Source organism: Lycium ferocissimum, unplaced genomic scaffold (genome assembly GCF_029784015.1).
Source record: "Lycium ferocissimum isolate CSIRO_LF1 unplaced genomic scaffold, AGI_CSIRO_Lferr_CH_V1 ctg4728, whole genome shotgun sequence".
NCBI lineage: Eukaryota > Viridiplantae > Streptophyta > Magnoliopsida > Solanales > Solanaceae > Lycium > Lycium ferocissimum.
Genome location: NW_026725756.1, coordinates 1 through 53339, shown reverse-complemented (window position 1 = coordinate 53339; position 53339 = coordinate 1). Strand labels below are relative to the sequence as shown.

Genomic DNA, 53339 nt, shown 5'->3' with positions numbered 1-53339 from the left:
TGTAGGGAGATGTTTAAGGGTTTGAAGTGTGAGGAAAAGTGGGAAAAAAAAAGAAAAAAAGGATCCCTTATATAAAATCAAAGTTCAACCCGATTGAAATACACGACCAACATACGGTCCGTATTAATTTATACTGTAGCCGTATGTTGGACCGTACATTTGGTCCAAAGGCTTTAAGTCATTCTGGCTAATTCTACGCTGACATACGGCCGCAGATTTGCATAACGCGCATAAGTCCGGCCGTATGTTTGCCTGTGTTTCCGAAAGTTGTTTCTCGTCGACTCGTTTGATCGCCGATCCTCGTGGAACCTTCTAACACTTGTTCATCACTAATACCATTCTAAGGGACGTTATAACTCTCCCTTGGGCATCATTCATACGCCATTAACTCAATGCTCGTTCCTTATCCGATACTCTCAACTTACAACTCGCTTTCTTTAACAACTTCCTTTTCTTAACTCTACGTTTTTGAAATCTAATTAGGTCGATCGATTATTATCTCTCGCTCATCTAAACCTCATGTTCATCATGTCCCTCATGAGTCTATTCACTTGTACGCTAAGGGAAATTTCCGAGGTGTAACACTATTAATGTTTGGGAGTTGTTTATTATATGGAGAAAGTTGTCGAAACAAAGGAAATGTCGCTCAATTTTTTTTAGCTTTACGCTTTTAGTTTAGACTTAAGATGTTTTAAATGATCTAATTTAGTACGAATTCTCTTGAATGTAGAGTTGTGAGTCCGGAAGGAGAACATTTAGTCACAAGAGACGAGCGGTATGTAAGGCTAGTCCTTTTCTTTCAAAAGTATGATTCTTATATCACCATCTCCTATATATGTTCTCATGACCTTCTTAAATTCCAAAAGTTGAAAAGCCCAAGATTATTAAGAGCTTCTGGAGATGTAGGATGTGTTCTATGATAATGATGATGATGATTCCATTTCTAGAGATTATAAAGTTTATGAATTGATGCTATGCGTGAGACTAATGATCTTATTTTATGATTCCTTTGATGTTATTCATTGCCGGGCAATCTCACCTCACGATACTAGTTCCTTCAAGGTGAGACATAGTGACGATGATTACGATCTCCATAATATAATCGGAGGTTACCGACCCACGTCACTTCGATAGAGTTGTAGATTTCATTTGGGCTCTCATACGTTTATGTTATGTATATGTATGATTACGCCTTGCCTAGTCCAAAGCGTACACCACTACTACGGGTGTAGTAGGCGCTTATGATTACACCGAGCCTAGTTGACGGGCGTACACCACTAGTGGGCGGCATGAGATGGTTACCCCGACGCTGTGTTAATGATGATCACACCATACCTATATGGTCACCGGGTTTATCTATGTCTATGTATGATATGATGTTGTTTTAATATAAAAGTTAGCATGCATGACTCCGCCTTAAGAGGCAATTAGTTACAGGTTATCCCTTCATCTTATGCTCTCTTATTTCTTATTTATGTTGTTATACATGCCTCACATACTCAGTACATTGTTCGTACTGACGTCCTTTCTTTTATGGACGCCGCGTCATGCCCGCAGCAGACAGGAGACTCGCATACACCTAAGAGCTTTATCGGCCAGATATACAGGAGCACTCCACTACTCCGAGTTGCCGCTATTCTTACTGTATATCCTTTGGTGTACATATTTGGGGCATGGCGGGGTCCCCGTCCCGTCCTTATGATTTCAGCATCAAGAGGCTCGTAGCTACATATGTGTGGGTTGTAGATGTTATGTGATCTCTTAGTGTATATTCTCCATTTATCATTTTGTAGCCTCGTGGGATTATGTACATATATTTTTTGAGAGATATTCGAAGATCATTTCATGATAAGCTTGTGTTGGGAATGGCATACGTTCAGGTTGAGTTTGATGATAAGTCTGGCAGGTGGTGCTCGGTATGCTAGCTCCGGGTACTTGTCATGGGCCTCTAGTTGGATCATGACCCCCCCCCCCCCCCTCCCTCCTAAAATGAGTCTCACCTAGACCCCTAATTAATCACATAAATTAACAGTTTCCAGTCAACTTCAGTTCGAAAACCCTACTATGTGAAACCATATTGAACACCTTTAGCCATTAACACTTGAGAAAGTTGAATAATTAAATCACTAAAGAGCTTAAAAATCAAATTGAACATGAAACTTCAGGTTCAAAGCAGTTCATCTCCAATTGATCAATCATTTTTTAGACAGTTAATGAAACATCAGGCCTCAAGTCATCTTTTGAAACTATCTTAAACTTCTTTTGAAAATTCAGACATGAACCAGATAAGAGAGCAAGTCTGATAATATGAATGCACAGTTTGAGCTCTATTCAAATGAAACCAAACATGATACTTAGTCCTGCTAATAAAGATATGGTATTCCACTTTATTTCAAAATAATCTCTATGGTTTTATAGACCTTTATTGACTCGTAATGGACCCTTTGACACCTTATTATCTTATGAGTGATCTTGAATCTCAAACTTCATTTTAAACTTCTTTATTCTACTCTAGCATGTTACTTTCTTTAAAATCCTCCTTAGTGCACAACATACAACTATTCAGAATTACTTGACTAACTTAAGCACATTCAAGCAAACTTGGAAAAATTCAAACTCACCCAAATGCAAGCAGACCTCCTAACCCTAAATGCCCTAGACACCTACCAAAGACTTCTTACAGGTATACTTAGGTCCCTTAAACTCTGTTTTAACCTAATCATGACCCTTACTATGTTTTATCCCAATCACAACTCATGTCCCTTATTTGACATCAAGCAAGTATGCAGGCCCACAAAAGAACAGATTCAGGAAGAAAACACAAGCCACGTTCTTATTCACAAAACAAAAAAAACAAAAAAAACAAAAACAAAAAAAGACAATCACTTCAAATGCTTCAAACAGATATTACAGCACTTAAATGTTCTACTACATTCAACAGGATTAGTATTAACTTAAAAGTTCATCAAATTACTATCATGACTTATGTGATCATGTCCTTGTCAGATTTAAGCATTGAACAACAAAGGTAGGAACCTTCAACATCTAACAGAATACATGAAATCTATTCCATCATATTTAAACAAACAATGCATTATTTGGGCATACACACTCTGTCTACTTCAAGAAATTACTTATTAATCTCAAACATGGCTTTGAAAATAAAGAGAGGCAACCTTCACATCTAAGAAACTAATGCATCTTAATCAATGCCTAATCAATACATAAACTCAACTGAACCACATGCAAAACAACAACTAACCAACATTAATAAGTTATTATCATTTAGACTAATACTAAACAATACCAAAATAAGTAAATAGGATAGAACATTACCTTTTTATGGTGCATCCCTGATAAAAAATGAATTTGAAAGCCTTAAGTGCTTCCAAAAGCCACAACTCAGCCACACAGACTCGAACAAAAGAGAACAAATAAAAAATTTCAACTCAGAGAGACCTCACACTTAATGAAGTCTTAAAATTTTACTAATAGAGGCTTAAAAAATTCGAAGTTTTAGCCTTTCTTTGAACTTCTCCAATTTTTCTAAACTCTGAAAAAACTCTTTTAAAATTTTTTGACTTAGAGACTCAGACTTTCTTTCAAAAAAGCCTCCTTTTTCACTTTTTCCAACTTGTTCTGTAAAGGGGGGTTGGGGTTATATAGAACCCCAAAAATCATCTAACCCCCAAAACCATCGATGTGGAACAAACGTATTCCCAGAAAAATGAACTTTAAGACCAGACAGAACCCCAAAAATCATCTAACCCCCAAAACCATCGATGTGGAACAAACATATTCCCAGAAAAATGAACTTTAAGACCAGATCTAAACCTTTCATGGTCTCTCAAGCAGTCAGATCTGTACCTTACTCGGTTCGATCCAACCTTTTCAAATCCAACCAATGAAATTTAAGCAAGGTACAATAACAATACGTGTAAATCTCAGCATAATAAAGTAAAACAAAGCAACAAATTCGATTCATTACCATGTTTGGATTTAAAATCATGAATTCGAGTGCAACATTAAATGCTTTCATCATAATAGACATAATAAAGCTGCATGCGACAACTATGTTCTGCGAATTTGCCATTTTTGGCGTAGAGAGAGGAAGGGAATGAGAGGCGTCGATTAGGGTTGCATAGAAAGGGGGAGAGAGAGAGAGAGAAAGAGGGGCCGGGAAGGGGGGTGGGGGGGGGGGGGGGGGAGTAGGATTTTTTATTGAAAAGGGGAAAATGAGGCGCGTGTGTTGGGAGGGGAGTATACCCTTAAACATTTTTTTTTTTTTTTAATGATCCGGGCCGTGTCTCACTTAGCTTGGCCGGACTCGGCCCGCATTTTAAAGAAATTAAAAAGGTGCCTTTGTTTTGGTATACACAATATATGTATATTAAGTGTATACATATGTATGTATCCCAAGCGTATACATATATATGTATACTGCGTGTATATATATATATATATATATATATATATATATATATATATATATATATATAAGTTCCTATGGCTATAATTGTTCTTCTCTATAATGTCTATATAATTGGTCGTACTTGAGAACCTCGTTCTATATTGTATAAAGTTTTTGAATTTAATAGTTTTAATTGATTTTGTTGGAAAATCCGATGTCCTGGTTCACATCTATTACCTCACTTAACTCGTTGGTTGTTTTCCTCTTGTGTTCTTCTACTTAAAATTTTTGATAAGAAATTATTACCTATTCTATTATCTGAAAAACTTACTCTTTGTCTTTCTTGATAAGAGAAGTGTCAGAAGTTCTCTTTTTCTCGATGATTTGCTTCTCCACAAACGCTGCTATTTATAGGAGTCTGGCGGACTTCAACTGCGGACTTCAAATTTGTGAAGAATCTTTTGAGTTCAAATTTTAAAAGTGCTCAAAATTCCATCGTCACGTGAAACTTTTCAAAAGATACTTTATAATTTTGTCAGATTCTACAGCCAGAATCTCACCTAATGTACACTAATTCTAGGGGAGAGACATCTATACGTTTTACTAATTATAATTATACGCCCTGACATCGCTAATCGATTTTCTATTTGAATGCAAGACGAGACCTTCCAAACTTCTCGGGGACAACAGACAATGGGAAAGGCATAGCCTCAACCCAAGACACATACAGACAGTAAAAGTATTAGGTGTATATATATATATATATATATATATATATATATATATATATATATATATATAGAGAGAGAGAGAGAGAGAGAGAGAGAGAGAGAGAGAGAGAGAGAGTTAGATAAAACTAGGACATAATTATTTCAAAAATAGTTTTAAAAATTGGCCAGATTATGTTAGTGGGCCCAAAATTACGAACATGGTCTTAATGGATCCTGACCTAGCTAATCGTTTCAATTAAGGGCAATTTTGGCCTTCATTGATTTTAATTCAGCTGGTAATTTCAATTATGGTCATATTTGGCCTAATTAGCAAGTTTAGAAATTAAATTGCATTAATGACCTTGATTAATTTGAGCCAATGAATTTGGTTATTTCAATCAAGGTCATTAAAAGGCTAATTTTATAAAATTGACCCAATTTCCTTGAACCATGGAGTGGTCATATTAATTGTGGCCATAACAAAATAATTTAAACCTCAATCTGCAATAAGAACCACTTAATTAACTAATTAAAATATTTATACATAAATTTTGACAAAACGCATAATCATGCAAAAAATTAAAGATTAGGTGAAATGGTCAATTATTTAGATTACTCAAAATCCATGGATTAAAGGGAATAAAGTATTTACTAATTTTGACAATTTTAATAATTAAATTAATTATTATTATTTTAAAACAAAATGCCCTTTCCTCTTTGATTAAATCAAATAAGTACCTTATAAATGTCATAAAATGTCAATTAATTTCTAAACAACTTTGTGATGTCATGAAAAACCTTTCATCAATTTAAAAGAACAAAATATTGTTTTGACCAATTTTATAAAAATTATTTAAACCCTTTAAGGCGCATAGCTTATTTTACTTATTTTTCAAGGACTCTACGTAATTAAAATAAACTATGGAGGTCAAAAATTAGATGTCAACACCATGTAGGAGTCCAATGGTTCCTAATATGCATCTAATGAAAGATGATGGTGATCCTTTTGACGATCCAGAGAGGTATAGGATATTAGGTGGTAAATTAAACTATCTCACTGTAACTCGTCCAAATATTGCTTTTGTTGTAAGTGTCGTTAGCCAGTTCACCCGCTTCTACGGTCAAACATTGGGTAGCTTTGGAACAGATTCTAGGGTAGCTTTGGAACAGATTCTATGTTACTTAAAAGGAGCTCTCGGACTTGGAATACTATATAGCAATCACGGACATTCTCATATTGAGTGTTTTACAGATGCAGATTGGGTTGGATCCAAGATTGATAGAAGGTCTACTACCGGTTATTGTGTCTTTGTAGGTGGAAATTTGGTATCATGAATAATTCTGTCATACCTTTATATTTTACTATAATAATACAATGATTGATAATAAGAGAATTTTTATGCAGTGATTAACAGTGAAGAAATTATTGTTACCTATGCAGGGAGCCTAAGGTGTCCAGAATATTATAACATCATTTACAAAGTAATCCTTTTATAAAAATGAAAAGTTTAGGTGAAAACAACGCAAAATGCCTATAAAAATTAAAATATTTACCTGTTTTTACCTCATTTAACCTTGTTACAAGATATACTTACCTAACTAAAAATAATTACCCATCTAGCATCCTCCAATCCTCTTTGACCATTTGGTAACCTTTCCTTCCCGTTCCAAAGCTATACAACCATGTAAACACCACCAGGGGCGGAGCTATAGTGTAACGTGGGGGATTCGAACGAACCCGATAGCTTTTGTGTAAACCTTGTATTTTCATTAGAAATTTCAGTAAATAATGTACTTATTATGGTGTGAATCCACGTACAAAACCGAGCAGATGGTCTAGTGGCAAGGAAGAGCGATGAAAAGTCCGCCGTGTCTCGAGTTTTGAGTTTGAACCAGCTTTCAACAGGTCTTTCCTTTTTGCTAAGAAAACATAAAGTTGCATATATGTGCTGTTTTGTTTTTAAAACATTAACAGTTTTCTTTGAAATAGTAGGAGTGCTGATTTTGATTTATTTATTTAAAGCTTTATCTTGTATTTCTTAATTGTATCAAACTGAATGTCCTTTAACATAAAATGTTAGCTTATTGATCTTTCTTTTCTTTTTGTAGAAAACTTTAATGCAATTCAAAGTATATTAAGTAATGAATTTCATAATTTTATTATATATTTGAACAAAAAGAGAATATTTTTAGTGGTTTATGAAATTATTTAAGGAAAATTAAAAGGCAAATTATTTGAAATTGCTCGAAAAAAAAAATATTATGAAAAATTAGAGTAGACTAAGTTTCTCATAATTACAAATAACTTTTAAAATGCTACTACGTACACTAAATATTTATTTAATATTAACAACAAATTAAATATTTTGAAATTCATAGGAATAATTTCACACTTTTTAATATAAAAGAGAGGACTAAGGAACGATGCATAATAAAATAAATCCAAGCCGAATATTATTTTCTTGTACACGTTTCGGATAAGAAATCATGCATTGAGCATTATTGGACAATGGTATTGGAGGAGATCCAATCCCGCAATAGATATAGTGTTTAAGTGGTTCGTTCTTTTTCAAAGATACTATTTTCGGACTCACGCGTTGCACACGTGTGTCCTTGTGTCAATGAGTATAATTTTAAAAAAAAAAATTACATTTAGATTACAAAATAAAAATTTAATAGGAATGTGTAAATTTCTGAAAATGGTGAATATATATCATATTTAGTAACTACATAAAAGAAGAAACTTTTTTCTGCAAAAGTCCTAGGATGCCCTATTGTGTTTTGTATACATAAGTTATGAATTTGCTTTAAGAGCGTAGATAAAGTAGCACAATATATTGATTTGCATTCAGTTTGGTTTCAACAATATTTCAATCTTTTATGACCTTAAAGATTTATTTGATGAGACAACTTGGAAAAACAAGCTATAATGTTGCAAGTCTAAACAAAGAAGATGGAACAATATCCTTAACACGTGAAATATCAAACTATGATGATATGGAACAATTTCGTTAAGTTTTTTCGCAACAAATGTCAATGTCGTCAAAGCATCGTTTATAATAATATTGATGTTCTTGCAAATAGTATATCATATTCATGAGGATAAGTCAATCAAGCCTCATCCGGCTGGAATTTAAAATGGTGCTCCTTCTCCCAACTTACTTCTCTCTTCCTCTGGTTCACAAAAAGCTTACTATGTGAATTAGAGAATTTGAGGTTTGCTTCTAAAGGGAGATAAAATAAATTCGCAATTTAATTGAAGTTTTCATGGAAGACTATCTTTATAGTGATATATAACACAAAAATTTCTAAAGTTTGTTGTTAAAGGAGAAAGATTTTAGATACATGTGCCATAATACAATCTTTTTCAAAACAAAATTCAAGATAAAAATGTTCAATTTACTCTATATTATTTCTCAACCATCTAATAATATATATATATATATATATATAAAACTATAAAGAGTTCAGAGAGCTAATTAAAGACGCCGCTATAAATTTGTGTAAAGCGGACAATCTATTGATGGGTTCAAATAATATTTCACTGCTCCATGTCCATCTTCATACATTAATAAATATACAAATCTAATGCATTCACTATTTCACATACAAATATTTTACTATTCCTTGTCCATCTTTCTTTGGCATTGCATATACGATCTAGCGCTTTCCTTACTTCATCCTTTCTACATCAACATTATTAACCAACACAATCTAGTCAAAATAATTTACATAGTAACAATTGTAAAAATACTAAAACTGTGACCTAACTTACCATCTTCCTCATCATTATTGCAAGAGCCGTGAAGAGCCTGAAAAACTCAATCCCATTTGTTGAAAAGAAAATCGTAAATCTATGGAGTGAAGAAAAATAGAACATATTATTAGTGAGAACGGTAGGAAAAAGAAGAGAAAGTGCGCCTAAAGTCAAATAGAAATCAATAATTATTAGTGATAGCAATTACAAGTGTAACAAAAATATAATCAAGCTTGCTTGGCATCTCTCACTATTGGAGAAGAGCTTGCTTGGCCTTTTCTTATATCAGAGGTTTTTGGTGTTGTTCTAATAGGATTTGGAGTTTAGATTAGATCTAAGTAGATGAATAGATTTGAAGTTACATAAACATTTTCTTTTCCACATTAACTTTAAATCTATTCTTCTTAGATTTTATCAAAACTTCTATCCTATTAGAACAACCCAAATATCTCTTAAACAAGAAAAATCAAGCAAGCTCTTCTGCAACAGTGAGAGAGATAATCAACCAAAGAAAAATTCATGCTTCAGAGTACGTTGCAGAAGAGCTTGCTTGGCTTTTTCTTATATAAGAGATTTTGGGTTGTTCTCATAGGATAGAAGTTTAGATAAGATCTAAGAAGATGAATAGATTTGAAGTTAATGTGGAAAAACAAAAAGTATCTGATAATTGATAAGAAATTAAATGATTTTATTGATTAATAGTTAATAAAACTCAATAAATAGGATAAAATATGGTTATTCTTTTAATTAATTGGAAAATATAAGAACATCCTTCAATTAATGAGAGATATATAGATTATTCATTTATTTATTAGTTCTCATCACTGGTTGTAAATAATGATAGTATACACATAAAGAGAAATGTAACGAAGTTCAAGAGATAGTGACAAAAAATGTCATTGACATAATTTGTACATAATTAAAATAAGATTTGGATTTTTAGAAGCAAACTTTGACTCATTTTTTTGCCAGTCGAAATAAGTTGCGCAAATGTCATAAAGGTATAGGGAATTGAAAATGTCTTAAAAACTTTGGTCCTTTCATCTTTCCTTTTCTTAAATTCATTGTCATTTAATTGAGCAATGTATGTGAACACTTTTCAAAAATTTAATATAAAATTGTTAAACCAAAAAGATCAGGAAAAAGTCAAGAAAAGAAATGTTTTTGGCTTGTAAATTAAAGGAGAATATGAATTCCCTCACCCTAATTAAAATTCATAGAACTGGTGTGAGCATTTAAGTACTATTGATTCACACTCAGTTTACCCGGTTCAATTCATGTAATTCAATTGAAGGTTTTGTTTAACTTAAGGGGCAAAATAATACCCCTATTTAATTAGTTAGATATTTAATTAGATTTTAATTAGTGTAGGGGTAAAATGGTAATCTAACTTTAGAGGCCGGAGCTTCCTACTTTTAGTATAATATGATATTGAGTATTGGTACACGTTTATTAGTCTAGTAGTTGTTACATGATAGTTTGAGGTCATTGTCCTGTCATAAAATTCCGAACCCACAAAACTCAAATCCTGCCCGCCTCTAAACACCACCATAAACCTCTATTGAGGGTACACCACCGACACACTCTTTATCACCTGACTATCTTATCTCATCACATCAAAACAGTGGATATAACTTTAGAGTTAAAGAAAAAATAACTGAAACTTGAAAATGATGCTCAGCCAGCAATTCTCATCACGATTGCAAGCTAGCCATCACGATCGCAATAGGCATCAGATGACAACAAATATTGTGATTGTTCCAGAATAAATGGAATAAAAGATATCAAAAGTGGTTTCAATGATGCCGAAACCCACCTAAGCCACTTCGGCCTCAATTCAGACATATCAACAAGTCCCAAAACATAATACCAACATGTACAAGGTCTAATTTGGACAAAATAGTAATATCTTTTTTCCGATTCTTTTAATCCAGTTCATATGTTTGTTTTATGTGTCCCTTGAGGAATTCTATCTCGTAGTACCACTTAAATAACTATGGCCATAGAGTCAAATAATTTCGAGGTCGGTCGGGCGACATACATCTTGGTTGGTTCCAGCATCACTAGATATTACTACTATATAAAAATGAGGATAGTGAGTTTTTGTAGTCCTCACATCCTCACAACTCTAATAAGACACTTACATGTGGCTTCTCCAATTAAATTTTCCTTGCATATTTTTATTTTTTTCATTTTCTTAAGACCACTCCACATGGATTTTTATAATTGGTTTGTTGCACAATTTTTTTAAAAATCTCTTCTTGCCGCTTATTCAGTTATTCCTCCGGTCCATATTATATGGTTGTTTTAACTTTGATATTTAGTTTCATATGAAATATTTTTTATATAATCAATATGGTATTATTATTATTTTTCAAATTTACCCTCATTTAGATAAGTGAACTTTTGTATAACCAAGACACCATGTTAAATTGATATATCCTCCATCCATTTTTACTTGTCCATGTTTGAATTGGCACGTCCACAAGGAGCAACAAATGAAAATGACAATTTTACTACATCGCCTCTAATTATTATAAATTATCTGATTAATTAAAATCAATTAAACATACTTTAAAGGTTGTGCATTCACTAGCAATTTCTTGATATTTCCAACCCAATAATTAATAATGAGGGTAAAATAGGCATGAAAAGGTATATTATCTCTTGGTTTTTCAATCTGGACAAGTAAAAATGGACATTTATTTTAGTATACTGGGCAAGTAAAAATGAATCGAGGGAGTAGTACTTAATTAAGGATAATTTAGTGAAAAGACTTTTTAATTCTAGGTGTGAGTGATTTTTTTTTAAAGGATGTGCCCAGACTAAAAACACCATGGGATGTGGATCGAAAAGTTCCTTTTACATTATTTGTCCTTAGACATTTGGTAAAATTTAGGTAACTTCAAAGCCAAATTTTATTTTTCCAACTAAAGTATTTATTAGGCTTTACTTTACATTTAAAAATGTGTCACGTCATATGTTCCTCTCCAATTCCTCTCTATACATTTTACTTATTTAGTGAAATCATATGTGCTTACAAATACAAAAATTAAAAGTTATTGAATGATATTGTATAATGTTGAAAATGAAGGTAGGGTTATTATTTTTAAGATCTCTTGTTTGATTAACTAAGAATAAATCTTTTTAAGCATAACGTGTATGTACGAAGAACTGACTTGATTCTTGAGGTTCATTTTATGAATTAAGGTTATTTATTGAATTTCATCAAAAACTAATGTTAAAAATCACATTTGACCAGCGTAAAGCCTTGACACATATTATGAAAACTTATCAAGAAGATATGGTTAAGATGCAATTATACTAAATTAATTATGTAGTAGAAAAATGTGATGCAAATTATACTTATTTGATAGAATTATGTAATATTTTTATATTTTGAGTTTGGGCCCGGACTTAGCACAGGCCTCTAGCAACTAGTTGCACATATGGGTAGGATGTAGATCGAGTGCAATAAGCTAGAGGAGTGATTATTTCACTTTGGAAGGAAAAGATATCTCAAATAAGGCTTCAACCTGTACAAGGCTTCAAAACATGATTTTGACCACAAATTCTGGAAACAGAGGGTTGAATTGTTACAGTACTCCAAGGTCATTAAAATAATAATCCTTTAAGTTCCTTTTAAGCTTGTTTAAATTAGGAAAATCTTCGAGGCCTTACAATTATTCCCTGAGGTACAAGATACAATTACACTCATATTAAGTCTAAATACCTCTATGGCCACCATTCAAATTTATTTCACTTTGCATGTGTATGATATGGAACTTACTGCCCATAAATGTTAGGTACATAGGTTCGTAAGAGATATATTGAATTAGGGTTTAAGTTATACTCCGTACAAGGTACAACTAATTTAGGATCCTAGCCCCATTGACCCTCAGAAAAATGGATTAAAATAAGGAGGACAAATGGAACAGAAAGATAACAAACTGATAAATGAAATTTGGATGTAGACATTCTGGTAACATCACCTCAAACAAATAATCTATAATGGAAGACATGAAACATCCAAAAGCTGGGGTCAGTTTCATTTTTCTTTCTCAGTGACTACTAGAAGAAAGAATCTTAAGAGATGTAAGAAAAAAGCATACAAGAAGAATGTGCAAGATCAATAATTGATATCGAGTTCACTTTCAAGGGGGATGAAGATAATCTTTTAGAGTACCAAGATGTCAGCAACTACTTCATCAATCAATGAATTTAGCAATCGTTTCTCGATCTGTATTCCAAGTTCAAAGGCTTCAACGTCAAAGTCGAGCCATCTTCCAAAGTAGCTGCTCATGTCCTTCTCTACGAGTTCATCAACCATGCAGTTTCCCATGACACTCCACCCTGAAATTTCCCTATATACTTCTTCTGCTAGCCTCTCGTTGTTTCTGACCACCAATACACCTTTTGACCATCTATCATATCCACCCTTCACATACTCCTTACATCTTAAGTCCAAGCATTCACCCACACAATCAAATACAACCTTTCGTCTTTCTTTTAACTCATCATGTCCACGACCATTTACCCTTTCCAATTGATCAAAAAGGTGTGGATTGATGATCTCGTGAGACCTGCCCACTGCAAAATCCATGAACATCGACTCAATATTGCATAGTATATCCTTCACATATTCCAGCTCCCAGTTTGGTGATTTCCCAGGATCCATCGACCTTTCCTTTTTACCAGAAGTTGAAGAGGCAGAGTCTAACAAATCTACATCAGGCTCCATAGAATGGAACTTTTTCCGCGAGCCTATACCAAACACTTCTTTAGCTTGTACTGATGAACTTTGCTTGCTAGCTGAAATTCATTAGATAATGTTCAGATATATATCTAAAGTCTCAATCTACGTTCATGAGTGAATTTTTTCATGCATAAAAATAAAAGGCAGGCACTAGGTCGGTCTGCTGGTCTTACCTCCAGTATTGTTACTTTCTGCAGTATCTGAAGAATTGCAACTGTCAGTAAGAAAAGAATGCTCAAGAACAGATATAGGGCTTGGGAACCGACTGCCAAACACCTTCCTGTCAGTGCTGCCATACTCACTACTCAGTTCCTCTTCAAACCCCTGAAATGAAATGATGAAATTAATAAGGCTTTCCATCAACTCTGTAAAGATCTTTCTATAACTTGTCATAAGAGAAGTTCTTAAGCAAACAGAGTTACTTTCTGCAATGTGCTGAAAGTTTTAGTCAAAGATATCCAACACCATACAACTCAATTAAAAGCAGGAGGAGGAAAACATTTTAGTCAAAGATGTCAAACACCACAGAACGTCTCATTAAAAGGCATAAAAAGGATAACAAGAAATGCAGGTCAACATAGAGTCACCTGAATGGTCTAATTAAATTACAGGCAAATACATATCAATTGGTGTATCAATAGAGGTATCTACAACATACAAAACAGAGTGGCAAACTTAATAAAATAAAGATTCAATTGTAAAACAGAAATCTGCAAAACCTATGATACATACCTGATGCCTGTGCTGCCCAGTAGAAGAAAATCCGGGGTTGCAGCAGCTGACCAAATCATCCACTTCCATGTTATCATGGTTCCCGGTGGTCTTCAATAAGCCATTCGGAGCTGGTGACAGATCCTGGAAAATTGATGAGGAACTACTGGATGTTCCTGTTTTCTGGCGTGACGACTCAACTACGTAAGATAATTCTCTTAACTTTTGATCCAAAAGACTGCTCAAAGCATCCCCTCCACTCAAGTTATGCCCAAAAGGAGCCTTTTTAATTCGAAAATCTGTGCTAAACTCGTGACTTTTCCCTAATGCTTCTCTTGGGGGCTCAGGGGTGGGTACCGATCGTGTTAGGGGAGCATTGAATGTAAAGGAAATAATGTCTGTCCCTTTCCCTTTACTGTTCTCGCCCCAGCTTATTTCCCTATCCATGAATGTGCCAGACTGAATCAACTTTCCACTTTTATGAGTAGACATGCTCCCAGCGGCCTGAATTTTCTCATATTGGATATCACCGTCACTAGGCCGTTTCTTACGCGACACACTTTTAGTACAAGAATATGTTTCTTCCTTTTTATCGTCTGCCTCTCTGCTCAACCTCCTGGAACTGACCTTAGAGTTTTCAGCCGTTTTACCTGAGCTTCTCTGTCGCGTAAAGGAAGAATCACCACTAAGTGTTCGTTTTCCTTGTGAGTTGGAAAGAAATTGCTTAGAAGGTGACTTCCCCCTATCAGCTATGCTATTTTGTTTTTGATTATTCTGCCGCAGAACACTTGAACTATAATGTACAGATGGCTTCTTGTGCGTGTTCTTTTCTGTACTAGGTTGGCTTGTAAATAACTGGTTTGAATTGCCTTTACTTGGTTCTTTCTCGACAAGTACAGTTCTGCTACTGCCTTGATATAGACCCTCTCTTTTCTGGACATTGGCTTTTGCTTGCAGGGCTAATGAAATAGATTTTCCTTTAGTTTTACCTACAATAAAAGATTCATCAGAATCTGAGAAATCCTTCTGCCTGGTTGTTGTTGTATCTGCCGATCCATTCCAGCTCTTATTCATGGGTTGCCCTTTAAGGCACTTAGAAGCATTAGACTCAGCTGGCCTTCGAGAAGCTTCAGCAATCTTGGTTACTATCTTTTGAGAAGCTTCAACCCTTTCTTTTAAATCTCTTACCTTCAAGGGAGCTGAAGAAGATCCATTTAGGGACAGTTTTGATTTCGAAGTAGCTTGATGAGGTCCTGCGACAAGTATTCTGGCGGCTGCTTCCATTATGTGAGCGGCATTCTGAGGTGGGATATAATTAGCACTTTTGATTGGCGATAGAAGCTTACAATGAGTGATTGGGATTGATTTAGCCGACTTAGGAGGCAACATCTCCGATTGAAACTTCTCGATGGGCCTGCTGATTATCTTCTGGTGCTTTGGCTCCAATGAGCTCCTGCCTAGAGCCTCCATCTTTTCATGGAGGTTGCTGGAATATACTGTTTGAAAATTTTGCTGGTACTCGAGGTTACTTGAAAGGCAAGGAGCGCTTCTTAGAGACTGGGAATCGAAAAACGGAGTAGAGTAAGGCTCTGAAAAAGTAGAAGATGGCATGCAATCCAATCCCATAAGCCTTGCAACAACACCAGCAGGTTTGATTCCATAATATTCCTCGTCAGTCACCGACGAGGCACAACTGTAATCACTGCTTCCTTTGACACTGGACCCAGCATCCTCATTGTGCTGCAATCAAAATATTTTCAGTTGAAAAAGTACAACAAGAAATTGTAGGTAGAAACAGAGAAGATGAGAAAGATTAATTAAGTATTGAATACGGACCAGATGAACCCGAGTCACAGGCAAGTTCCCATCACATCTCTTCTTCTGTTTGGGTTGCTCTGCAAAAAGCATAGGAATTATGCTTATTCAGCCATTATAACACTTAACAGCATAGTTTTCTTGAAGTTCTACCACTACATGCCCATGGAAGAATCAGTAGTTTTAACCATTGTTCATAGACATTTACCTGGTATGTCAGACTTGCTAGAGAACAATTTCTTTCGTGATTTTGCATTCCAATCAAATAACTGCAGGAAACCACCAACATAACCTCCTCCACTCTTGGAACCGTGTTTCTCAGCACCCATATTCACCCGCTGATCTCAAGCTCTCTTCAAAATTTGTGAACTGAAAAAACAGTTATAACAGCAAGCATCGTCGTTTCCAGACCCAAGCTCATCTGCAGAAAATTTTAGAAGCATGAGATACTGTTTAAAACAAACCTTGGGACAACTAATAGGGCGAGTAACTTTTAGAGATTGGTTCCTCTATGCTATTTTGTTTGTCGGCAGAACTTGTGAATTTCTGTGAATGGAAATGGAGGAGATATGCTCCCCCACAGTTACTATGAAGATCTTATCTTTTCTTCTTCTTAGTCTTCCAATTTGTCCACCAATTTGCCTTACTCCTTTTCCTTGAGATTAAAAACTATACTCTGTCAAGAATTCAAATGAATATGCATTGAAACTACTTTGCGTTATCTAAATCTTGATGTGACATCTTTCCAGCAAATTTCTCCATTGTTTAATTTCCTATCATTCGATCAACTTTAACTATCCTTAACATGATAACCAACTCAAATTCCTTTTCTTGGTATCAGCACTAGTCGAATGAGGCCACTTACTGAGGACCAGTTGGAGAATCACTACACAGAACATGTTACAAGTTCTTTTGAGATTGTTACTTCATCTTGTTCAGTCTTTACTCTGTAGTAGTGAAACCCCACTCTCTAGTTGGCATTACATCATGACTTCAGATTTAAAAGTGGCTTGCAAGATTAATTTAGTTGAACAGAGTTCCCTCCGTGCTCCCTATAACACTAAGTCAAGTTACTAATTCCTCCATCCAAACGTAGACCACCTATTCCTATTGCCCCACTTTCCCGACCCTGACAAGATCCTCAGTTCTCTCAAGTTGTCTATTTTGAGTTGATTACTGGTCTGCATTTTCCGAAGTTCATCTCTAATATACAGTAGCAATATGACCTTGTTAGTTCAAAGTTGTGCCTCTAGTACTAAGGAAGCTTATTAATTCAGTATGAGAACAAACAGGTCACAGGATTTGATTTCAGAAAGAACAGAAGATCTTCAGGACCTTAATGTCATTAACACTTTACTAAAATCAAATTAGCTCCAAATTCCTACTTCCATCAGGTTTGAAGGACTTGTTCCCATGACCTTTGAATTGGGACTCACTTTGTCATCTAATAACAAAATATGGGAAACCCATAGTCATAATAAATCAGCTCATTAGTTCATTTCAAAATCGAATTGCAGACAAGCAGCCACAAACCCAGTCTTGGATTTCCCAAATCATTCCAATGCAATCACTGTGCCTTACAATTACAGTCAATCAAAGACTTAAAATAAAATGTGAGCTCGAATGTCATTATTACCTCCCCCTAGTTGTCTAGAAAAATCCAAACTGAATCATTTCTAAATATCTGCTCAACGTGGAAATTGTTTTTCTTACATTCCTTTCTCTTCTCCTTTTATATCAAGATCAAGAGATCTTAATTTTTAATTTTAAATACGGGTCAAACTATAATTGAACTAAACAATCTGCAAAGATAACATAGCACAGAATCAAGTATTCCCATACATCACTCAAACAAAGTTAACAAGAAAAACCCTACTATCAATACCAATGAGAAGATAAACAAAACAAACCCAAATACTAAAATAAACTGACACAGAAGAAATCAAGACTCATTAAAGCTCATACTTAAAAATAAAGGGTTAAAGGAGAAATTTTCGACCCCTGTGAATATTCCATCGAACAAAAATAGTACAAAATGAAGTGCTCTCCAATGTAACAGTCTTACAAAAACAACAACAACCCAATCGCCATCCCATTTTAAAAAAACAGAACAAAACAAAAAAAAAAAAAAAAAAAAAAAAAAAAAACTAGTGACTCACAAGAAACCAGACAATGATAGGGCATAAACATGGTAAAAAATCAATCTTCTTTTTTACCCGCAGCCGCTACCCTTCTGGTGCGTACATGCTAAACTCCGTTCCAATGTAATAGCCGGCAAACCAAATATCAATCTTTACCATCTATAAATCATACATAAAGTGAACAAAAAAAACCCAATTATCATCACCATTAATAAACTAAACAACCCCATATAAGAAAACTTACATGACACCCAAATGAAATCAAATGTTAAAACATACAAGAGCACCAGTGCTTATGTGTCTGAACGATAAACCAAAAACATAGTCCAAAAATTAAGCATACAAGACCACAAATGAGAAACTAAACAAAAAAGAACTTACATGAGTCAGAAAAAATCAAGAACTCTTTAACTCTTACTTTCAATTTTTATGATTGAAAATATTTGATATAAAAAAGGAGGGTTTTTGGGGCTTAGGAGTGGGGAAGTGAAAGATGTAATCTTTGATTGGTGTCAAACACATATAGCATAGATGAAGCATTAAATGAGGAAGAAAGAGAAAACAAAAATTAAATTTTTGAAAAAAGTAAAATCAGATTTTAATAATATATTTGAAAGGATAGAAAATAATTAATGGGGTTTGTCTACAAAAGGTTAAAAAAGGGTTCTAACGTCTCTTTTTGTGATGAGAGGGAGGCATTTCAAATTCTCAACGGAATCCGCTCCGATTCCCTGCTTCGCAGTCCACCCTATCAACTATGAGGAATAAAAGGAGTAATTAAATAAAGTCAACGACAAAAGTTGTAAATCAGAGAGATGTTTTAAAAACATTTACAGCTCCTGTTAATTAAAGTCATTTGCAAAGAGATGTTTTTAAAACATTTACAACTCCTGTTAATTAAAGTCCTATATATCTTATCTTCATTCTTTTTTCCCATGGTCATCGTGAGGAAATTATAATTTGAACTGTAATTATCAGATACAAATGTTAGTAGCCAATTAACTTCTCATACCTATTTTATTACTTAGTAGAAAAAAATTGGGTCACTTGCACTTTTGGCCCTATCTTGTGTTAGTCTTTAATTTTTGCCTCTCAAGGCACACAATTTTTTTCGCATGACATAAATTTATATTGTCGCATCATTATATTCCACAAGTTATTTCCACACCCTTATAGAAATTATACCCTAAGTTTGATTTTGGAGGGAAAAAATTAAAGACTAATCCATTTGAAGAACAAACTGTGCAATTTCTTCAAATATTCCTTTTTCCAATTCCTTTCCATGAGTATGATCCTCCTCTTTCTCTCTTTTATTGTATTTTATTTATCTCAATAAACTGATTCAATTGCAAAAAGAAAAGAAGGAAAAACACAAAAAAAAGATTTTAAAATGAATTTGTGGGCTTCTCCCATATTGTGAATATATTTGAAAGACTAAAAAAAGCATTTGAATTTACATTTGGTTTTCATTTATTTATCTAAAAACTAGTTTTGGAATATAATCTGAGAAGAAAAAAACAAAAAGGTTTCATGTGAATTAAGTTTTAAACACATGAGTCTGGTTTTTAACTTCTTTACTTCTGTTATTTCTTTTTCGGGCTGCTTTGGTTTGTTTTCTTTTGAGCCGGAGTCTATTGAAAACAGTCTCTCTACCTTTCATGGTAAGGGTAAGGTTTGCGTACACTCTACCCTCCCATGACCCCACTTATGAAATTACACTGAGAATGTTGTTGCTGTTGAGTCTGGTTTTTATGGTTTTATGTTACCATAGACTTTTAGGGTCTGTTAGAAAACCGCTTCTTGCTTTTGTTCCTCTCTGACCTGACTACTCTGCTTGCTTAACACAAGTTTTATTTCATCTTCATGGACCGCTTCACTATCCAACAACCTCCGCTCAAAAGCAAGAAGCAAGGAAAACCACCTTGTAATTGGATTTGTGTAATTACTAGAGTAGTAATTACACTACTTAGTAATAACACCTATTGTAATTATTCAAAGACATGTTTGTTTGTCATGATGTAATTATAAATGTACTTGGTTGCACAAGTGCAGTTGCAATTAGCTTTTTAAATTTTAAAATTTAAAATCAATTATAAGAAAACTAGACGTTAATGTTTTACAAATGTGTCTATATAAGAAAGTATTACTAAATTTTACCTATCACTAAGTATTCAAGATAATTTTTTGAAAATACAGTATTGGATAATTATATTTTTGTAATTAATATTGTAAAATAGTTGATATATAATTTTCAAATAAATAATATTTAAATGAAACAATTAATAAACTTTGTAACTAAGCACATATTTTGCAAAAACGCCGTGAATTATTTATTTAATAAAAAGTTTAATATTTACTATCATAATTTGATAACATTGTTCAAATGTTTAATCAAAAGTAAATCTATCAATTCTAATATCACTCAATATAAGTCAAGTTTGTCTATAACCTCATACAACAACAATGTTCAAATTTAATGACATCACTCGTTATAAGCCAAGCTTGTGGATGGCTCATTCTTTATAGTATTAGGAGATATAGTTTCAAGAAACTAGAATATTAACAAGCTACCGAAAATGGAGAAAAGAAAAATTAAATAAAAAAGAAACAAAATATAAGAAGGTAAATGGAAGCACAATAACATAAGTAATGGTTTGAAAATGAGAACTAAAACATTGAAAGATAAATTATGTAATATATATTACATTTGAAATTTTTTAAACAAGAATTTAAAAGTAAAAAAAAAAATAAAAAAAAATAAAAAAGAATAAAAATAAAATATAAATTAAAAAATAATGTAATTAAAAGAAAAAAAAAAGAAATTAATAATAAATAATATTGTAGTTACCAAAGAATCTCAACCCCCTCTTGAGAATTGAAGAGTGTATTTATTCCCCCTAAATTACACCCAATTTAATGCAACCAAATAATTACGTAGTCAGACAAACATGTAAAAATTGTGTAATTACACCCAAATCCAATTACGGATGGCTTGGCTCCTCTCAAGTAGTTGAACCCTCCGATCTTCCCCACTTTGGGCTTAAATTAGTTATATGTGTCCTCTTAACAAATAAATGGTCCAGAATTTATTTAGTTAACCCAAACGACATTTTTTTGCACAGATTGACCTTCTTTTGGGGTGGTTTTTAATTTTTATCCCTCAAATTGCTGGTCTTTAATTTTTGCCCTTCTCTTAAAAAGGTGGCCGACGATATCCTGAGGTACTGGGTTCAAACCCCCACTCAGTCAAAAAAAAAAAAATTGCAAGGCAAGGCTTTGCAAAAAGTCTGCATTATGCGGCAAACTTTGCCTTAAGGCAGACTTATGCAAAGCCTTGCCTTGCGATTTTTTACTTTATTTTTATGACTAAGCCGGGGTTCGAACCCAGAACCTCAGGTATTTTAGACGAATCACAAAAATTAAAGACCAACAATTTGACGGACAAAATTAAAGACCACCCCCAACAAAGGCCAATCGTGCAAATCGCCCCCCAAATGATTAAACCGTGGTTAATACTTCAGTTTACTCTTACCCTCTCTCCTCTCCATAGCCAAACAAAACTCCTCTTTCCACACAAATCTTTCAACCAGGAGAGAATAAAAAATGTTCAATGCACTTCGGTTATAAAATCTTCACCGATGGAGGTCCATAATGGGATAAATAGATTCTTGGAACCATGACATATTTGCTTATTTGTACATAATTTCTTCCCACAAAAAGAAAGGAAATGGTTCATTCCACAAAAATAAAAATAAAATTTATGAGGTACAAATGTTACGAAATCGGTCATCTAGTAATTCCCGCTTTATTTAGGAGTATTGACTACACTTTATTTTGAGCTTCAATCTCAATCAAGGTGTCATTCGTACAAATTATGTTCTCCACAATTTATTTTTAAATTTTAAAACTTCGATAATAAATCAAACGTAGTTGAAGATGAATACACTATTAACAACTCAAATTAACTAAACTTGAACTTGTGTACCCAGTAAATGAATTTGCGGTTAAAATTAATTTCTTATAGCTCTGTTAGTTACGATTTTTTCCTGAGATTGCCATGCATTGAGAGCGATTGAAGCAACTCTTGACAGATTTGAGAGGGAAGAATGGATTATCATCTAATAGTTAAGAGAGGAGAAATTTGAATATATTTGATCATGGTTTAACTATTTGGGTAAACTAGATAAATCTGAATTATTTATTTGGGAGACATGTGTGACTAATTTAAACCTCAATTGAGTGAAATAGAGAGAACAACTACTGGAGAGGAGTCAAATCCGACTTTTAGATTACGATAATCTAATTTAGAAAACTAACAGTATCATTTAGTTTTGTTCTAAAACTATCAGCGGATCAAGCGTTAATGAAATTCAATTGGCAGTGGGCAATAGTAGGCATACTCATCTCTTTATCAAATGTAATTGTTAGTTTTAACTAAACCACTATTAATAATCATCAATTGACACATGCAGATCAATTCTTACAAAAGAGGATGAATCAGTCAATCGTGAGAGAAGAAAAGTGATTCTTACGCACGTAATAAAACGCATATGTACGATTAATTGCTAGTTTTTCATCCACAAAATTCTCCATCGTTCATAGATCAAAACATGAAATTGTGTAATTTTACTAACATTTTAGATGTTTAAACGGTTAGATTTAAATTCTTGGTCCATAATTAGCACAGATCGATATTTCAAATAAGAACAATATAACTTATTCGTAATACCATGTGTGATTCACAATAACACCAATGTAAAAATTAAACATACAATAAAATGAAGGCAACATACACAAACACACAATAAAATCACACCAACTGCTTCTTTATGCAGTATTTAGTACTCTGCATTTAGAAAGTCAGCTTCTCTTATATAGCAGTCCAAACCAAAAGTTGAGACTTTAAAGTTCCTTATGGTTAATGGCAAGCAGAGTAGCAATAGCAAGCATAATTTGCCCAGTAATGATGTTTGTGTCCCCATTGGTATTTTTTACAAATACCATATTTAGCTCCAAACCAGTGTTTGCAGTGCTGGCTACATTTGTAAGAATAATGGCAAGGCCCATTCCATTTGTGACTTTTCTTCCAACAGTATTTTCCTTCTGCCATTTTCATTTCTGCATAAAAAGGAAAAGTGCAAAACATGGCTAATTAGTCTTTGAGATATTGTACTCTACAGTCTCATTAATTGTTGATGCTACATAATAGTAAATAATAATAAATGTGTTTTCTCTAACACCTTAAGTTTTTAGATGAGATGGTAACACAGTTCAATATGCATGACACTATAACAAACAAGAGCTAATGCACACCTATCCACCACCCAGAAAATGTATTTCCACTTGTTTAACCAATGCAGAAGAACCAGAACCACCTTTTTTTTCTTGGGGGGTGGGGGGGGGGGGGGATTGTTGAGACATAATACAGACAAGAACGCAAATCTCTGTATCGTGCAAAAGAATGTGTTTTCACTTGTTTAGTCTGTGAAGCAGAATTAGGCTCACACATGAAAGGGTATTTTGCGACATATTGTAATACTTAAGTCATTAAATAAAAGTATGTTCTTTTTAACCGTTTAAACTTTAGACTCGGTTCAATAATAATGACTTATATACTATACTTCGGATGCATGTTTATAGAACTCAATATTCCCCACTATTGACTTAAACATACTAAATGGCAAAAAGTTGGGCAAATTTAGAAAATGCTTAAGAGGTTCTTGACTCACCAGTGGCAGCAACAAGGAGAAGACAGAAGAGGAGGGCGACAAAGGCTGTGTATTTAGCCATGGCTACTTAGTTTTTTCTTTTGGATTTCTTGGTGAGGGAAGTGGCAACAGGGAAGGGGATATTTATAGCATATGAAGCTCACTATTGTCAACTTAATTCCCTTTTTGACAGGTTCAAATATAAAGTTACTATCAAGTTGTACGCATAAGCTAACTTGAATAGATCAAGTATCAAGAAAATGATGAGACCATATGTGGACTTGTTCAAGGTTAGAAAAAGCACGTATAAACCACAAATGTGAACCCGAAATAAATACTAAAAAATTTACACAATTAAATTACTTATAAAGTAATTACACGTAATTCTCTATATAAATATTACTCCTCCTATGTAGTAGCCTGATAAAATGATAATCAACCTGCTCTAATAAGTTATACTAAACTGGTAGAGTGAATATTTTAATTTTTACTTTAATTTTGTCAGTGTATATATCTTATAAATTCTAATTTTCAGGATTTGTTCAATGTTAGAAGTTTAATCACCTAAAATTAGGGGTGGGCATGGTACGGTATTTAAAACTTCGGTTCGGTAATTTCGGTATTTAAAAATATTATTATATTACCATACCAAATTAATTCGGTATGGTTCGGTATTTTTAAGTTCGGTTTCGGTACGGTAATTCGGTAACCATAGTTTGTTCGACTATGACTTACATATATACATATAATAAAGAATTATGACTTCGGTTGTTCAAGAAACGTCTCAATTATATTATATAACACCTTACACATGTAAAAATATTCAAAAGAAAGTACAAGCAATGCCCTTTGTTAATCAATTACACAAAAAGGGCATTTCAATCAAGATATATACAATTCGGTACACAAAAAAGGCATTTGAACCAATTATATCGTACTAACATCTTACACATGTAAAAATATTCAAAAGAAAGTACAATCAATTCCAACGTCTAAGCAATTATCTTGTACTAATACTAATTATATATTTGTTAGTATTATATATATATACATATATATATATATATATATATATATACATATATATATACATATATATATATATATATATATATATATATATAATGAATTGCATATGTAACTATATGGAATACTTTGGTATGGTATTCGGTATTTCGGTATTTTCTTTATCAATACCGAATACCGTACCAAATACCAAACTTTTCAAAAATGCATACCAAATACCGTATATACATATATATATATATATATATATATATATATATATAATGAATTGCATATGTACTTTGGAATACAAAAATTTTCTTTATCATACCAAACTTTTCAAAAATGCATACCAAATACCGTACCAAATATCATAATACCGAAACCGCGGTATCAAAAATTTCGATTTCGGTATGGTAATCGGTATATACTGTACCGTGCCCACCCCTACCTAAAATGATTTGTATAAAGACATAATCAAGAGCAATTTTTGAGGATCTTTGATTAATATAAATATATAATGCTTCTAATTTAGCAGTTTGAACTGATCAAGCTCAAGATTAGTTGCTTCTAGTTTTAGAATTGGTGTGGCGACCCAGTACAAGTAGAAATGGGAAAACAAAATAGTAAAATACAAAATGTATAGAAAAATTGTACTATCTTCCTCAAGTACATTATTCATGAATAGAACAGTTAAGCGTGTATCAAGATATAATATAATAATGTTTCAAATAAAATTATTAGGCCTCCTTAACCGATATTTCTATAATTAAATGTTAAGTGATTCTTAATAATTGCCACTTGGTCTTGGTAAGAAATTTATGTTGAGCCACAAGGTAGCTTTCTATTAAAGAAACGCCATATCATTGACTTTAAAGGGCAAATTTCTCATTACTTTTTATAAAAACACGTTTCTTTAAAAGAGAAGCCATTGAACATTTCTATGAAGAAAGTACTACAGATTTGCTCGGAAGGGTACTGTTGCATTTTGATGAGGTCGTATTGTATGCGTTTTTAATATATGGTTTGTCACTTAATCAATTATATGTATACATACTTTAATCTCTCACTTAATCATGGTAGATTAACAATTCCATCTAGCACAAATAAGAAGCTCCATTTTAATAACTTGTATTTTTGATATATCGATAATTTTGATGATTAGGTAAGTTTCGAGCTATTTGGAGCTAAACCGGATTTAAACGAGCAAAGGAATAAACAAAAATGATCCGGCGCGGCACCCAGCATATCATGGGATCACATTTGACACTCAAGCCATATTTTGGAGAAGTTTTGGGTCGTTCTGTAGGTCGAAAACGCGCGGGTGGCACATTGAAAACACCCCGGGAAAGTACCAACGGGCTGGGTGATCATGGCCAACTCTAGTCCTAAAAAGGATAAGCGGTCGTTGTAAATATAATCGGGTCAAAAAGTCCGGAGTTAAATCCCAAAGAAAACTAATGTTAGCTATAAATGTTCAATATTACTAAGAAATAAGTTAGGACAATATTCTAAATTATAAAGATTAATATTTTTATTTTAAACTACATAACTAATAAATAATAAAGCAGTAAAAAATATCAACTAATTAGAGAAAGGATAGAATTCAAGATTAAGGATGCCTAGGGTTATGACTTTCCCAATTGTCGGAATCCCTCTTGCTACATTAGCTATAATCTCGCCAATCTATTCTCTACGGATCGTGAGCACTCAACTTACCGTAATTCTCTCTCGAGTAATCACAATAATTTACTAGATGTATTCCTCGAACTACTCTAGCTAGCAATTCCTCACCGCTCGCTATGTCCACGTCAAAGCTTCGTTATCTCTAAACGAGCTTTTAAACCCACCATATTGATCTCCCATATACCTAGGGAGTTACGTTGTTCAACAACAACCTAAATATACATTCTTTCTCAAGCAACACATAATAAATAGGCACAATGAATCGATGACCATCCAATCAACTGAACTAAGCACGTAGTTGAACAGGTACAGAAACCCAAAGGCTAAATTATATTAAAACATGACAAGAATTCATCCTACAAAAGGCTTCATCAAAACCCTAGATCGAAAATTAGCTACTCATAAAAGTATGTGAACACACAATACTAAAATTCATAACCAACAGTGGAAGATAGAAAGAAGATAGGAAAAACTCGTTGCCGATCTTTCGCTTTACTCCTTGGCGGCTTCTCGCTCTCCTCCTTAGGTCTCCAAATTTCTCATCCTTTCAAAAGTAGGCTTTCTAGGGTATTTTATAAGACCTAGGATGTGTAGGGAATAAAATAAGGTAATCCAAACTTGTTGGGATATTTTTCTCGCTCCGCGAGGACCACTGATGAGCTCGGCCAACTCTAAAATTTCTCTTGTTCTTGGTTCGCCTAAACTCTAGCTTTGCAAGGATCACAAGCGAGTCATGCCATCCTTCAAGCTTCACTCAATTTGCACCAATCATTCCTTTTCAGTCCATTTTCATCCTACACACATAAAAACGTAACATTAAGCACAAAGCACTATAAATAATACTCAAACGACAATTAAAATACTAAAACATGAGGCAAATTATGACTAATTATATGCATTTTAGGCCGAACATCTCCATCACACACTTAGAGTCTTGCTCGTCCTCCAGCAAGCTTTAAACCAAACTTAATAAATCAATTTCAGGAGCGTCATCACTTTGAATGATACCAACAATTAGGCCCTCTAACAACTCAAACCATCAAATATACACTTCCTGATCATTATGCAAGAGATACAAGTCAACTCAAGCAAACAACAAACTTCTAACCTCCTCACCTCAGAGACGGACTCTAACTCATCAAATTTAAGTTTGCTCACCCATTCTGAATATAATTTAAGGACTTAGCATAAAAAAAATAATCTCTTGCACTCACAAAAGAACTCACATGTATGCACAAAGAAACATAGGATGCTTATTATGTACATCTCTACTAATTAAGCATGCTCGACTAGAATCAAATAGGTATTTAACGGGTGTAATGTTGGTTAGGGTACGGGTAGGAAAACTATACGATAGTGACTTACACTTCCCTAAGCACTTTGCGCTTTTAAGACTTCATTGCCCATTATTTTTTGCTCGTTATTTTTCAATCTTCTCTTCATCAATTATTTCACATGTATTTTCCTCATATCAAGAATGTTGCAATCATATTTTTTTCAAGTATTATCATCCTTTGTTTTCATCTCACATTCTTTTTAAGAGCGCATTTTCATCAGCTTGCAGCTATCATCGGTCACCTTTCTACACTTGATCATCTCTTTCTTCAGATTTATGAATTATATCACAGTCTAAGCTAAAGTGGTCAAGGAAGAAGGGTGCAAAAACTAGAGATTCAACAAATGGATCAAGGCAAAAGTAGGGCTCAAACAAAAGGCTACAGCTCAACGGGCTAACAAGTGGTAACAATATCTGAAAAGGCTAAAATTCATAAGACATATCAAATAAAGCCTATTATCATCTTCCAAATAGAGCAACACTTATTATTCCGCTTTAATAACATGCAGGGCAAGTTCTAGGCTAAGATGCAAAACATGAAATACATGCAAGAAATTCTCACTTCACATGGCACAAGTATCAATCGAGATGGATCCAGTTTACTCTAAGACAGACAAGGTCGTCGCAAACCATAAATTACGAACGAGCTATATACATAGTCATTACCCTGAGCGTAGGTGTCAAAAAATTTGCTATTTTATTAATTACTCAACCACTCACGAAAAGGTACTACTAAAGGTCAGGCCTAAAAATGGTGTCATCAAACAAGTCACAAGGTCTTTCTTCTCTCTCTTTTACTACTCCTAAAAAGAAAAAGAAAAAAAACTAATCTTAAATTTTAAAATTTCCAGGTTCAAGCTACATCCCTCGGAAAAAAAAAAGTACAAAGAAAAACCAAGAGTGGGTATTAATTACTATGAAGGCTGAACATAGAGTATCTACCCACCCCACACTTAAAATTGTGCATTGTCTTCAATGCACACAATACCTAACAAGAGGGTAAAAGAAGCTCCCTGGAAGGCCAAAGGTTGTAGAATAGCAGGGTCTGGGGTACTCAGACTTCCCCCAACAAGATATGGTCCTCTGTGTGGGTACCTCACACTTAGTTCCAACTTTATGATTTGCTTTTGCATCATTCCAATGGCTTTGTTTCACATGCTCATACTCCTACAAAATAAAAACACACTAAAAAAAAATAATAAAAAAATAAAAATAATATAGATAAATAAAAGTAGTGAAGCTGGGTTGCCTCCCAATAAGCGCCTTATTTAACGCGACACGACTTGAACCACTTTTTGCCTCCATTTTGAACTTATTAATTGTACCCCTAGTTTTGATTCCGCTCTATGATTATGTTTTTGGGGCGGTATAAATTGTTGGAAGCTAAATATCAAATAATTCCTTATGCACTTTTTTACTCTCAACCTAGGAGTATTGCCTTGCCTAGATGTCACGACCCAAATAACTTCGATCATTAATCACACAATTATGAAATCCGCTAAATCATGACATGAATACTCTAATGAAGACACATGCAATTACCACACAAGTTACCCTACCCAATAGTACAACAAGCTCTATAATGATCAACTCAGTACGTATGCGAATCCCCACCTTCTAACTTATTCACCCTAAGAACATAAACACCACCATATTCCCTCAAGCATAACAACTACTCACTCAATGGCGACAAGCCCATGTAATTCAACAACTTATATCAACCTATCAAATATCCAACCGAACTCCGCGTCCGAAGCCCTGATCATGCTTTCTCCCGTCAATTCTATAATATATACACGTTTCGCTAATCAAAGTCTAACTCAAGTAAATCATAACCTACGTCGAGGCCGAGAAGGTGCCACGAACAATCATGAAGTCTTCATCCTTTGCTTCCAATTCGGAGACCACGACAAGGAAGTCTAGGAGTAGCACGAATTTCAATAAGGAGAGTCAAAATAAATCATGCCCAGTAATCTAGATTCTATAATTGACTACCCCTCCCTCTATATTTCTAATTCAAGAACTCGAGTCCCAACCCATCTTTTTAATTACCGACTAGCTGTTCTTTGGGTTCTGTTTATCAACCTAGAAAAATAATCTATAATAAGATTTAGCGAACTACCAGTTTCCGATTTTATTCTGCCTATTTCATCCCTCTAATGTGTGAGCAATTTAAGAACTCCATGTTTATTATCATCTGGAGGTTAAACCTAGTGGTGAGGAATTAACGGTAGAAAAGATAACAAAAGAAAGGGTTAGAAGGGTTACCTTACTCAAGTCTCGATGTGCTATGCCCAGAATTTCTCCCAAGTGACGGCTTAGAAGAAGGTTTGGTGGAAAAAGTGGGATTAAATCAAGAAATAAGGCTTTTAATTGGGTCCAGTTTGCATCGATCGCTGCAGTGGTTAAGAGCGGTTCTTCGACCGCCGCGGCGAAGCGGCCATATCCAGCCCCACCGTTTTTTTTAATCCTTAGCGGTTTTTCTATAGTCTAAATTACGCGTAAAACTTCCCTGTGGACCAAACATATGACAATTCAACTCGACTTTTACATACAAGTGGAGGAAAGTCTTCCAGATAGGTCGTTACACTAGACAACCTTGAAAATTTTATAATGAATGGCTCATCTATCTCTTCCTGTGATGCTACGAACCAATTTTCATATCTCCTTCCAAAAAAAGTGTCGAAAAATGCTTGGAGTGAGGACCAATGTGCTCACACTGAAAATTCAACTTATTATCGACCTCCTCTTCTTAACACAAACTAGAGCCAATTAAAATTTCATCTGTAAGGTCCTTGGTTGACTCTAGTACCACTTCTTCAACATTAACATCATCAAATTTTGATTGGTTAGATTGTTGGTGTTTTCCTCTGAACTCTTCCATTAGAGTGTCAATTTCTTCCTGCCATTCAACCTCTTCTTGGCTACGATCCATAATATTAGCTTGTTGAGCATTAAAAGCTTCAACCAATTGGTTCAATTGACCTCCAAGTTGCGAATAGTTGCCTTTTGCCTTTGTATCTATAGTTGTTACTCATCATCTTTCTCCAGTAGTCACTTTAACATATCCTCGATCTCCTTTATATCAGCATCCCTTTATTCTTTGTTCCTATTAACTTCACGGAAAAAGTAGAACCACCATAATAAGGTGTTGGGGGAGGATAAGAAATATAAGCACAATTATAAAACTAATCATCTTGACCACCACACATATCACACACATTACGCACATAGGATTGAGTTGTGCACATAACTCGCTCTCGGGAACGTTTTGACAATATTGTCCTGGGTGGTTTCCTCCACAATATGCACAAGGAAGATCAGAAGTAGAATTACCAACATCAACACTCCCATAATTCCAAGATGCCATATTTCTCAAATTAACAAGTAAAAAACTAAAATAAAAATAAAGCAAAATAAATGTTCAAACTTGAAACCTAGCAATATTTACAACTACAACTAAACCGTTAGTTCCCCGGCAATGGTGTCAAAATTTGATCACGCCCAACTCTAGTCCTAAAATGGATAAGCGGTTGCTGTAAATATGATCCGGTCTAAAAGACGGGAGTCGAATCCCACAGAAACTTTAGCTATAAATGTTCAATATTACTAAGAAAATGTGTTCAAATAATATTTTGAATTATAAAGGTTAAGATTTTTATTTAAACTACTTAACTAATAAATAATAAAGCAATAAAAATTATCAACTAACTAGAGAAAGGATATAATTCAAGATTAAGGATGCCTAGGGTTATGACTTCCCCAATTGTCGAAATCCCTCTTGCTACGTTAGCTATAATATCGCCAATCTTCTCTCGGGCAATCACAATAATTTACTAGATGTATTCTCTCGAACTACTATAGCTAGCAATTCCTCACCGCTCACTATGACCACGTCAAAGCTTCGTTATCTCTAAACAAGCTTTTAAACCCACCATATTGATCTTCCATATACCTAGGGATTTACGTTGTTAAAAACAACCTAAATATACATTATTTCTCAAGCAACACGTAATAACTAGGCACAGTCAATCGATGACCATCCAATCAACTGAAATAAGCACGTAGTTGAACAGGTATAGAAATTCAAAGGCTAAATCATATTAAAACGTGACAAGAATTCATCCTACAAAAGGTTTCATCAAAACCCTAGATCAAAAATTAGCTACTCATAAAAGTATGTGAAAAAACAATACGAAAATTCATAACCAACAGGGGAAGATAGAAAGAAGAAAGGAAAAACTCGTTGCCGATCTCTCGCCTTACTCCTTGGCGGCTTCTCGCTCTCCTCCTTAGGTCTCCAAATTTCTCATCCTTTCAAAAGTAGGCTTTCTAGGGTATTTTATAAGACCTAGGATGTGTAGGGAATAAAATATGCGAATCGATATTTTTCTTGGCTCATCTAAACTCTCACTCCGCGAGGATCACATGCGAGCCCTGCCAGCTCTAAAATTTCTCTTGTTTCTTGACTCGTCTAAACTCTCGCTTTGCAAGGATCACAAGTGAGCCAGGCCATCCCTCAATCTTCACTCAACTCGCACCAAATCATTCATTTTCAGTCCATTTTCATCCAACACACATGCTACACACATATAAACGTAACATTAAGCACAAAGCACTATAAATAATACTCAACTGACAATTAAAATATTAAAACATGAGGCAAATAGTGACTAGTTATATGCATTTTAGGCCGAACAATGGGTGCACCACTTGCTGATAAAATGGACATTGGACCTAACTCAACCTAAATGATGTAGGACTCAACCCTCTCCGACTCTGATAAGATGGACCGGACATCTGGAGCGTGGACAATATAAGATGGGGGCCCAACATCGACAAATGAATTGGGATTAGCCCGACTCTGATACCTTAATAAAATGAACCTTGGGCCTAACTCAACCCCAAAAGCTTTCTCATGGAGAGAGGATTGCCCAAAGCAACACCACTGCGCCACCCTTGGTGTCGCGCCCAAGTCGACAATTTTTCCTGTTTCGGCTGGGATTGGGATTTTAGGCCTAGTCCATTTTGTACTCCATAAATACATCTAAAACACGTTTTTTAAGCAACCGTGAATTTTAGCTTTTTTCGTGAAACGAAGAACTTTTATAAAAGGAGGAAAATAAATTCTATTTACAGAGCTGAGGTAGATCTAAACGATACTATCTTTAAAAGATCATTGTTTAGACAGTATAATGTGAAATCAGGAGGAACGTTCCAAAAATTTATTTCTTCTAGATTCATGATTACTTCCATGTCTGAGTTTCCATAGTTGGTCAGGGTTAATTGCCTTCACGATAAGTATGCTTAATGGGGTTCTTCAGTGCTTCCAGTAGGAATCTGCAATCATTAACTAAGTTTGCATAAGGAGAATGCGTAGAGGAGGACGAGATTAGATTGATCAATGCTAGTTAGAGGCCTTTCTGTATGTAAATTTCTACTTGTAAGGCAGATAAGACATTGACTTTTCAAACAAATCCTTCCTTCCGATAATCATTTGAATCTCTGTTCCAAACCTTCCTTTTTGTGTCATAGTTAAAGGAAATATCAATGTTAAGCTTATAATGGTCACGTGGTGGTTTACATTTGACAGCTATCAGTTGTGTAGCAGTGTAGAGGTATCATCTCTTGTATAGTTAGTGGTCGTTTGGTAGAGGGTATTAGATAGGATATGCTGGTACTAAATTTTTGGGTTAAATTAGTACCATGTTTGGTTTGAGTCATTAATTAGTACTGGTACAAAATTATACCATAAATTGGGATAATATTATCCCCTTTTCTAGTTGGTATAACTAATACCGGTACTAATATATGTTGGGATAACTTTTCCAAATGACCATCTTGCCCCTTAAACTGTTTCATATATAATCGTTCCGTAAATTTCTTTCTCATCTTCACTTCTCCCACCGCAGCTTTGGGCACTCGGCTATGGGAGTGGGAGATTGATACTCCAAGTAATCCAACATATTGATACTCCAAGAAATCCATCTCTGTAAGTTTGTCCTTTTATTTTCTTCTCCTTTTCTGTTACTTTACCATGTATCTACTATCATAAAAATAGAAAATAAAAAATTCTTTACCATTCTACTTACAAATTGATAAGTTTTTGGTATCACAAGAAATCTTGTCCCTTCTACTTCATGTTTTCCTCCTACTTTTTTTTTTTTTTTTTTTTTTTTTTTTTTTTTTTTTTTTTTTTTTTATTTATTTTTTTTTTTTTTTAATTTTGTATGTTTATTGATCATTGAATAAAGTAGCGGTCTTATTGTTTAGTTTCTCTCGAGTAACACCATGCTAAATGAGTTCCTCTTAGATTTCTTCGGTTGTATTCCTCTTATCAAGGTACTAATGTGAAGAAATGGTTAAACTTTTTTTGAAAATGAGAGAAATATTCACATTTTGTAATCACTAATGTTAGGGTTTGGATTTTTGTTGTCTTGGTTTTGATTTTTTGAAGCTTTAATTTTTCAATGTTATTTTTATATTACTAATGGAGATTTAGCGGGATATTGACGTTTTTTTACCTTCTTTTGATGTAATGATTCAACTAGAACTATTGTGTTTATAGATGACTATACTATTTCTAATTGTCACCAGTTATAAAAGAGGACCGTATTGCGGTGAAAAAAACGTAACTCTTTTGTGAAACTTATTTGTTCTAGTGACCGATGGTGACAATGGTGAAATTTATTTGTACATGAGAAGAAAACAAGAACTCGCTTTATATTATGTAATATCTATGTTTCGAATATATATACTCGCTTTAATAATGATTTTGCAATTTTTAAATGACAAATAGGTGTCTATGGATCCTCAACAATTGTGCGATGTCGAATGCTTTATCATCCTTGAGGAGATTATGGTGCATTCATATGTTGTCTTTATTTGTCTTTTTATGGCTATTTACAACATAATTTTAAGAAGACAATCAAGAAATAGACGGGTCACTCGATATAGCACAGGTGCTAGAATTCCTAAAATCATGTCTCATCTAAATTCTATCATTCGTGACAGTGATATTGTATGTATTGATAAGCTTAGGATGGATAGAAATGCCTTTCACATTTTAGCTTCTTTAGCCACAAATATTGGAGGATTGACAGACACTAACAATATGTCAAGCACTGAAAAGCTAGCAATGTTCTTAAATATTTTGGCTCATCACGAGAAGAACAGTCTATCAAAGTTGATTATATTAGATCGGGAGTGTAAGTCAAGCCTTTAATGAATGTCTAAAAGCAATTCTCAAACTAACTCCATTATTACTTGTTAGTCCTAATCCAAAGGGAAGATGAGACCGATGATCGATGGAAATGGTTTAAGGTAGGTAAATTTCAATATAACATTTGATTTACTATAGAAAGATTTAAAACATTATCATGTAAGTATTTTGTTAATTTATTTTATAGGGTTGTCTAGGTGCATTGGATGGTACTTACATTCCCATTAGAGTTTGAACTATAGATAAGCCAAGATACAGGACACGGAAAGGAGATATAGCAACTAATGTCTTGGGGGTTTGTGATAGAAATCTTAACTTTACTTATGTCTTACCTGGTTGGGAGGGATCAGCCGCTGATGGTCGTGTATTGCGAGATGCTGTTGTACGAAGGAATGGTTTGAAAGTACCCGAGGGTATGCTTTATACAAAAAGACTTGTCTATTCTTATTACCTCAAAAATAGAATAGTATTTTAAAGTAATTATATTATTGTTTATATTTTTTAGGCAATTATTATTTATGTGACGGAGGATATACAAATGGAAATGGTTTTTACGTCCCCTTATCGAGGATATAGATACTGGCTAAGGGATTGGCAAGGTGACAATCCACCACCTCAATGCCGAGAACAGCTGTTTAATATGAAGCATGCTAGGACGTGCAATATTATTGAAAGAGCATTTGGTGTACTGAAAGGACGTTGGGGAATTCTTCGTGGTACTCGGTTAAGATTCATACTAGAATCATTAGTGCATGCTGTTTGTTACACAATTTCATTCGAAGAGAGATCGAAGTTGATCCGTTAGACACGGAAACAGAATTCAACATGGAGCATCAACATGAACCTGAACATGGAAATATTGATACCGTTGAACCATCCGATGAGTGGACCACTTGGAGGGATGAGCTAGCTCAGTCTATGTGGAATGAAAGATCTAGCAATTAGTCTTTGTAATTTTTAAGTTATGTTGTCATTTTGTGGTGCTTGTACACTTTTGGTATGGTTTTCGTCCATTGGAAGATGTAGTAGCTAGTGATATTTTGTGAAGACAAATAGTGAATCTTTTTGTATGTCTTACATTGCTGTTTGTGGAGACAATTCCCCTTAATGTATATCTAACAGTATCTTTTTGAAGACAAGTAGTGAATCTTTACGTATGTTTTTACTTCTTTTCTTAATATAAGCAGTGTATCTATGAGTTAGTCTCACATTATTAGTTTTCCTGAACAATTTAGTTGTATATATATATATATATATATATATTTGTTTGGTGATGGATAAAATATTTATAAGTGAGTCATAAGTTAGTAAGTGACTTCACATCTTCTTGTTAAGGTTCTTAATTATTTAATTGCAAATAGCAAAATACTTGCTCATTTCTTGCTATGTTGTTTATTTGATCAGCTTTGGTCAAGATCATATTGACGGAATGAGTAATCACACATCATCTTCTGACCAAGAATAAAAAAGGTCGAGCCGAGCAAAACCTCAGAGCCGAAGGTCATGGACACTAGAAGAAGAACGCACTCTTATTGATGGTTTAAAGGATTTGTGTGTCAAGGGTTGAAAAGCGGATAATGGCACCTTTAGGCCCGGATACATGACGGAATTGGAGGTTTATTTAAACAAAATCCATCCTAACTGTGGATTGAAATCTCAACTACATATTAATTCTAAAATGAAAACATGGAAGAAGGATTACGGGACTATAGCTTTATTAAAAAGTCGTAGTGGTTTGGGCTTTCAATATGGTGAAGGAAGAATTATAGTTGATGATCCAAGCAAATGGGATGAGTTTGTTAAGGTAATGAAAATTTTATTTTCGCTCATCGAATATGTTGTTAATAAAGTTTCTTAACATGTGATTTCTATTGCATATGCCAAGTAAAAGAGAGATATGGCTTTAGTAGTTTGGCTCTTTACTATGCTTGTCCTCAAATTCTAAAGTCACTAACTTAATTAAAGGAAGTAATATTGTTTTATGTCAAGACTACTGCCTTAGCTCTATGTTAGGATTGTGAACTTGACTAACTTAACTAAAGGAAGTAATATTGTTTTATGTCAAGACTATAATATCATGTCTATTCTTGGACTTATTCCTTTTGCTGCATCAATTTGTATGGTTTGTGGTATTAATTTGTATACTTATAAAGTACGTATGTTGATTGAATATGTTGCTTTATCCTATTTTATTATAGGCTGATCCAAATGCCAAAGGAATGCAAAACAAGACATGGCCATTGTTCGAGGATTGGGAAGAAATATTTGGAAAAGATAGAGCAACGGGAGAGTTTACAGAGGAGATGCTTTTGAGGAAATTGTTAGGAGCCAAGGTCAAGGAGTTTCTAATGACATGAGATTAGGATTTCTTATTGAAGTTGATGATGAAGATGATGAAGAAGATGCTAGACATGAACCTGATGTATCCCCTGGAGAAGCGGAAAATGCTCATAGACCTAGTAGAGCTTCTCAAAGTGCAGATAGAGCTTCTGAAAGTGTAAATCCCGAACACCAACAAAACTAACAACAAGGTAAAAATACTAGAAGCTCCTCTTCTAATGTCAATGATAAAGAGAAAAGCAAAAAAAGAAAAAGAACCGTTGAAGATGTTAATGAGACAGCTTTAAGAGATTTAGTTGATGTTATGAAGGAATTTACGACAAATCACGGCAAAACAATGGGTGCTTTAATTGACATGTTTGGGGCGCGTGATGAATCTGAAATTTGAGGAAAAGTTTTAGATATCCTTTCATCCCTGCTTATCAAGAGTTGTATAGTCCAGATCAACAAATCAAAGCATCAATGGGGCTTACTTCTGATGTTAGAAAAATGGATTTGTTCTTACGAATGGGTGAACTTCAACATCAAAACATTGTGTGGATGATTGTCAATGACATTTTTCCAAGTATATGAATATGATTGTAATGGCTGGCCATGGGTTGATATTTTTGCTAAATTGACAACCTTCAAAAGGGTAATGATTGTATCTGTTTTTGAAGCCTCAGCTCTATAAACTTGATATGTAGTCGGGAAGAGCATGAGGATGTAGATGTCAATGTTATATGTGTGGATGGTTGTCAATGATAGGTTTCCAAGTACATAATATGATTGTACGGGCTGGCAATGGGTTGATAATTTTTGCTAAATTCATGATCTTCAAAAGGTTTAATGGTTGTATTATATTTTGATGCCTTCGCTCTATAAACTTGATATATGACGGAGAAGAGCATGGATGCAAATGTAAATATTATATATGAATGCTAATCATGTATTTTGAACTTTTCTTATGGTATGGTAATTTGTGTATGTTTCTACAAATCTTAGTTTCAATTTCTACACTCATTTTTTGTACGCTTTCAGATCATTTCAGATCATTTTTGCACGCTTTATGCATTTTCTGATCATTTTTTTCACGCTTTTGCATTTTTTGGCTTCGGTTTTTTTGCATTTTTTTGCACAGTCATTTATGCATCATTTTTACGCTCGCATTTTCTCGCATCATTTTTGCATTTTACGATTTTTTTGCTTCGGTTTTTTGCATAGTTTTTGCATTTTCTACATCATTTTTGCACAGTTTCTGCATTTTCTACATCATTTTTGCACGGTTTCGCATTTTTGCATTTTTGCATTTTTTCTCGCACAGTTTCATCATTTTTGCGCTTTCGATTTTCTGATCATTTTTGCACAATTTCGCAATTTTTGCTTCAATTTTTGCATTTTTCTGCCAGATCATTTCGCATCATTTTTACAGATCATTTTTACGATTTTTGCATTTTTGGCTTGATCATTTTTTTACAGCTTTTTTGCATTTTTGCATCATTTTTGCATTTTTTTTTGCACATTTTCTGCATTTTCTGCATCATTTTTGCACGATTTTTGCATTTTTGGCTTCATTTTTTGCATTTTTCTCAGCATTTACATCATTTTTGCACGATTTTTTGGCTTCATTTTTGCATTTTTCTGCACGTTTTGCATCATTTTTGCCGCGCTTTTGCATTTTCTGCATCATTTTTGCTTCGCTTTTTGCATTTTTCTGCATATTTTCTGCATTTTCTGCATCATTTTTGCACAGTTTTATGCACAATTCTTGCATTTACAGCACCTAGTTTCAGTTTCTGTTTTTTTGGTTTCTAGGCAACCAATTTACTAGCTTGAGTGACTAACCAAAGTTGTAAGAAGAAAAAAAATGGAAACAAACTAGTGAGAGTTCATTATAATGGGTAATTTATAACCTATGCACCAAGTTGGATCTCTTGTATGTTTTTGCACTTATGCACAATAAGCTATTGGAATATCAAGGTTAAAATTGGAAATGAAAACTTTATCTAGGTTTATCCAACTTCAAACCAAACACATGCTTTGAATTATACATGGTATATCCCATCTTTAATCCAATGAACCAAACAAAGGACTAGTACTAAATAATCCAGGGATTATTTAGTCCCAGGACTATAATCCCAGGACTATAATCCCAGCATAAATTTGTCCATGTACCAAACGAGCACTTAGTGTCCTTGGCACGGTAATGGAATTCGATTGTCTTCAACTCAAACGGCAGGTAACATGATTAGTGTATCTTTTTGTAATTAATTGATGGTAATCTTTTCTTGTTTTTTGTTTTTGTGAAACTTGAATTCTACTTATAGGGAGCTTCGAACTCCAACACAAATTCACATGGAAAAGCTTTGAATTTCATGATAATTTTCCCAATATTCGGAAAAAGTGGAGAAAATGAAAAAGTTGGTCTTTATTGCTTTTTTATGTTGTGGTTATTTTTCAAATGGTTGCAAATATATTGTCACGACTCAATTTATGGCGTGCGGGCACCTACCTTATTCACACCTACCAGGCCAACCTTTACTAATCAACCCGTTATTAAACCCCGTTTTCAATTTAACAATCGGTAGGAAGAACATTAATTAAGAAAACATAATGACACTCTATCACGACCCATTTGGACTAAGTTGTGCGGGCACTTACCTTTTCCACCTTGGTAAGCGAACCCTCAACCCAACGATAAGTAAAGACATGAATAAATAAATAAATAAAGCAAGCGGAAAAGAATAATTACGTAAGTCTGATAATAATATCTAATAGAAGTAGTCCGAGCAAGGTCCGTTTACCCAAAAGTCACTTTGGGTCAAAACTTTTTCGCTTAAAGCCAAATTTCTCAGAAAGTCACCCAAATCAACCCCGAATATCTCAAAAAGCGTGTCAACGGTTCCCTCATGTCAAAAGTGAGCTAACAAACTCGGAAAAAGGTCAAAGAGCGCTGAAAAGACTATAACGACCAAGCGGGTCGTTACAATCCACATATCAATAACTTGTTGTTACCCTTTGAACATAACTACTTATTTCGTAGTGTTGGGTAGGGTTGCCATTATTGTAGGACCTAATTAAGGAGTTTTAATTTAATCTATTCGAGGTTGGTTTTCACCAACTTCTTTATAAGAGTTTTAGTAATTGGATCACCGAAAATACTTTTACTCCACAAATATGAGAGAGATGATTCCTTCTTGAATTAACTTTCTCACATAGTCATGTTGAAGATTTATGCGTACTGACTTCCCATTATATAATTTTTTGTGCTCGAGCTAGAGCGGCTTGATTTTCACAAAATCAATGGACTTTCTTTGTAGAAAATTCCCCAACCACTCAACTCCTTTCCTCGCTTCTACTAATCCAAGTATGTTTTTGATTTCAAGAAATTTCACCTCCTCCCAAGGTAAACACTCATCATGTGATAAATTTGTTTTCTCACATGCTTGATATCCAACTTGAACCGATATATTCTTGTAAAATAATAAGAAACTTAAAGTTTCTCAAATTTTTAGTTTTCTAAAGAAAATCAAGAACGTGATTTGACTATTGACCCTTCCAATAGCGCTTGTTTACACAAATTAAACCACAATACTTCCATCATTATTATTTAACTCGATCTAGGATCAAATAGAATATTACCTCTTTTATATTTAAGTGACTAAATTTATTTTAGGCTGAAGTAATGAAAACACTCCTAAACTTGGCACGAATTTGTAGTTTAGTACCTGAACTATTGTCACACTTAAAAACACCCCTAATCTTGGCTAACTGAATTTTAATTCACCCTCGAATTGACATGCCACAGCCAGTGGAATGCACTCGCTGTCCAGTTGGCATTTTCATCCTATGTGTCCTACACGTAGATAATTTTTTTTTTTTTAAATGGTAAAACTGATTTATTTTTTTTAATAAAAAATCTGAAACAATGGATTTTTTTTTTAATCTGGAAAATTTGAAAAACTACATTTTTAATTAAAATATCTTTAAAAATGGATTTTTTTAAGAAAAATTGAAAACTTGATATTTTTTTAAAAAGTGTCCTAAAAATTCATATTTTCATGATTCTTTTAGGACAATTCTTTAAAAAAGAACTAGAAAACAGTGGATTAAAACTGGAGTTTTATACAACTATGAAAAAACTGATTTTTTTAAAAATGTGGAAAACCCATTTTTTTTTAAAAAAAATAATAATTCTGGTAAATTAGATTAGCTTTAAAATCTAGAAAAAATGATCAGTTTTCCACTTTATTCTTAAAAAAATCAGTATTCCAGACTTTAAAAAAGTCCATGTTTTTAATTAAAAATTCAATTTTCCAGATTTATTTTTTTAGAAAAACGGGTTTATTCAGTTTTTCAGATTTTAAAAAAGTCCAGGTTTTTTAACTAAAAAAAATCAATTTTCCGGATTTTTTTTTTTTAAAAAAAGAAAGGGTTTTTGCACATTTTTTTTTAAAAAAATTCAGTTTTATTTAAAAAGTTCTAGATTTTTATAAAAAATTCAGTCTAGATTTATCTTTAAAAAATGGGTTTTCCACATTTTTAAAAAAAGTAGTTTTTTCTGATTTTAAAAAGATTCACTTTTTAATGGAGGAAGGGGATGATTTAGATGTTGGAATAGAAAAAAAAATTAAAGGGAAATGTAAAAAAAAAAATGATTCTTCTTGCTTAAAAAAAAAAAAAAAAGCTGATTTGGAAGCTTCTCACGCACGTGTAGGAGTTTGGGCACACTAGCCGTGCCATATGTCAATTCGGGGGTGAATTAAAATTTAGTTAGTCAAGATTACGGGTATTTTTAAGTGTGACAATAGTTCAGGGATTAAACTACGAATCCGTGCCAAGTTTAGGGGTGTTTTCACCACTTCAACCTTTATTTTATTTAGCACTTTCTCAATGTATTGAGATTAACTCAATACATTACCCCTGCTATTTCGTTTAATCTTGATACCCAACATAGTATCAACTTGTCCAAGATCCTTTATTTTGAATGTGCAAGAAAAAGAAATCTCATCATTTTCATTATGCCATATTTCTATTATACCGTAGAAATCTCGTTCTTTCTATTATGTTCTTCATATCATTGCTTGCATAACATATATGAACAAATTAACTAGCACAAATAATTACCACATACTTTGGTGCACATCAAATTTTCAAAAATTCATGATAGAATACTATTTTTAAATGACACTCATTTCATGAAAGAACACAACTTTTTCTTTTTGAAGGCACAAATAATTGTCTAATGTTGTCTTCTAATCATAAGCCAAATACCCCCATACTTTGAACATATCAAGTGTCTTTTCATATCAAATTTAGTGTAAAGTCAATTCACTAACTCATGTTCTCTAGATCTCAAATTTTTATAACTTTTCAAGTATAGAAACGACCCTCATAAATAAATACGTATTTCATATCATCATTCAATTTGAAAGTAAACTTCACATATGATTTTTATGGAAGAATAACGAATCACAATGATCACCATAAAAAAATGTTGTTCTTAAAATTATCAAGCATTCTAAAGCAGATCATCAGAAAATCACAAAGAGAAGAAATTTATAAATAAATAATAAGTAGGGTTAAGAAAGTAAAACCCAATTTTATCATACTCTATCTGTGCTTTGATCTGATCACTTTTATCATATCAATAATAAAAATCGTTGTCTCCAAAATAAACCATGAGAAGAGATCAGTTTGATTAATTAGCCACATTCTTTGGCCAAACTTGAAGAGCATGCCTTTTTAAGATCCAATTGTTATATTCTCCGTTGCTTGAAAGCTTAGTTCTGATAAACAAAACTTCAGACCAATTATTCAAAAGCTTACTCATGGTAAACAAGACTTTCTTAGAGCCATCTTCAGAGTAGGGCAACATTATATTCTCCCTTGAGTTGCAACGTTTCACATACAATAGGAAACCAGGAAATTAATTGAAAAAGGCGACAACCAGAAAATCCGCTTCTAATGACGTTTCAAAATAACATGATGGTCAGATCTCCAACTAAAATTCATTCAATGTCCTTCAGAAAGCCACTCAACTTTGTTTTCTAACCAGAAAATCATTCAATTACTAGTGTTTCACCTACAAGTCACTCAACCTATTCAAGTGATTTCTTAGTTACATTTTGCTAATTTTTATTTAAAGCCAAAATTGTAAAAAAAAACAAGTACCCATTTTAACCATTTATTATTGGTGATGTATTTGAATTATTTGTAGAATTTTAATGAAAATTTTACCTTTGCTTACTTTTTAGTAATAAAATTATAAAATTAAAAGTATACGCCCCGTAGAACCATGGGACTTACGCCCTGTGTCTCGGGGCTTACGCCTAGCCCCGTGCTGCATAGAACGCCTCGCCTCACGCCCCCGCCTCTTAAAACACTGCTAATAATAACAAGAGTAACAAAGACCCAATTGGAAATTCGAACTCTAGATTATTTTGGAACAATCCATTGCTACTTTGTATAATTAAGATATACTCCTTCCGTACATTTTATATTGTCTTATATACTAATAATAGATATCCACTTTTACTTGTCTAGTTTGGGAAACCAAGAGATAATTTATCATTTTATACCTATTTTATCCTTATTATTAATTATTGAGTTGGAAACTTCAAGATACTGTGGAAACTTCAAGGAATTGTTAGTGGTTGCGCAACTTAAAGTATGTTTGATTGATTTCAATCATTAGATGACATAGTAATAAACTAGTAATTATGGGTGATATTGTATAAATATGACAATGATTCTGTATACGGTAAAAACCGGGTCGATGTGTGACCGGTGAAACCGGAGCTAAGAATAAGTCCAAATGAGCACGAGCGTGTTTGATCTTTTTCACACCGGGGTTTCGTACCTGATGTAATGGACCCGAGACAAGAAAAGTGTGCCCGTTGGTCCGGATACGCCGAACCCAAATCAACGTGTCCGTTGGTCCAAACATATCGAGCCTGAATCAACGTGTCCGTTGGTCCGGATAACCGGTTGTAAGGTTGCCACGCGTCAGAAAACCGTTCTGCCATTTGCACTGACGATCGTACGGGTGTCAGACCGTACGGTCATACTTTATCTTTTTAGGGTTTCTCTATTCAAAAAGGCTTTTTGTGTTGCATTCATGGCCCACAAGGCATACCTATAAATAGAGGATATTCCTCCCCCTTTTGGAGGTTACCTTCTTTTTTTCATAACTCAACATTGTAATAGTCAACTATATAAAGCTCTCTCTCAAAGGATATTGGTCCGGATCTCTTGGTATTCTTCCTTAGTTTGCTTATCCTTCCAATATTACTTAATGTATTTGGCATAAATCAATCACCATTACACGCATATACGCATATCACAAGCACCTATTTATATAAATATAGCTACAAACAAGTCCATCGGTACTTCACGCTAACCTAATAGATTAAAGTTCATCCACATATCCTATACCTCACTTACAAATTTAATTGTTACCGAAATTCGGGGTAAACAGTTTGGCGCCCACCGTGGGGCTAGGATAATAGTGGTTTTTTAATCTTTGCTTCTTCCTTCTTTCACCCGTTGATTGAAGAACCTGTAAATTTCCACAAAAAACGGACAAAATGGCAAGCAATGGGACATTCCGGTCATGTGAACAACAACGAGATAGTAGCTGAAAATGAGAACAACAGTGAGTTACGAAACCTACCTACAGATCCAATCGACCCAAACTCTGTTGACTCGAGAGAAGGCCTCAACTGGCAGAATACCGTGAATCAGGAGAATGCCGCGAATCAGGAGAATGCCGCCTTTCCGGCCACCGATCCCTTGAATACTCATAACTCAATTACTTTGTCCCGGGCTCAAGGCGGAAAACGTGATACTCGGATGAGATTAACTTACGTTTAATATTTTAAATATTGCAGGAACAAGGGACCGCCATAGCCGAACAGGGATTGCTATAGCTCAGCTTCAGAGCAAAAACGACAAGGCAGCTCCTGTAAGGTCAAAAGGGGTCACCGAACCAAGGAGGGACGAAACACGGATAGTCGAGAGTAATGTATCCGGAGCAGGTTCGTCTACCAAAGTTCTAAAGATGCTCGAGACCTTGGCAAAACGGGTAGATTCAACGGAGAAGAGGGTGGAAACGTATAACTCTCGAGTGGATCAGATCCCGGGAGCTCAGCCGATTCTGAAAGGGCCGGATTCAAAGAGGTACATTCAAAGGCCTTTCCCTCCTAGTGCGGCTCCGAAGTTAATCTCGAAGAGGTTCAAGATGCCGGACATTCTGAAATACGATGGTACAATGGACCTGCAGGAACACGTGACTTTGTGCACCTATGCCATAAAAGGCAATGATGTCGAAGAGGATGAAATTAAGTCCGTGTTGTTGAAAAAATTTGGGAAAACACTATCGAAAGGAGCGTTGACCTGGTATGACCATCTGCCCGAGCATTCCATCACTTCCTTCGAAATACTCGTAGATGCGTTCATCAAAGCCCATGCTAGAGCCAAAAAGGTGTAGGCCCGGAAGGCGAACATCTTCCGGATAGCCCAAAGGGACGATGAGTGTTTACGAGAATTTGTGAACCGCTTCCAAAGGGAACCGATGGAGCACCCTCCAATTTTGGAAGATTAGGCTGCGCAAGCTTTCACCAAAGGGCTTAATCCTCGGAGCTCGACTGCTTCATTCAAACTGAAGGAGAACTTGTTGGAGTATGAGGCTATAACCTGGGCAGATGTCTATAACAGGTATGAATCAAAGATTCGGGTAGAGGATGACCAGCTCGAACTTCACGTGGGACCTATAAATATGAGCAAAAGCTCTGAGAGGTCGAGAAAAAATTACGAGCCGGAGACGCGACCATCGAGAGAAAGGTACCGACCATACTCTCAGTCGAAAAAACCGAGCTTCAGGTCGGAAAAATCGAGGGTCGGGCCCAATCACTTCTCAAGTAGGGGTGATAAACGAGCCGAACGCCCATCAAACAGTCGAGGCCTATCATTTAGAAGTGACGCCGGGAGTTCGGCTAGCAATAAACACATACCGAGGATATCAGAATACAACTTCAACATCAACACCTCGGACCTCGTCTCAGCTATCGGCCGTATCACGGAGGCTAGATGGCCAAGGCCATTAAGATCGGACCTGGGTCAACGGGACCCAAACGTGGTGTGTGAGTATCATGAGATCCATGGGCACAGAACTGAAGATTGTCATCTATTAAGAGAGGAGGTGGCTCGTTTATTGAAGAATGGCCACCTTCGAGAATTCCTGAGTGAACGAGGCAAAACCACTACAAAGAAAGGGAGAGTCACAAACGAGCCGAGCCGGTGGAACCTCAACATGTAATCAATATGATAATAAGGGGAACGGATGCTCCTCGAGGGCCGGTGATGAAAAGAACAAAGGTCTCAATTGTACGAGAGAAGCGCACCCGGGACTATGTACCCGAAGGTTCCATCTCCTTCAGTAATGAGGATGCAGAAGGCATCATTCAACCGACAATGATGCATTGATAATTTCTATCCTTATTTTCAAATCACAAGTTAAACGTATTTTGATCGACGTAGGTAGTTAGGCATATATCATTCGGTGGAGAGCGGTAGAACAGCTGGGACTACTCGACCAGATTGTGCCGGTAGCCCGTGTTATAGCCCGTATTTTGTACTTTTGGAGATTTTGAAGTCGTCGGGGAAAGTTAAGGGCGAGACCATTTTCAAAATTATTTTAGTGCATAAGTTGGTTATGAATACTATTTATGAATATTATTGGACGGAAATATTGAGAAAGGCTAGGGGCAAGAAGAGAAATTCGTAAAATGGGCCGTGAAAATAATGCGGGAGGTCGGGGACAAAATGGTAATATTGAGAAAAGTCGAGGGGTAAAACGGGAATTTCACATGAGTTTCATGAAAGTTCATGAAAGGGGCCATATTTGTATTTTAAGAAAATTCTAGGAAAGAAGAAAAGAATTAGTCACCTTTTAGTAAGTTTGAAGAAAATTCAAGAAAAGAAAAGAAAAGTCAAGAAAAAAGAAGAAAAATCTAGAAAAGGAAGAAGAAAGTTATGTGACCAAACTTGAGGGGCTTAATTATAAATATGGAAAATTGGTGGAAGACATGTATATATATATATGGGATGTCATCTTTTAATTTAAGAAATTAGAGAGAAAGAAAGAAAGAAAGAAAGAAAAAAAAAAGAAGAAGAGAAGGGCCAATTCGGCCAAGAAGGAGGGAGAGAGAAAAGATCAAAAATCTTGCCAAAAAATTTTGTCTCATGGTATTTCTACTAATTCAAGGATGCTCTCCGACATGGTATAGTTGTTGAAGCAAAAGGATTACTCTTTGGTGCAAAACTCCAACCTTAGCTAAGTTGAGAAGTTGTGAAGGAAAGGTAAGAATTCATCTCCTTGTTATGTTATGAATGGTTTGGTATGTTGTAGTAAGTGGGAAAGAATGAAATTTATAAGAAAATATGGATGTTGAAGTTGTAGCCGTGCATGGGGTGTGTATGTAAGTGATGGACTAATTTATTTAACATGTTGAATTTGTTGTATTGCGGGCTATTTTGGAGGATTGAATTCATTTCATGTAGTGTGTTGCTTGTTGTGGTGATGCATAGAAAACATGGAAAATTTATGGAAAGAAATGAATAAATTTTATGAAATCTTGTGTTGTTGTAATGTATGAAAAGATGAGAATTCAAGAAAGTATGCATGTGGTATATGTAGCATGTTGGTTGTTGTTGAAGTGCCAAGAAATAAGTGAAAAAAATTCATGGACGAATGTATATAGTATAGTGGCCGTGTGGTCCTTGTTGGTGTAGGAGAAAATGAATCAATTCCATTTGGCATTTTGATTGTTATGTTGTTGTTGTAATGTAAGGAGATGGATGACAATGCATGAAAACATGCAAGAAGTGATTATGGTCGAAATAGGTAATTTGGTAAGTTAATGTAAATTGGTGTAATTTGACATTTTAGTTGTTGTTGTTATGGATCATGTGATGTAAAACGAAGGTCGTGGTTAAAGCTTGCGTACATGAATGATAATGAGATGTATGATTATTGTGGAATTGGAAGGTTTCGGATAAGGTAGAATGTTAATTGAATTGTTGGAAGATTATGTGAATTGAATGTTGTTGATAGTTTGGCCGGGTTAAATTCCCGGGGTGTTGTTGTCGAATTGGGCCGAGCCATATTCTCGGGACGGTGTATTTATAGGGAAGTGTTTGCTGAAATTTCGTAGCCAAGTGTCATTTGAAGAATCCAGTTCCAAAGACATTAATCAAGTTTTGGTAAACATGACCAAATTGTAAATTTTGGCGGATTTGCAACAAGGATTTGGAGAAGCAGAAGGAGCGAAAAGAGGTATGTAAGACTTTACCTTCCTTTCTTGGCATGTCTTAGACGTAGTAGGCTTGAACACAGGCCTCGGGGACAATTCCTTTCCTAGAAATCCGAGACTGAAATTAGTTACTATTCATTCAGTAGAATTGAACTAAAAATGGTGTGAAATGTTGAAAAAGCTTTCCAAACCCCTAGAACTTGTGTAAAGAGGACCCGATTATCTTAAATCATTATAAATAACGCCATGAGACGTAACATATGTAAATTATGTACGCTATCTCACTCGGCCCGAGGTGGGCCCACTGTTCCCGGAATGTCCCTATCACCTCGTTTGACTTGTTTTGGAGTAGAATCCTAAGGAAACTTCTGATCCTTGTCCCGATTATCAAACGATAGGTACAACGCTATCCTAATGTAAATATGTCCATGATAAGTATGACAAAGATGATTCCTTGACTAAGGTGAAGAATATGGTCTTGTAATGACAACGATGGAGTCGAAAATTAGGAAATGCCTACGATAGATATGTTGACGATATGTTCTGTTATAAAAATGAGAATATGGAAATGTTAAACTATTTCTAGATATCCCAAGTCTATTATAGGTAATGACTACTCTAAGGATACTAAATACCTGGAATTGTGCTTTATGACCCCGGTTGATGTGTGTACCCGACATACGTATATATATAATAACAGAATCAGAGCGCTATATAGACGCTGATAAATATACATGGAATATGATAGTAGAACCAGAGCGCTATAGACGCTGGTATATATATATATGATATAAGTGTGTGCATGTGACAAAAAGAATCAGAGCGCTATAGACGCTGATATATGCATGTGATATGAATATATACATGATGAACGAGCCAGGGCGCTATAGACGCCGATATATTTACGGGGAAAATGGAGATAAGGGCGAGCGTTATATACGCATATCCACCTGATCAGTTGGAGTATGGCACACGATATCGTCCCGGACGCGGGATGCCCGGACGCGGGGTGTGCATATTATGGTTAAATGGATCGGCTGCCGACGCCTCGGCAATATAATATATTCTTTTTTTATGTATATATGTATATATATGAGTAAGGAAAGCGAAGGAAGTACGGCATCTGCCCAAGGGCACTTATAGGTACAGGCTATCCTCTTATCTCATCGCAGATTCTATAATCCCATGGTATTGTTGTTCATACTTACGTTCCTGTTCGTATTATTATTACTCATGTCTTGCATACTCAGTACATTGCTCGTCCGACCCCTCTTCTTCGGGGGGGTCGCGTTCATGCCGCGCGGTACACCGGACGGATCGAAGTTAATGTAAAAGATGTTCCAAAGTTGGCAAGCTCCATTTGGCCCGGAGTGTGGCCGAGTCAGAGTACATGTGCCAGGATTCCTGATTACAGTTAGAGACTTTGCAGACAGAGTCGTGGGTTTCGGAGTCGATTGTATTATAATACAAGTTTGTACAGTTACAAGTTTTACTTGATTTAAAAGCAATAAAAGAGGGTTTTAGTTATCTTATTGTATATACTTGACTTAGAGGTTCAAAATTTTTTTTAAGTACGTAGTAAGGGACAGCGGGTTCGCTCGGCTCCGGTTACGGGGTCGGGTGCCCATCACACCCTGATCAAGATTGGGGTGTGACAAAGTGGTATCGACCTCGGTCCAAGGGTTGTGCAAAGTCGTGTCCCGTGAGTCCTGTTTATGGGTGTGAAGCGGCCACATTTATAAACGGAGGAGGCTGCGGGCATCTAGGGATTGTTGACCTTCTTTACGCGTCGCATCGTGCGATAGAGCCAAGTCATAGGAAATAAGATTCCTTATACTAACCGTCAATTTTCACGTACGCTCGGTAATGGCGAAAGAAGACAAGTGCGAGATGGCGAGTTACACGAGTAAGCACGGATGATTGTTCTGTTACCGAATCGGAAGTACCGGATGGCGGAATATGTCATACAGTACCGTATGTTACGTAAAGTATCAATGATAATTGTTACGTACAGACTATGAATAATAGGAATGGTAAAAGAGATTCTACCAAAATGAATACGCCCAACGGAAAAAGCAAGGAGAGGAAGTACTGCGAACAGCCAAAAAGTGAGATGTGTTGTTTCGGAAAGACTATGGATTTGGGTGTGGCGACGAAGGTGTGATCGCTACCCGCGAGAATCGGGAATCCAGGACAAAGGATAGTAAGGCACGGGGGTGAGAAAGTAAAAACACGGAGTTAAAAGGGCAAAAAAGGTAATTGTAAGAGAAAGGGCGTATTGCGAAAATGTCCCGTGAGCTATAAAGTTTCGAGTGGCTCTAGACCAGGTAATAAAAGGGTGTATGAGGAAATAGACGCGAAAATATCAGCGTTAAGGCATCAAATTTCAGTAAAGTTTTTGGATTAAGCGTGCTCAGGTGGGAGCAATCCCATGATGGGTGACCCCCTGGGAAGTTGACAAGAAATTTTGTAAATTGAGACATAAGAGACAAACGAAAAGCTAGGGTAGCCTAAGGAAAATTAGAGTATATGGGATAGCTGGAAACCTCAAGGACGCGTAAGACAGGCGAATTGGCTCGGTAAAAGACGGGAGTACAACACAACCCTAGAATTAGAATAGGCTTGAACAGTGGTTGGAAGTAGTCTGCAGGCTTGTTGCTGGTAAAAATATATGTATATATGAACGCGTAGGGTATTTCGCGTGTGGTTGTATTGAAGGATTTTGTGCCAAGAACAAAAGTAGCAGACGCTTGAGAGATGAACATACAGTTATGACACCAACGCGTAGTTAAGAAAGAACAACGAACAAGCGAACTAAGGGAATGAAAGGACAAGTAGTGAATGAAAATGTGGACGAGGGGATGATATAGACGGAAGGTAAGAGAAAACTTAGGATAAAAAGTTTCTGAGATGTCAGGCACGGAGTTAGAAGGAAGATGAGAGGCAAGGTATAAACGGAGACTTTATAAAAGGATTGTCGGTATAAGGATCCCCTTAAAAAGGGGGGGAGGTCATATTAGAAAGAGAAGAACTCACGAAAGGCCAAATGGTTTCATTACGACAATAAGAGACGGGCGTGAAGGAAAGGGTAGTTATAAAACGGGACCCCCGAAAATACTACGAGACTTTACAAGGTCAGTTGAACATTCGAGGACGAATGTTCTAAAGGGGGGGAGGATGTTATAGCCCGTATTTTGTACTTTTGGAGATTTTGAAGTCGTCGGGGAAAGTTAAGGGCGAGACCATTTTCAAAATTATTTTAGTGCATAAGTTGGTTATGAATACTATTTATGAATATTATTGGACGGAAATATTGAGAAAGGCTAGGGGCAAGAAGAGAAATTCGCAAAATGGGCCGTGAAAATAATGCGGGAGGTCAGGGACAAAATGGTAATATTGAGAAAAGTCGAGGGGTAAAACGGGAATTTCACATGAGTTTCATGAAAGTTCATGAAAGGGGCCATATTTGTATTTTAAGAAAATTCTAGGAAAGAAGAAAAGAATTAGTCACCTTTTAGTAAGTTTGAAGAAAATTCAAGAAAAGAAAAGAAAAAGTCAGAAAAAAGAAGAAAAAAAATCTAGAAAAGGAAGAAGAAAGTTATGTGACCAAACTTGAGGGGCTTAATTATAAATATGGAAAATTGGTGGAAGACATGTATATATATATATATGGGATGTCATCTTTTAATTTAAGAAATTAGAGAGAAAGAAAGAAAGAAAGAAAAAAAAAGAAGAAGAGAAGGGCCAATTCGGCCAAGAAGGAGGGAGAGAAAAGATCAAAAATCTTGCCAAAAAATTTTGTCTCATGGTATTTCTACTAATTCAAGGATGCTCTCCGACATGGTATAGTTGTTGAAGCAAAAGGATTACTCTTTGGTGCAAAACTCCAACCTTAGCTAAGTTGAGAAGTTGTGAAGGAAAGGTAAGAATTCATCTCCTTGTTATGTTATGAATGGTTTTGGTATGTTGTAGTAAGTGGGAAAGAATGAAATTTATAAGAAAATATGGATGTTGAAGTTGTAGCCGTGCATGGGGTGTGTATGTAAGTGATGGACTAATTTATTTAACATGTTGAATTTGTTGTATTGCGGGCTATTTTGGAGGATTGAATTCATTTCATGTAGTGTGTTGCTTGTTGTGGTGATGCATAGAAAACATGGAAAATTTATGGAAAGAAATGAATAAATTTTTTATGAAATCTTGTGTTGTTGTAATGTATGAAAAGATGAGAATTCAAGAAAGTATGCATGTGGTATATGTAGCATGTTGGTTGTTGTTGAAGTGCCAAGAAATAAGTGAAAAAATTCATGGACGAATGTATATAGTATAGTGGCCGTGTGGTCCTTGTTGGTGTAGAGAAAATGAATCAATTCCATTTGGCATTTTTTGATTGTTATGTTGTTGTTGTAATGTAAGGAGATGGATGACAATTCATGAAAACATGCAA

At 34.9% G+C, this 53339-nt stretch overlaps 3 protein-coding genes across 8 annotated transcripts; 2 read left to right on the top strand and 1 right to left on the bottom strand.

Annotated features, from left to right (window-relative positions):
* The first annotated feature begins 6060 nt into the window (after positions 1–6060).
* LOC132044524 (uncharacterized mitochondrial protein AtMg00810-like) lies at positions 6061–6571 on the top strand. The gene is made up of 2 exons (XM_059435025.1): positions 6061–6447; positions 6563–6571. Exons 1-2 carry the CDS (start codon positions 6061–6063, stop codon positions 6569–6571), a joined length of 396 nt encoding a protein of 131 aa, XP_059291008.1.
* A 6244-nt stretch (positions 6572–12815) lies between these two features.
* On the bottom strand, positions 12816–24055 carry LOC132044522 (uncharacterized). Of its 6 annotated transcripts, none has more exons than XM_059435020.1 (7): positions 18683–18904; positions 18320–18460; positions 16369–16581; positions 16182–16240; positions 14367–16085; positions 13808–13958; positions 12816–13690 (listed from the first exon to the last, which is right to left on the bottom strand). In XM_059435020.1, exons 3-7 carry the CDS (start codon positions 16487–16489, stop codon positions 13056–13058), a joined length of 2685 nt encoding a protein of 894 aa, XP_059291003.1. In that variant the 5' UTR covers positions 16490–16581; positions 18320–18460; positions 18683–18904; the 3' UTR covers positions 12816–13055. The 6 variants fall into 6 exon arrangements, with proteins under 6 accessions (XP_059291003.1, XP_059291001.1, XP_059291006.1 ...); XM_059435018.1 differs by having other exon boundaries at positions 18377–18460; XM_059435023.1 differs by lacking the exons at positions 18320–18460; positions 18683–18904 and adding an exon at positions 24031–24055.
* An 11272-nt stretch (positions 24056–35327) lies between these two features.
* LOC132044523 (uncharacterized) lies at positions 35328–36203 on the top strand. The gene is made up of 4 exons (XM_059435024.1): positions 35328–35359; positions 35517–35661; positions 35764–35981; positions 36041–36203. The coding sequence occupies exons 1-4, from the start codon at positions 35328–35330 to the stop codon at positions 36201–36203; spliced, it is 558 nt and encodes a 185-aa protein (XP_059291007.1).
* Positions 36204–53339: the final 17136 nt, after the last annotated feature.

Coding starts and splice junctions, on each gene's coding strand:
- LOC132044522 (XM_059435023.1), bottom strand. CDS start 16,489: ATGGGTGCTGAGAAACACGGTTCCAAGAGTGGAGGAGGTTATGTTGGT. Junction 13,959..14,366: donor CTGGGCAGCACAGGCATCAG/GTATGTATCATA, acceptor ATTTCATTTCAG/GGGTTTGAAGAGGAACTGAG. Junction 13,691..13,807: donor AGAAAGTAACAATACTGGAG/GTAAGACCAGCA, acceptor AATGAATTTCAG/CTAGCAAGCAAAGTTCATCA.
- LOC132044523 (XM_059435024.1), top strand. CDS start 35,328: ATGAGACCGATGATCGATGGAAATGGTTTAAG. Junction 35,360..35,516: donor ATCGATGGAAATGGTTTAAG/GTAGGTAAATTT, acceptor GCCAAGATACAG/GACACGGAAAGGAGATATAG. Junction 35,662..35,763: donor TACGAAGGAATGGTTTGAAA/GTACCCGAGGGT, acceptor TATATTTTTTAG/GCAATTATTATTTATGTGAC.
- LOC132044524 (XM_059435025.1), top strand. CDS start 6,061: ATGTCAACACCATGTAGGAGTCCAATGGTTCCTAATATGCATCTAATG.